Source organism: Hemibagrus wyckioides, linkage group LG03 (assembly GCF_019097595.1).
Source record: "Hemibagrus wyckioides isolate EC202008001 linkage group LG03, SWU_Hwy_1.0, whole genome shotgun sequence".
Classification (NCBI taxonomy): Eukaryota; Metazoa; Chordata; class Actinopteri; order Siluriformes; family Bagridae; genus Hemibagrus; species Hemibagrus wyckioides.
This window is the reverse complement of record NC_080712.1, coordinates 30,266,637-30,319,798: the sequence shown is the minus strand read 5'-3', so window position 1 is coordinate 30,319,798 and position 53,162 is coordinate 30,266,637. Positions and strand designations below refer to the sequence as shown.

At 38.8% G+C, this 53,162-nt stretch overlaps 1 protein-coding gene across 5 annotated transcripts; it reads right to left on the bottom strand.

Moving 5' to 3' along the window:
* Positions 1–18,563: 18,563 nt before the first annotated feature.
* Positions 18,564–49,714, bottom strand: ablim1a (actin binding LIM protein 1a). Of its 5 annotated transcripts, none has more exons than XM_058386642.1 (22): positions 49,430–49,708; positions 39,011–39,145; positions 34,312–34,495; positions 34,058–34,170; positions 33,005–33,131; positions 32,282–32,375; positions 31,227–31,314; positions 30,990–31,048; positions 28,555–28,632; positions 27,055–27,210; positions 26,149–26,184; positions 25,926–26,055; positions 25,246–25,329; positions 24,902–24,949; positions 23,093–23,181; positions 22,492–22,603; positions 21,985–22,046; positions 21,834–21,894; positions 21,724–21,731; positions 20,737–20,811; positions 20,319–20,399; positions 18,564–19,701 (listed from the first exon to the last, which is right to left on the bottom strand). In XM_058386642.1, the coding sequence occupies exons 1-22, from the start codon at positions 49,515–49,517 to the stop codon at positions 19,588–19,590; spliced, it is 2,022 nt and encodes a 673-aa protein (XP_058242625.1). In that variant the 5' UTR covers positions 49,518–49,708; the 3' UTR covers positions 18,564–19,587. The 5 variants fall into 5 exon arrangements, 4 of the variants coding, with proteins under 4 accessions (XP_058242625.1, XP_058242622.1, XP_058242623.1 ...); XR_009204365.1 differs by lacking the exon at positions 21,724–21,731 and adding an exon at positions 26,631–26,675 and having other exon boundaries at positions 19,643–19,701; positions 49,430–49,713; XM_058386639.1 differs by lacking the exons at positions 18,564–19,701; positions 20,319–20,399; positions 20,737–20,811 and adding an exon at positions 26,631–26,675 and having other exon boundaries at positions 20,831–21,731; positions 49,430–49,714.
* Between the last annotated feature and the right edge of the window lie 3,448 nt (positions 49,715–53,162).

Genomic DNA, 53,162 nt, shown 5'->3' with positions numbered 1-53,162 from the left:
TCCTGCCGTTCTTTATCACACCATTTACATCTGAGCACATTTGCTCTAATATGTGGTCATAAAGTGACTCGAATTGCAGTTAGAGCTCCTCACTTGGTCTGGAGTCGGCTTTAGAGGGCAGGCTGAAGACTGTGAGGTGTGGAAAGGGACTTTTTCGAATTGATTCTGTCTGGAAACAAATACAAGGTGCTGGTTCTAGACATGGTGTACAATTTCACACAATTTTTTTAGCCAAAACGAAAGAATCAATTGTATTTAAAGTCACACTGGTGTCATCCAGATGAGAATGTTCTTCTTAATGTTTCTTCCTCATCTTGTCTCAAGGGGTATTTTGTTTGCCCTCCTTGCCTCTGGCTTAACTTTCAGAGGTTGAAATGTACATCCAGATTTCTGGAAAGCTGCTTTGTGACAATATCTATTCCAATATCTATTGTTAAAAGTGTTATTAAAAAAAAACAACTTCAGTTGATTTTATTCTCTGAAACTTTGAATCAATGATATCCTGAATTTTTCCTTAAATTATCAACACATCTGCCTGAGATTTGTTCATTTTCATTTGCATAAATGTTAATACCATAAACCAGAAAGGTTTTTTTATTTTTCATTTTGCTACTAAGTCTAATCTAATGTTAGTGTTGAAGGTGATGTAGAATTGGACTTTGGAACTGTCCTCAAATGTCCTCCACAGTTACCTCCTGTTATTACATATTCAAGCAGCAATAAAAGTCGATCCCTCAGCGGCCTCTCTGTTTTAATTCAAAAAGGCAAAATAAAGGAGGTTTATCGTTTTATCAGGAAAAGGTGAAGAACCTGAAGACTTTCTGATGATAGAAAATATACTGATGCTCCAGGAAGCTTGGGGTGAAATCTCATCAGATTATCTTGAAAAACTGACAGCTAGAATGCCCAGGCTGTAATTGCTGCAGAAGGTGTTTTTTGAGCACAAAGGCAAAGTTTGAAGAAAACATTCATCATTTCCATCATTATTTCTATTTCTGACATGTCAGCATGTCCTGTTATTTTGCTATATTTTCTATTCAGACTAATTTTGTGTGTTTCCTTGGAAAACAATAAAATTTTTGAGTGATCCCAAACTTTTGCATGGTAGGTATATATCTATAGCACCCTCCACAATTATTGGCACCCCTGGTTAAGATGTGTTCTTAGGCTTCTAATAAATTCATTTTTTATTGCAGAAGCATAATCTCACACTGTCAAGTGCTGTCTTGTTGGCAAAAGGGGGTTGTACCAAGTATTAACATCAGGAGTGCCAATAATTGTGGCACACATGATTTCATGTAAAAAAAAAAAAAATTCTTTATGCGGGATATTTTTTTCCACTGAATAATTGTACTTCAATTAAATGATCATTTTTTCTTTTTTTGCATTGTGGTTCTATATTGCTTTAAAAAAATGAATTTATTAGAAGCCTAAGAACATCTTAACCAGGGGTGCCAATAATTGTGGAGGGCGCTGTAAATATATACAGCAGGTAAAATAAGTATTGAACACGTTACCATTTTTCTCAGTAAATATATTTCTAAAGGTGCTATTGACATGAAATTTTCACCATAACAATCCACACACTCAAAGAAATCAAACCACAGGTGTACATAAATTATGTGTTATAATGTGAAATGAGTATGAATTGGGGAAAAAAGTATTGAACATGCTTACTGAAATTTATTAACTACTTCGTACTTAATCCTTTGTTGGTAATGACCGCTTCAAGACCCCTACTGTATGGAGAAACTAGTTGCATGCATCGCTCAGGTGTTAGTGAAAAGAATTATCAGAAAAGTTGTGCAAGAGCCAAGGACCACTTGTGCAGAGCTTTGGAAACACCTGGAATTAGCAGGTACAATTGTTTCAAAGAAAACAATAAGTAGTGCTCTCAACCGCCATGACCTGTATGCATGTTCACCACCCAAGACTCCATTGCTGAAGAAAAAGCATGTTGAAGCTCGTTTCAAGTTTGCTACACAAGCCTGTGAAATACTGGGAGAATAGAGTCGGGACAGATAAGACCAAAATAGAACCATAATACACACCATGTTTGGAGGACAAATGGCAGTGCCCATCAGCCCCAAAACACCATACCAACAATGAAGTTTGGAGGTGAGAACAGTATGGTGTGGGACTGCTTTTCAGCATATGCTACTGCCAAACTTCATATAATTGAAGAAAGGATGAATGGAAAAATGTACTTAATCTGATAAAAAATCTGCTGCCATCTACCAGGATGATGAAGATGAAACGAGGGTGGACATTTTAGGAAGACAATGATCCCAAACACACAGCCAAAGAAACTCTCAACTGGTTTAAGAGAAAGGAATTAAAGCTGCTAGAATGGCCTAGCTAATCACTTGACTTGAATCCAATTGAAAATCTATGGAAAGAACTAAAGATCAGTGTTCATAGAAAAGGCCCATGGAACCTTCAAGACTGTTTGTGTAAAGAAATGAGCCAAAATCACACCTGAGCAATGCATGCAACTAGTTTCTCCATACAGGAGGCATCCTGAAGCATCTTGAAGGCTTTTGTATGAAGTATGAAATAAATTTCAATAAGCATATTCAGTATTTTTTCCCTCTGTCATTTCACATTATTAAACATAATGTATGGACATCTATGGTCTGATTTCTTTGCATGTGTGGATTGCAAGGGTTGTTACCAACATCTGTTGAAAATTTCATGCCAATAGCACCTTTAGAAATAAATTTCTTGAGAAAAATGGTTATACTTATTTTACCCGCTTTTATTTAATGCACAACATTTGCAACAACAAAACTACAAATTACTGTCTGATCCCCTGACCAATCAGATTCAAGAATTCATCAATGCTATGGGAAGTATTAAAAATGTTCCCCTAAATTTAGAGATAATGTGTACATAGATGGTTGCGAGAAAAAGAACAAGCACCATGTCAGTGGAAAAAGAGTATCTCTGGAGATGACAGTAGCCTCCATTGTAGATGCCAATAAAACAATAAGTGAATGAACATCCAATTAAATGTTGTCCAATTAAATCCAATTAAATTTTTTTTGTTATACGATGGTTCCTAATCCTTTGGGTCATAAGCCTAGGAGTGATGAGTCTCAAAGGAAGCCCTAATACTGAGTTCCTGCCCCCTCTCTTGATCCTGGGCAGGTCCCGACTCGCATATGAGCTGGCGAGGTATCTCCTACAAAATAATACAACCGATGGGGAGAGAGAGAGAGAGAGAGAGAGAAAGAAAGAGAGAGTACAGGATATGAAGGAGACTGAAGGAGGACAGATAGAGAGAGCGAGAAAAAGAGAAATGGACGATTTTAATTGAAATCTGAGAAATGAATCTAATAGATACAATACAATAGAAAGAAATCTTGGAGAAACACATGCATCAGACAAAAGACTAAAAAACAAGCCTGTGTAAATATCAGGAAAATCCCCAGCTGAACCTTCAGACACTTGGAGCCTTGGAGAATCTGCCCTGTAACTCAATCCAGAAGTAAAAGTGCTGAAGGATCGTACCAACAGGCGATGAGTGACATGGACATGGTCTGAAGGACACTTCACTCTGTCAGTGTGTGTTTATTTAGAGCCGGTGGACTGAACATTTCCATCTGGCAAGACGCAAAGCGAGGGAATGGATCTGAGACTAGAATAACAAATATGACGACAGAGTTCACGTCTGTTTAAAACAGACAAATAGAAACAAATTCCAAAGTCTCTCTCGCTGTCTTTCTAAGTCTGTCTCTGTCTCTCTTTCTGTCTCTGTCTGTCTGTCTTTCTTTCACTAACTTTGTCTTTCTCTCTGTCTCTCTTTCTGTCTCTGACTGTCTGACTGGCTCTCTCTCTTTCTCTTGCTACCTCTGTCTTTCTTTCTGTCTCTGACCATCTGTCTCTCTCTCTCTCTCTCTCTCTCTCTCTCTCTTTCTCTCTCTCTGTCTGTCTCTGACTGCCTCTCTCTCTTTCTCTCTCTCTTTCCTTCAGTCTTTCTCTTAATTTCTGTTCCTTTTTTTGTCTTTGTCTTTTTCTCTGTCTCCATCTCTCTCTCTCTCTGTTTTGCTGTTGCTCTCTCTCTCTCTCTCCCTCTCTCTCTCTCTCCTCCAACTTTTCCTTTAAATAAACTTCTCTACACCTAGATGAGTAATATTCGGATGTCAAGTTCTGACATCTCTTCTTTCTTTTATCTTGAAGATGAAATCTGATTGATTAATATATTAAAACCAACCCGCATATTCGTCACCTTGCTTTGCTTGTTGCTCATCAGATCTATGACCATGAGAGACAAGAGATACATGATCAAACTAGCTTGTTGTTTCTGGCTCAATGAACACATCAAAGATATATATATATATATATATATCCATTTCACTTACTGTAAATGTTGGGAAAAAAAGATTTCCTGTTCCAGCACTAGCTGGAATAAAGACATAAATATAAGATACATCACTATAAGGATTATTTGTGATATTATTCTGATTATTGTGATACAAATACATCTCTCTCTCTGCACTTATATGCTAAAGAGTTCCAGACACCTGAATTTATGGCCATGCTGATAAAAGGGCAAAGGTCAAAGGAAACTGATTATGTTGTGCAGAAAAGGAAGCTGAAACAGAAATGCTTTTAAAGATGAGTCCAAATTGTGCTACGAGGATGTCACTGTTAATGGAAAGATTATCCATCTCAATTTACAACATTTTGCACGTACAGAAATTTCCGGTTTCTCAGGAACATGACAAGAGACGTGTTATTTGGTTTATTTGGTCTTCTAAATTTCAAGAAAGAGAAATAAAAGGGCTGGTGAGGGAATTCACTGAAAATGAAGACAGCTTTCTAGGAAACTATAAATGGACAAAAAACGTAATATAAATGGATGAAAAAATAATCATCTTTGGATACAATACCAGAACTCTTTACTGTTTTCAGAACATTCAATTCTTTTTAAAATTATATTGCTGAATAAATAACTTTTTTTCCACTGAGAAATACAATGAGACAAACTGGACATTATTTTTTATTTATTTATTTTTAAATCCCTTTTTTATTGAATCTGTAATTAGCATCATCAGCGCTATAAATATACGTGTGCGCTTGATAAATTTACTCATTATGTCCTCAATGCATCTCTTTCATTACTGAGCCATAAATTCTAAAAAAAAAAAAAAAAGATAACATTTTCTGAATACTTAACTCTTGCCATAAATCTCATAAGGCATTGCAATTAGTGTAGTGCTGACAAGAAGCATGTGACACTGATGGATGAGGCTTTAAAAGCATAGCATAAAGCAGCGGTGGGGTCGAGAGAGGAGAAAGTGAAATGAGAAAAGAGAGAGACAGAGAGAGAGAGAGAGAGAGAGAGAGAGAGAACGAGAAACCCAATTCATACACTCTCTCATGCTAGATAAGGCCGGGGCTTCATCATTGTGCCTTGATCTTGCTGATGCATATAAAAGACTTGTCCCCTGAATTCCTTAGTAGGCTTTAACAAACACACACACAGCCCAATCTCCCTTCATCTCCTCTGTCCTACCCCCCACATTACCATGATATAATCTCTGCTCTTATATGCTAAAGTGGTCCAGAATTTATGGCTGTCCTGATAAAAGGGCACAGGTCAAAGGAAACAGACTACATTGTGAAGAAAAGGAAGCTTTAACACAACAACTGTTGGAATCTCACGCTTTACGGTAAAGATACAGCATGTGCTTGCTATAGAGTTACTTAATAAAGTTTATAAAATCATTTTATAGCAGCCACATGGTATATTTTTGCATATTTAATGATCGTAAACTCTATCTTGCATGTGCACAGTACATTTTCAATGCTGAAGCTGGATCTAAAATGTGAATAGCTTTTCTTTTTTTATTTTATCAGTTATTAAAAGCCATTTACTCTATAGTAAAATATATATATTTTTTAAATACACAAAACTATGGATACTAAAAAACTTTGTTTACTTGAAAAATCCTGTGTGAAGGGGGAAAAAAAGCATATTATTATAGTATTAGTATATTTGAAGATTCAAAATTCCCACAAATATTTATTTGGTTGTATAAAAAATATATATAAAAAAAGTAAATAAAAATAAAAGAAGTGTGAAATAAATAAATATATTACAATATTCTGTATTATCAGACACATGCTATTTATTTATTTATTTATTTATTTAATTAATTATTTAAATAATTTGACACAGTCAGTTCTAAGATTCTAAGATTATTTTAAATTATTTTCTACTGAATTCTCAAGACCACAAAAGAGATTTAAATAAGTAAAAAACTGCATAAGGTATATAATAAACAATTTAACGTTTTATTTTACATTACTAAAGGATACAATACTGTTATGAGCAGCTCTAAGTGTTTCTAGTTCATGTCTGCAGACCTCATAATCCATGTGATGTTACATGTCTCGGATATTCTCTTATGTGACTATAGAGTCGAGTCAGTGCGCGAGAAACACGGCTTTGTTATAATCCGACCTGTTCGACTGTAATCCGTACGTCTTTGTGATCCCGGGGTGTTGGCTATATTGGTTTGTTGGATTTGGATTTTCACATGATGACACAAAGACCCCAAAGGAGGAGAAGGGGGGAAAAAGCTGCTTATTTGAGGTGATCACTAACATTCCAGAAAGTTCCAGATATCCAGGACAGTTAAAACTGCAACTTTACACTACAGCTCCCACTGCAGCTATTAACATTATTTTCTAGACTCTCAAGGCACTTCCTATATATGGTTAAAAGCTCAACCATGTTTCATATCTGCACTGCTACATTTAATTTAACTTACTGTACTCTATATTTAAGGTTTTTCTTCTTCCTTCTAAGTCTTATGTTCTGTGTGTATATGTGTGTATATGTGTGTATACATACAACAATCAGCCATAACATTCTGAGTGAATAACACTGATGATCTCTTCATCATGGCACCTGTTAGTGGGTGGGATATATTAAGCAGCAAGTGAACATTTTGTCCTCAAAGTTCATTAGAAGCAGGAAAAATGGACAAGCGTAAGGATTTGAGCAAGTTTGACAAAGGGACGAATTGTGATGGCTAGACCTCTGGATCAGAGCATCTCCAAAACTGCAGCAGCTCTTGTGGGGTGTTCCCGGTCTGCAGTGGTCAGTATCTATCAAAAGTGGTCCAAGGAAGGAACAGTGGCGAACCAGTGACGGGGTCATGGATGGCCAAGGCTCATTGATGCACATGGGGAGCAAAAGCTGGCCCGTGTGATCCGATCCAACAGATGAGATACTGTTGCTCAAATTGTTAAAATAAAAGTTAATGCTGGTTCCGACAGAAAGGTGTCAGAATAAATATATATAATTTAGCTTATAATCCATCTAATAGATAGACAGATAGACTCAACTTTCATACAGTTTTTACTCCAAGTTGGAATTTACATCATTAACCAGTAAATTATTAGTGAAGCCTTTTTTACATACACACTGTGGTATTAGCTAACAGCAGCAATGCTCAGTAGCTTAATCCTAATGACACACTCACTCACTCACTCACTCACTCAAATCTTTCCTATTTTGCTAGAAAGCACACTACAAAGTAATAGTAAAGAATATTATATATTTACTGACTTCACTAATGCTACTTAAACAAGGCTTAAATAAGTGAGACAGTCTATAAATTGTATTTTAAGTATTTTGTAATGAGCCATTGCTAGTGAAAAGAATAGTAATGGTTAGACTGAGTGGTGGGATTAGTGGTCTTCTGTGTGAGATTGGGTTGTTGTGACTGCACATGAAATGTTAATTTCCAGTGCAGTTCAGCCTAAACAGTTGATATATTTACGACGCTGTAATGTCGATGTCGTAAACATATTTATATTTGTACTTTTATAACATATTAAGTCAAATCTCCTCAATGCCGAATGGATCAGTCTGTTCTCAAGGAGCAGTAACCAAAACAGTGAGTAAACTGAATCGCTCCATCATCATATACAAAGGCTAATGCTAGGAGGATTACAGTTGGTACATGTGACCTAGCATTTGCCCACACACACACACACATACACTCATCCACACCCAAAGCAGCCTTCATTTTCCCACGAATGTTCATAGTAAACAGTAATTCCTAAAACAGTTGGTTGTGGGATGGCGTCAGAGCGTCTCCTCTAAGTGAACGTTCAGCATCTGCTGGAATCATGTGCGTAAGAGACGAGCTAATGGAAATGGGAAGTGAAGGCAAGTAAACAAAAGGCAGGTAACGCTGCTTCTGGTTCCGCTAGTGCAGTTATCACATCTATTTACCGTTCAACAATTCTGTGCTACTAATAAAAATTTAAACTGAATAAGAACAAAGAAGTCACTTTTCAAGTAAACCAAGTTAAATGAAATTATATATTGTACAGATTCAAATGGAGAAAGCTCCAGAGCTTCAATTTTAATGCTAACATGTCAACTTTTTACACCACTAACTAGCCTATCCTACTCAGTTATCATTAGTTACCCCTGAAAATGTTCCAAATAGTCACCGAGATGCATATGAACAATGACACAAATGACATCTGTATACAACAACTGTATCCAACAGTTAAAGTAACCTGTATATCCAGTGTTGATGTTTTATACAGCTGAGTCAGAGCAGATGAGCAAACGTAATCCCTGTGTGATACGCTACATTTTTAATCCTGGCTGCTTTACACAAATCCAGACAGGAAAGACGACTTTCCTAATATGCTGCAATCTCACTCTCACTAGGTCTTATATAAGCTTCAGGTAATTTTACATTCTGGTCGCCATGTTGTGAATAATTACGCAATACTGAGTGTGTCCAAACTCTTGAAAGCCTAGTGGCATATCTGGAGGTTTTATGAGCATTTTTAATATGATGGGGCAAGTCGATATTAGCTAACTGACTAATGATTCTGAAATAAACTTCCTACAATGTAGCTAATTAACTATTATACACTATATTGCCAAAAGTATTCGCTCACCCATCCAAATAATCAGAATCAGGTGTTCCAATCACTTCCATGGCCACAGGTGTATAAAATCAAGCACCTAGGCATGCAGACTGTTTTTACAAACATTTGTGAAAGAATGGGTCGCTCTCAGGAGCTCAGTGAATTCCAGCGTGGAACTGTGATAGGATGCCACCTGTGCAACAAATCCAGTCGTGAAATTTCCTCGCTCCTAAATATTCCACAGTCAACTGTCAGCTGTATTATAAGAACGTAGAAGTGTTTGGGAACGACAGCAACTCAGCCACGAAGTGGTAGGCCACGTAAACTGACAGAGCGGGGGTCAGCGGATGCTGAGGCGCATAGTGCGAAGAGATCGCCAACTTTCTGCAGAGTTCAATCGGTACAGCCCTCCAAACTTCATGTGGCCTTCAGATTAGCTCAAGAACAGTGCGCAGAGAGCTTCATGGAATGGGTTTCCATGGCCGAGCAGCTGCATCCAAGCCATACATCACCAAGTGCAATGCAAAGCGTCGGATGCAGTGGTGTAAAGCACACCGCCACTGGACTCTAGAGCAGTGGAGACGGGTTCTCTGGAGTGACGAATCGCGCTTCTCCATCTGGCAATCTGATGGACGAGTCTGGGTTTGGCGGTTGCCAGAAGAACGGTACTTGTCTGACTGCATTGTGCCAAGTGTAAAGTTTGGTGGAGGGGGGACTATGGTGTGGGGTTGTTTTTCAGGAGCTGGGCTTGGCCCCTTAGTTCCAGTGAAAGGAACTCTGAATGCTTCAGCATACCAAGACATTTTGGACAATTCCATGCTCCCAACATTGTGGGAACAGTTTGGAGCTGGCCCCTTGCTCCAACATGACTGTGCACCAGTGACCAAAGCAAGGTCCATAAAGACATGGATGACAGAGTCTGGTGTGGATGAACTTGACTGGCCTGCACAGAGTCCTGACCTCAACCCGATAGAACACCTTTGGGATGAATTAGAGCGGAGACTGAGAGCCAGGCCTTCTCGTCCAACATCAGTGTGTGACCTCACAAATGCGCTTCTGGAAGAATGGTCAAAAATTCCCATAAACACACTCCTAAACCATGTGGACAGCCTTCCCAGAAGAGTTGAAGCTGTTATAGCTGCAAAGGGTGGACCGACGTCATATTGAACCCTATGGATTAGGAATGGGATGTCACTTAAGTTCATATGCGAGTCAAGGCAGGTGAGCGAATACTTTTGGCAATATAGTGTAGCTATGAGGAAGCACAACAGGGAAGATCTGCTCCACTGCTTGATGAAGACATATTTTAGAGCGAGTAGAAATGCTCTTAATGAAAGACATTGCCGTGGCCTGGGTTCGATTCCAAGGAGCTAACCCAGCCACTGAAGAAAGAAGTCTCAGTGCCGGTCCCAGGCCTGGATTAAATGGGAAGGTTGCTTCAGGAAGGGCATCCGGCGTAAAACCTGTGCCAAATCAAACATATGGACCAGGTGATCCGCTGTGGTTACCCCGATCAGGGAGCAGCCGAAATAAGAAGAAGAACAACAATGCTCTTAATGAAAGAACACAACCATTCAGATGCATTCAGACCCAATCTGTGAAATGGCGGCAATCTTGTGTGTCAAGTTTGTCTACAATGAAACCTACTTTGACCACACAGACAGCAGTTAGAGCTCATCTTCATTACTTCGCCCCAGTGTCTTTCCTTCTCTCTTATTAGGTGTTGAAAATCGTCTCACTTCCTGTTAAGTGTTCTGCAAAGAACCATAGCAACCCACAATGGGTCCTTCATCCTGTAGTGTTTACAGAGGGAATACCCACAGGGCCTTTCTGCGTCTACCTTTCTTAAAGAGCTAACTCTTGTGTCTTTTTAAAGTCTTGTAAGAGTGTTGAAAGTGATTAATTTGGTTTTGCCATTTAGATGTCAGCTCATCACAGTGGCAAAAAAAGTTTTTTTGAACAAACCGGCAAGTGAGAACAGCGTATGAAAGCAAAGGAAGCGTTGTAAGTCAAGCAAGAGAGATTTGATCATGCAGAAAAAGTGGTTGTATTTATTCAACTGACTATGAAACGGCCTACAGACTACAGTAATCCTGGTGTGCTCGGGCCTGCCTGGTCTGACAACATCACAAAGACGTTTAGCCAATTTAACACTTTATGCTTATGATCTTTCAACGTTCAAGCCGAGAAACTACGCATTTATCGCTTCAGGAAATGTCTTAACTCATCTTTCACAACAATATCTCTTATTGTTAACCAACTTCCCTGCTAATAGTAATAATAATTATTATTTAATTAATAATTATTAAAAAATTATTTCAATAACATGGTTATCACAATGAAAATAAAGACAATTTTCATTTTTTTTTGTATTCAATGATCTTCAGTAAATTCAGATGAGGAAACTTCCTGCTGAACATGTGGCTTGTGTAAGGTTAAAACTATTTCATCAGGGTGAATGTGTTAAGTGTTAAGTAAATGTTGTAAGTGTGTTATTGTGGTATCTAGTCAGACTTGATGTGTTAGATTAATCAGATGCAGTCTCTGAGCCAGCATGACCTACACGATCGGCTAGTCAATTAACAACTGTTTCTCTGTGGTGATTAGCACCACACATGAAAATCTAGATTGTAATGTACAGCATGAGTATTAAATTTACTTGGATGACCAGGGCTGGTTTGTATACTGGGTGTATAGTGTATATATTTAAAATGGCCAGACTGGTTTGAGCTGATAGGAAGGTAACTCGAATAATCACTCTGTACAATCACGGTGAGCAGAAAAGCATCTCAGAATGAATAAAATGCAAACTCTCTCTCTCTGTCTCTGTCTCTGTCTCTCTCTCTCTCTCTCTCTCTCTCTGTCTCTCTCTCTCTGTCTCTCTCTCTCTGTCTCCCTCTCTCTCTCTCTCTCTCTCTCTCTCTCTCTCTCTCTCTCTGTCTCTCTCTCTCTCTCTCTCTCTCTCTGTCTCTCTCTCTGTCTCTCTCTCTCTCTCTCTCTCTCTCTCTGTCTCTCTCTCTGTCTCTCTCTCTCTCTCTCTCTCTCTCTCTCTGTCTCTCTCTCTCTCTCTCTCTCTGTCTCCCTCTCTCTCTCTCTCTCTGTCTCTCTCTCTCTCTGTCTCTCTCTCTCTCTCTCTCTCTCTCTCTCTCTCTCTCTGTCTCTCTCTCTCTCTCTTTCTCTCTCTCTCTCTCTCTCTCTCTCTCTCTCTCTCTCTCTCTCTCTCTCTCTGTCTCTCTCTCTCTCTCTGTCTCTCTCTCTCTCTCTCGCTCTCTCTCTCTCTCTCTCTCTCTGCTAGCAAGACTTTTCCTAACCTGGTAATCCAGCATTTGGAAAATTGTTGTGTTTGCACCAGACATTCTGTCCCTGACTCATGCACTTTTCACTGTCATTAAGGCCTGGTGCTTAAAGACACCCCATGGTCTGGCACATAGCCTGGACACATTCAGAAACATTACCCTGAAAGCATTTTTACATCTTTGCACTAAATTCAGCTAGCCAGGGGGTACAGCACAGCACACTTCAACACTCATTTACATGTGAACACAAGAATGCTCATGCAAACCTCCTCACTCCAGAGACACCACAACAGACTGTTTAACTAAGAAGCTAGGATTTATAAGACTTTTTTGGTTAGTTCAGTGTCTTTAGACCCTCAATAAAGATCAGGTTTTTTTGGACCTCATATTTTTTTTTTGTTGTTGTTTGTTCAGTTCAGTTTATGTTTCATCAGTTCATCATTTATTTATTTATTTATTTATTTATTTATTTATTTTTATTCACTGCACAAAATGTATTTGATTTGTATTATACATATTTGTTTATTATTTTATTTTATTATTTAATTTTTTGTAATCCTTCTTTTTCTACTCACTTTATTTCAAGGGTGTTTTGTTTTGTTTTGTTTTGTTTTTTTACAGGTAATTGTGTGAAATAAAATGTAAAAAGTCAGACAGGTAATTGGAAAAAGCTCATGCAGGTACATGTTAAAAAATTAAATTGTGAAAAAAAAATTAATAAAAAAGCTTATAAATGAATAAACAAACAAACAAACAAACAAATTAATTAACAAACAAACAAACAAACATAAATAAATAAATAAATAAATAAATAAATAGTTAAACACATTATGTGAATTGTCAAGAAACAACTTTTCTGTAAGACACCCTGCAATTATTATTATTATTATTATTATTATTATTATTATTATTATTATTATTATTATTATTATTGTTACTATTATTATTGTGGCTCTGAAGGGATGGCTTCATTTTTCTCCAGGATGTATTCACCTGGCATTACAGCTATGATCTATGATCTCATGGCATTGTGGCTTTGTGTGTGTGTGTGTGTGTGTTATCATTCAGCCCCCATGCTGAGGTGCAAAGGCCAAACACTGGATTTTTCCTAAATAAAAAAAAGCTGCTGCTAGTCCACACCCCCAGCAGCCTGCCCAGGAGGTCTGAGCGTTAACACATTACTGGAAGCAGTGAATGTAGAGTAAACATTCACTCACTCCTACCAACACACACGTCTTTAGGTGTAAAAAGGTAGCACAACTCTTGAACTCTTACACACTTATTCACACCTAAAGCGCATGTTATTATTTTTACATCACAATAGCACTGTTCATCTTTTAAATCACACACACACACACCCACACACACCCACACACACACCCACACACACACCCACACACACACACACACACACACACACACACCCCTAAATTGGATATTGCTGCTTGGATGATTGTAGACAGACGTAAGGTGTAAAGTCAGCAGTTCTTACTGAAGACGACACACAGCCATGTAATTAAACCTTAAGACCCAAGTATTATGCTTTAATTTCGCTTCAGGTGTGTGTTTGTGCCGCATTGTTCACATATTCATCTTACTGTGTATCTGTAGGATTAAAAGCTGTATCCACTATGGGCCATGGTAGGGTTGAAACATTGGTAATGGTGGACTAGAGGGGAAAACTTACCATCATCTCTCTGCTCTAGTGTTTAGTCCGTCTATATCATTTTCACACCTTTTGCATGTTTCCATGTCGAGCTAAAATAGCATTTCCATGGCAACAGTGTGTTTGTTGCTGTGTACGAAGCATCTTTAACACAGGCTTTATTGGCTTCACTTGGAACTTTATGCCATTTATATTGTGCATATTGTCGTGATGCCTACTGTTTAGGTTGCTATTGCACCAAACAGACATGTAGGCCTCATTTCTGACAAAGTACACAAGCAGTGCTCCATGCAAACTTGGGAAAGGTGTGGCAGCCATCTTGTCTAGGTTTCACAGTGTGTTTGAGATGCAGCAATCCTAAAAGAAAATCCTAAAAACCTTCTTAAAGTTCTCCAGTGAGTATGACTTAAACCTCGTACCTCAAAGGAACACTCAGTAACATTTCAAGCAAGTATTTTGCCACTGGATTGCTCATTTATTATAAAATCAGATCAAACTGATATATTAAATAAGTCGAAACGTTCCAGAGAACCATTTCTGAGTTAGCAGCATCAACACCAGATAGAGATTTAAAGACAACCCTGAATCACACGGTTAGCAAACGAGATAAACAGTAGCTAATTCACTAGCAATCACGATGTTTGCTAGTATATGAAACAGCCGTTTAACACTGCAAGGTCAAAGTAAACACAAAAGCGCCTCTATTTTCGTCTGATCGTCTGAGGATGCCACAAAAAAGAAAGCCTAACTGGAGTAAACTGGGATGTCTTTTTAATGTGTTGGAAGCTTGAATGACGGTCATTCAAGTAAGAATAGTTTTTGGTCTCTCATATCCGTTATCTCAAAATCATTACTGAGAGAGTGTTACAGCTATTTTAAATATCACTTCCAAGTAAAAAACTAATGAAAGCCAAAAAAATCACTAATGCTAACTATCTTCCCAGTCCATTCTTGAGTAATTAATGTATATGATGTAACTGTGTGAGCTCATAATTGACCTAAATGAAAGAAATGTGCAAAGAATCCTGTGTTAACGTATTTTAACCCAATCTATCTACCAATCTATCAGAATAATCCATGATCTTTCAAAACATGGTGAAGGTTCAGGAGCAGGTCAAAGGATTCACCCTAAGCTCCTGTTACACTCGTTCCAGTTACTCTTATTCCCAGTGTGAATTCTGATCTGCTCTCTTCAAACAGGTCAAGGTGAGTGACCTATCGGTAGGAGCGTCTGCTCCCCGCGAGTCCCTCTGGGGATTCTAAATCACGGGAGGGAGGAAAGAAAGATGTCTTTACCATTCCCTTCATCTACTGGGTAACTAGACAAGCACTAAAAGTGCGCTTCGGTGATGACTCATACAGGCTGATTGAGAGGAAATGCCCACGGGAGTGTTTGAGACGAGACGAACAGAGGGAGAATGTTGTTTTCAAGACTCTTAAAACCTCGAAGCAGCAGGAGTTTAATTAAAGACAGCATTGTTAACAAGTGCACTCTTAACCCAGCGTGAGAGGAGTCATGATATTGATTACTGTCTGGTTCTTTAACACACACACACACAGACATAAACACACCCATACAACAATAACAAGAATTCAATAATCTGTTCATTTCAAAGAGGGACACCTGCTGCGTCCACGTTAAAAAACCCAAATAAAATGAACCCAGTCATCAACAAAACTGGGACTATTATATATTTCAAGGTCTGGACAACTAATTTTTACCTCAGCAGTCGCTACAACATTTGGTGTAGCTTTGCACAAAGAAAAACTACATCATGTGCTTTAAAATAGAAAAATACAAAACAGAAAAAACACACCAATTCCCTCAGACACTTGTTTTTCAGATACTCGATTTTGATTGGTTACAATATTGCCTAGGGTTTGAAAAAAAAAAATTGTTTAGTAGGTTGGACATTTCAGCAGATAAAGCACCACTAGATATGGAAACATATGAACAGTTATTAGCATGGCACTCAATGGAAAACACACACACAGACACATGAACATGGCGTGTTTAATAAATGTTTAATAAAACAGATTAGGATCTGTGTACACTGTAGCCCATCCCTGTAACACAAACAGGGTTTGTTTGTCTCTGTCTGTCTGTTTGAGAGCTTCAGCCATGAAGTTGTAAACCAGCAGTGCCACTAAACCCACAATGCATCAGGTCCGCCTTTACGGTTCTACTCCTTTGTCCAGAATCAGACAGCCATGACATCAAGTGGTCTGGAAGATCCGGAAATTCAGGGTAAAAAAATATTAAATCTAAATCCTCAGTCTATTAAAATGTCATGAATTATTACTTGTGTGAACAGAACATCGCTATACCACCACATTACTCAATATTGTGTATTTATTGTTATTGTCAGGAATAAACCTGAATGCACTTCTGTTTCTGGGAGGAACAATAAAGCAATGATTACGGATCGTGTGAGTAAACCTGGCTGTAGATCACTGTCTGGGGTGAAATAACAAGGTATTACAGGGTTGCTGTGGAAATAATTTGAGATGTAATGAACTCTTGTAGAGTCTTGTTACAGAACACTGGGAGTGTGAGGGACGAAGCTGAAGGAGTCTCCATTAAACTGGTTTAAACCTTATAGCGCCCTCTGGTGTTTGTTTTTGTGTCAGATAGAGAGCCTATATTTTATTTAATGAAGTTCCAGGCAAAAAATATATATAAAAAATATTTAATTTGACCTAAATACATGCCACCACTGTGCATTGTTGAATATTTGCTATAGGAGAATTATTTAGAGACAGATTTTTTATTTATTTATTTTTTTTAAACTATATTTATTCCTACGGTGTATATTGTGAAGTATTCACACACATCCATTACCCTCTTCAGAACTGTTTCGCACTTTATATTTTTTGTACTTTTTTGTACTAATTTTTGTACTATTCCCAGGATATCAGCTGTTTATGAAACACACATGAAATCTCACATCAACAACTCCCTGGACATATTCACCAACATCTCTTTTTTCCCCATTCGGTTATTTAGCGTGAACATTAACTGTATGACTTGTTTCTGCATGATTTTATTACTGCTGCTGCTGCATGATTATCAGCATAGATAATTGCATTTCCATGAATCACATTTCTTTGTATTGACATGCAGGTAATTGCTATCTTCACTAAAAAACATGATGAACTGTACAAATAAACCCAGATCACCCATCTCTTTTCAATGAAATGGCTATGGGAATTCTTTTCTTCACATGAATAATATGTGTGTATGAAATCTGTACATGTTTTATGTGCAGTACTGTACAGTGGAATCCCAGTGTTTCCAGTGTGACCACTTCTTCTTTCTGGATATACCTGATCCATCCAGATGTTCTACCCCTGGGCGCTTGGTGGTGCTCACTGCTGCTGTGGAAAGATTTGTGTGGACAGCCCGTGACCCAGGGGACTGCTGTTGATAGAATAACTTGGAGACTATCTGTCTTTGAACTGCTGTTGCATCAGTCAGCTTTGGGCAGGAAGGTATTAGTCTTAAGTCTATAATGAACTCAGAAACTACATACAATTCTTCTTTACTATAAACTATAAAAAACGCACATTATCAACATTTACATCATTTACTGTCCAGTGACACCCAAATGAGGATGAGGTTCTTTTCTGAGCCTGGTTCCTCTTAAGGTTTCTTTCTTATATAATCTCAGGAAGTCTTTCCTCACCACCGTTTCCTCACACCCTCAGGCTTGCTCATAAGGGATAAATGTTAGGAATAAAATGTATAATTTTTTCTGTTACTATACTTCTGTAAATCTGCTTTGAGACAACCTCCATTGTTAAAAGTGCTATACAAATGAATTGAATTAAAAAAATTAATTGACCTAGTACTGCAGTATTTTGTGATATCCATGAGCAACTCTCTGATCTTCTCTTCGGTCACTGCTCGCAACCTTAGGGTAACCATAGACAATCAACTGTCACATGCAAACACACAGGCTACACAGGTGCTTGTTCAGTCTCTTGTCATTTCGAGACTGGACTACTGCAACTCTCTACTGGCAGATCTACCTCTGAATGCAATTCGACCTCTGCAAATGTTTTCAACCTGCCTAAGGTCTCCCACACCACCCCACTGCTGCGTTCCCTCCACTGGCTTCCGGTAGCTTGCATCAGATTCAAAACTCTACCGCTAGCCTAAAAAGCCAAGAATGGACCAGCACCTTCTTACCTCAAAGCTTTTATTACTCCTCACACTGACCTTCTCTCCCTCAGATCTACTAGCACTGCTTGACTGATCCCACCATCTCTCAGGGTAAGAGGTAGGTACACATCTAGACTCTTCTCTCTTCTGGCACCGAGGTGGTGGAATGGCCGAGTCACTGACTGTCTTCAAAAGCTGGATGAAGGTCTAACTCGTCCTGAAACTTAAGCTCTTATTTCCTATTTTCCTGGTATCCTAAGTCTGTGACCTATTAGAACAGTGTTATTGTATTCATTGATAGACTTCAAAGCACTTTTGTACATCACTCTGGGTCTGCCAAATACCAGAAATGTAAATGTAAATGCATGATGGTTTGACTGTAAATAAAATGATTGTTTTCACCAAATAATTAATAATAGGTAGCCAGTGACAATGTGATTGGTCACAGGCTTTAGTATGATACTAGTGTTGTTACTGTATGTATGTCACATGGTGTTGCAGAAAGAAGGATGGAAATACACAATCTGATTTGCGGCGTTTTATTAACGAGAAGCTTTTTACATCAATAAAATATTCCATTCACGAAGAGTTCATGTTTTTGTCGCTTGTCAAATCCCGGTGTTTTGCAAGCAGTCGGATTAACATGGAAATTAGTTTTGACCACCAAACAGAGCTGTACGGTTTTGAGTGTAAAGACAGAGCGAGAGAGAGAGACAGAGAGAGAGAGGAAGAAGCCATGCCATTCCTGAACCTACCACCCAGACAACAAAACAAAAACAAAAACAAAACAAAAAAACCCCTGCTCTGAGGTCAGAGTCTGAAACTGTAATTTTGCATGAGCAATAAATGTTTGGTCCGAGTAAGCCTTCAGTGGAAAGGATCCTGAGAAAATCCCAGCTGTTTTTGCTCTCTTAGGCATGGCCATACCTTTGGTGTTGCTGTCTGTCACAGTTTATCAATCGTTTTACTTCGTCATTCATACATACAATAAAATGGCAGTGCGGGTTTCCGTTCGGAGTAAAATGAACCAGCTCCAGCTTGTTTTTATGAAGTGTAGAGTGTGGGTTTGAGCAAAATTCAGCATTGGATAAATAAGAAAGACTTGAGTGGCAGACTTTAAAGGAGTAAATGTGGAAAACGGATAACTTACTCTTATGTTATATAAGCTTATAACATCTTACATAAAGACGAACCAACATACACACCTAGGTGAAAGCTCATCGCGACTACATTCAATTACCAATGGACTCGTTGTGAATTTAAGAAAACAAAACGTCTTATTACATAAGCGGAAGTTACCTAAGAAGCAGAAAAACCAAAGAGACAAAGTTTTGAACATTCAGTGCTTATGTGCTAATGTAATGACTCATTACTTTTTTATCTGAAATAAACGATGGTACTATGTTGTGCTAACCAATAAACATAAAACCAATGAAATCCCTCCACGTTCCTTCCCATATGCACATACAAGGGCCGCGAGAGAAAGAAAGAGAGATTACAAGCAAATATATGGCTACATTACAGAAGTGTATGGTGTGTTTTTATGGTTAAAAGAGTCTGGCTTTCTTCTTCATGTCGTTGCGCTTCCATAGAGGTAACTTATCGAACTCCTGAATGTCCATCCCAAAGATCTCAAAGAACACCTCAGGAGCCAGGTGCCGCTGGAAAGAGCATAAAAAAGAAACAGAAATACTTTCAGAAATCCAGTCAGGTTGGGTAATGTTTGCTAGCTAGTGAAGATTTTGAGCATTTGAGGATGAAGCATAATATTCCTGTTAGAAATCCTGTTAACTCTATCCGGGTAGCTTGAAGATTATGAAAATGTATAAAAGATTACTTCATCCAGATTGGGTCTTGCATTTCCGTTCCATTTGGGAATTGAAGGCTGAGTTCCAGTGCCACATTCTCACTAAGGCCAAATTCAAACAAGTAACCAGAGGGATGGGCAGTCCAGAGCTTTCCTACAAAGCCAGACATTGACCCGCCTGTTTTTAAAGAGTTTATCCTGAATACTGACAAGCTGATGCCCTCCAACCTCCTGTCACTTTAGGAGGAACAGGAACATGACTGGATTTGAAACAACAACCTCAGAAAGAGGAGCCAAAAGACCTCTAACTATCAGAGCTGCTGTAATATAAGGAATAAAACCTGATGTGGTATATGCTGTTACAGGAAAATAATCAATGCAAGGGTAATGGAGCCCAAAGTGATGCAGACCTAAAAGTCTTTAGTTACTTGAACCTTCCATTAATACATTAGAGAACAGGAGAATCGTTACCTCCAGTCGGGTCCTGTCCACGTCTCTGGGCAGCATGGCTCGGCCACGGCTGGTGACCAATAGCATTTCGTAAGGATATACCTTCAAAAGAGATTGCCATAGGTTAAAAGTCAGAAGTTTTCTTGGTTTTTGAATTTTAGTCTAATAAGCTGATAAAAAATTATAACAAAAAATATGTTACATGTCATTATAATCATCCCATTGGAGCTCATTTACGATCAAGAGTCAAAACATGAGAATTTTATGAAAGTTTTTCTGGAAAAGTTGAGATGATGGGTTCATTAACAGTGATCATACAGATGATATGATTCATGGTAACAGAGTCTGGGATACGTTTTAACATTTTCCATATGATGCAGTACACTCAGATAGTGCATGAAGGAAAGAGCAGTAACCAATACACAGGTTTGATACTTGCTTTTGGTTCCAGCATATTAGGCATCGAAACCCCTCTGTCCATTCTGCTGACAGGACGATGGCCATCCTGCAAGGGCTATGGACACACAGATGGACTGAGTGTCAAAAAACACCACAAAACTAACCAGATTTTAACATTCATTCAAAACAAAAAAATGACTGGTCCAAAATTTTATTTGGGGAACAAATCTGGCAAGAACATTTTTTTGGTTATGATTTACAGATAAAATAAAATCAGAAGAAAAAGCAAAAAAAAAAAAAAGCAAAATAAAACATATATACAACAGCAATGATATCAACTATATCAACTTGAATCTGTTGTATGTTGTATGTTAACAATTCCTAAGTGATACTGATTAAACCAACTTAAGATCACAATATTCCATGAGGTGTTTATGGCTATAAAAATCATAATAATGAAAATAAAAATTAAAATGGAAATGCTAAAGATAATAGAGTGCATCTGAACACAGATTATGTGTATATGAATTATTGTCGTGTTGGTGATGCTAAAAAACCAAAAATGTCACTAGCATGTCAAGTTTATCCATCTAATACTGTATGTTGTGAGTCGAGTCCTGTGACATAATGAGGCAGTATAAAGCAACAATGCTCCATTGAAGTCAATCCAGTGATGACAAATGAACTACTAAAAAACGTGAAAACGATCTTGGTCAGAAATTCAACCTAACATACCCTCCGAAAATTCCACCATCTGCTAGTTTGACTGTAAATATTTCATCTGTAGATGATACTGTAGATGAGCTGTCCAAAGCTTTATTACTTATTAGTTCTAACAAACTTGTATCAACTACATTGTCCATGTAATATAAATAATCTCTTCATCATATTGTGAGAGAAAGTCCGTCAAAAGACAATATGTAATTTCTGTAGCAACTGATGCATTCGTGACAAAATAATTTCAACTGAAATATGAACGACGACATGACGTAAGGCATGAAGTGAAATCTGATGCTGTAACACTTACCTGAAACTCTGCAAAGAAGGAAAGCAAAAACATCGATTCAGTATTCAGCTAAATTCGATTTACTATGAACTAATAGGATTTAAGTATTCACGAGCAGTTTGTGAACGAACCTCGGCCTCCAGCATAGACGTCTCCGTAACTGTTGTACTGAGTAAAGTCGGTTGATTGAGGCTGCAGAAATGATGGAAAGACACTTAGTCCCAAGTTAAAACAGATATAAACTGACTGCAGTCTGAATTTAAAAAAATATATGTTGCTTACTCGATGCAACCCGCTTCGTCCGTAGCCAGGAAGTGAGCCTGTTTTGGCAGGAGAACTTGGATCTGCAATTTCAAGAATACACTCAAGTCAAGACATTATTAAAAAGCAGAGCTGAAATCTTCTATCACAAAGAGTATTTTTTATAAGTAAAGTATTAACACATACCTTACTGAGTAGGCCAAGAGTCATGCATGAACTGACGAATTTTAGCTAAGCTAGACGAATGCTAGCAGGACTAAGGGTTAGGGTTAGGGTTAGGGTAACCCTAACCCTAGCTAGTATTAAAAGGTTAGGAAGTAAAGCTAGGTACGCTTCATATTCACTGAAGCAGTTTGCATTGAAACAACTTTAATCAGATGGTACAGTCATGCAACAGCTTTATTATTTTTGTTAAGCTAGCTGACTGCTAATCGAGTGCTAGCTGAGAATAGTTTAGATCAGTCAGAAAAGTCACAAACGTAGGGTTATTGTGAGGGGAAAAGCAGGGATGTATGAGTGTGTAGACACCTGTGTTGCCGTTTGTTTGTCGCTGTGCAGACAGACTTCGTGCGTGACGTTCTTGAAACAGCTGCTTTTCCTTCTCCTCCTTTAGGATGAGCTTCCCAAGACCAGACTGCATCTGTTGGAAGATTACGGAGCAAAGTCCATACCAAATGAAAATGTCTGCCATATTATTCCCTATTTATGGGGGATAATGTCAGGTCGAGTTGGACTTGAATATTTGCTGAAGCTCATCAGCTCTGCTTAAAGATAATAGTTCAAAAACAGTGTTTAAATCTGTTCAAAGTGAGCTGGTAGATTGTGACTGTAAGAAAAAGTCAAGTGTTAAGTCAAGTCAAGCCTCTCAGATTGCTTGAGGCACCATCGGTATTAACCTCATTCAGCTGCACCAGAATCTATGGTCACGTGCTGCTGAAGTCAATACCAGAAAACATGCCATGAACATGAAGGCTTTATGTAAATATTCTAGAAAGAGAATGAAAACTCAGTTGTCATTAGCAACGGATAATCATAGATCACTGGATTGCATCTCTTTTTCATTTTAGCGTTTTAGTCAAGCCACATTGTTCATCCAATGGTGTAGTAGTCTGTCCATGCTTTAGGTTACCCTGGTGAGATGTTCTTCCTGGAGTTGTCTACGTTTCAGGAGTTCCTCCTCATCCTCCTCTCGGGATCTCCGTCTCCCCCCTTCAGAGCCTGAAATAACAACAGGCAATGTCTTATACCCTGTGTTTAATATGATTTTTAACTCATAAAAATGTTAAGCTTTTGTTATTTTATTACATCTACCATCGAAAAAGAATTGCCACATTTGAGTTCTATAGACAAAATTCACCAAAATGTCCAAAGGGAACACTAACGGATCTCTCTCTTTGCATAAATAGCTTGAAAAAAAAAGGTTTTCCCACAGCTTTATGACAATAAATAAATGAATATATGAATACATGGATGAATACAGACACCATGAGTGTGTGAAAAATAAAGATAAAATAAAGACAAGCAGATTGATGATATCGGGTGTCTGGATCGATGTTGCAGCAACTTTATGAAAACTTGTTCCTGTTTTTTCTAAAGCTGATGCAACAAGAAGAATACACTCTTAGAAAAAAAAGAAGTTCTGTTCAAAGAGCAACCTTTCTTTGGATGATTAATGGCTTTATCTGATGAAACCACACTTAAGTGTGTCAGATTTTTATTATTTTTTTTCTAAGAGTGTGGGAGTGTTTTCCCATCTCTGTCCTTGCATCATTTTTGGCATGTACTCAATTCACAGCCAATAAAATGTACAAGAGCAGAGATTAAAGCAAAAAAAAAGTATGTTTACACATGCAGCGATCAGTTTTCACCTTCAAATTAAATTAATAGCTTTTAAATGACTTTCAAAGACACCTGTCATGTTAATACAACTATAAAATTAATGTATTCACCAGACAGACTTTAATAACGAGATGCTTTTACACTACCAGTGCCTTACATAAATATTCACCCCTCTCTGAACCTTGTGAAATAAATGTAAATTCTATTTACAGAAAAACTAAAAATTGCGAATACATTGGTTTTAAGCCCTTAAATTTGTGTAAATTATTTGTGTAAATAATTTTGAAAACAATGCTGATTGCAACATTTTTACAGTTATTAATTCCATTTCAGTTCCTATCATTAATGACGGTGAATACATGACACGGAAGACACGGTAGGTAACAGCAGCATACGTGTACTCCATGGATCTAGATCGCAATTGATAAAATGAATATACAAATGATTTTGTGATCATTTAGGTGAAAATGATGAAGTTCGTAAGAACCAAAAGTTCATAAAATTCATACACTGTATATGAGCGACGGCTTTTCCAGTGCATTCAACCGAAACAGAAGGCAAAGCCATCACTCTTCATCCACTCCTTATTCACACAGTCGAAAGTCTCAGTGGACTACTCCATTTAATCCACTAAAACGGGGGGGTGGGGTAGGGTGGGGATAGGATAACAGCAGCAGCAAGCCAGGAGTGGTGTCTTTAGCAAATAGGAGTTGTAGCGCTGACATACAGTACCTAGAGTACCACTGGGTGACAGACACAGCCAGCACTCGGGCTCTATCTTAGGTACGTCTTCAGGATCGGGAACAAGTGCCGAGGGAAATTTGGCCGATTTGATGATGTCGTCTGCAGAACTGCTTTCGGCTGTAAAGTCAGCCGGATCTGGATTATAAAGCAGGGGGAACTGGGATATAAGAACGAGCCTAGCTCACTGAATAATGAATAGATGTATACAGCAGTGGGAAGGGTTTGTTAATTACCCACATGATTTGGGTTGATCCCCAAGGGGTTGGGTTGATTTAAGGAGTCAAACACAAGCATCTGACCTTTGCATTCCCTTTAACCTTGCATTATCTGAGAAGAAAAAGGGTTCTGTCCCTACCATACTGTTTGTAGATGGGTGGCTTCCTGTACATGTTGACGCTCTGATCTGGAAGAGAAAGACAAGAATGCTTTTTTACTTCAGCGCTCTAAATAAAAAAAAAAAGGAAGTCTATCACTAAGAGATCTACTAGCAAGAGATCTGCCATGCATCGTCACAAGACATGGTAGAGAGTGTGATGAAATGATTGTTCCTGAAAAGTGGGAACCAGAAAGAAAAAAAAAACTTTCACTCAAGACTTTTTACATAAACATACAGCTCGAGGACGAAACACGAAGAGTGAAGCATATATACGATGTGACTACACACACAGGACAGGAGGAGCTGCATCGCATCCTCAGTACCTGGCAGATGGAAATGTTTCGGGGTCAGGGGGAGGGGGGGCGTGCTGGCCCCAGGGGAACTCCGCCCACTGGATGGCTCGGGGCCTTGAATCAAAAAGGGTCATAGGTCAACGAGGATAGGGCTGGAAAGACCTTTTTAGTCCTTAATGACCAAAACAAGGCGAATCAATGCTTGAAGTCGATTTCATGTCCAGAAGGGAATAATTCAAATCGGATGTCAGAGGAGAATTAATGCAGAATAAATCTATAGCAGGAGCTACAGCAGATTTTTAATGAAGCAGAACAGAATATTTAAATATCAATTATTTATTATTGGCAGTTCAATCTAAAGAAATTTATAAAATATTTATTCTTCAGATTTTCCATATTACGAATAAATAACTGAGCAAGATGAAGGAACACCAAGGAACTGGTAACGGAGGAAGGGGTGCCAAAATTTAAGTTATAGTTAGCTATAAAAACATTTTTTGAAATAGTCTTAATAGTAAGTACAGATTAAAGTATTTATTAGTCAGTAAAGTATGAATAAAGTATTTATTCAGTCAATATTCAATTCACATGTATAAAGCTTCTTTATTACAAGAATTAGAATAATAAAGAACATTCTTGCCATTTTAATAGTTTCTTTTTTAGATAAAATAATTCTCATAACCCATAATGTATCTGTTCTGAAATCTTACCTGGTCGGTGAAAGTGTTGTGGGGAGCGAGACAGGGTCGGCGTGAAACAGTGACGGTTATAGATGGGCGAGCCGATAGAGCCCTGACTCGTCGAGCGCTGCAACATGTGACCCTTTATGTCATAAAAACTCTATGAAAAACACACACACACACACACACACTCAAATTCAACACTCCTGAAATTATTGTCAATTGTGATTGATTCTCAGATATTGGTACGTACATCTGCAGATGGGATCGGTGACATGGTTCTTGGTGTCTGAAAGAATTCAGATAAAATAAATAAATAAATAAATAAATAAATAAATGTATTTAAAATTTTTATATATTCATTTTTAATTCATTATTGCAGTGTTGGAAAAATCAATGACTTTTTAGATCACTGTATGACATTATTTAAAATAATAATAATAATAAAAACAGAGCCATATGATGTTATAGCTAAAATGAGTTAGCAACAGCACACTGAAGATGGAGGATGAAAGCATGAGAAGTAAAAGGAATTCATTTACACTGATGTACACATGTCAAATAAAAATAAACATAGATGAATATGACAACTGACACACACACACACACACACACAAACACACGCATGCACATGATTTAATATTAAGCTGCTACAATGAAAGCCACAGTGACGTATAGACGGAGTGACGAGGTCAAGATCACATGTCTAGGTCTTCTATCTGGAGCACGACTTACTCGATCGTCTGGCATGGGGGAGCGCTCGCGCCTCAAGCTCTGAAGCTGTTAACAAAGTGTAGGGCCCAAAAGTCTGAGTCCACTACCAAGAACTGCTTTTATTTCATGAGTTATGAAAATTAATGAGCTATATTTTGATATTTAAACAAAAAAAAACAAGCAAAAAAGAAAAATCAAGTGAAGTGTAAACAAGAAATCTCATGATAATAATAATAATAATAATAATAATAATGATATTGTGTAATAAATATCAACATAACTGATGGTCGTTAATGAAATAAGAGCAGTTCTTATTATTGGACTCAGACTTTTGCACCCTACTGTTAAATTAAGGGGATTATATTATAGTTTATGTATAAGAGCAGTTGTAGTGTAGTTCTGTTCACACACACACACACGAAGAAATAAACTGATCAAGGTTTACCTCTCCAACACTCTCTCTCTCCTCCATCTCGTCGAGGGAAGTGGTGTAAAGCGGCTCATAGTTGATCAGGTCAGGGCGCTCGATGTCGTAAATGGCTTTGACTTTGGGAATGGCGGCGAGATCCCGATAATCAAGAATCTCATTGTCTACTTTTGCCTGCAGGGGAAACGTGGAGAAAAAAACCACACAAGCACAGACAAGGAGTGATCATAAAAGGACATCGAGCATTCATATTGTAAAAGATGTTCATGTTTAGGTACAAAACAACATCCGGAAAAAAGAAAAAAAAAAATACTAACAAGGATGTTTGAACTTGCTTTTTAATGGAAAAACGGAAAAATCATAATCGTTAATATCAGGGTTTATTCCTCATCTACCTCAGCTCTGCTTTTACTTATCAAACCTCGTACTTTTTATCCATTTACATCTACAATTTATGCTCGTCGAACGTCCATGAAAAAAGTTGTCACTTACGTTGTAGCAGCTGTAAACAATCGTTCTGTCACTAATCTCTATTTATTTCTCTCTAGAAGTGCCTTGTCTTTGAACTGAGAAAACTTAAACACTTATCCATGTCAGAAAAGCTATAGCTCTACCCCTGACACTGGAGTCTCCTTCTATAACCGTTAAATAAACATCTCACTACTTAAAACTTCACAATTATACTTTTTTTTTTTTTTTTTTACATATAAACTGATCAGGCATAACATTAAGCCAGGTGAAGTGAATAAGACTGATGATCTCCTCATCATGGCACCTGTTAGTGGGTGGGATATATTAGGCAGCAAGTCAACATTTTGTCCTCGAAGTTGATGTGTTAGAAGCAGGAAAAATGGAATTTGAGCGAGTTTGATGAAGGGCCAAATTGTGGCTAGACAACTGGATCAGAGCATCTCCAACACTGCAGCTCTTGTGGAGTGTTCCCGGTCTGCAGTGGTCAGTATCTATCAAAAGTATCCTCAAAAGTCTTGTAAGTCCTTTAAGTCCTGTAAGTATCCTTTAAGTCCTGTAAGTTGTGAGGTGGAGCCTCCATGCAACTTACAGGACGGAAAGGATCTGCTGCTAACATCTTGGTGCCAGATACCACAGCACACCTTCAGGGATCTAGTGGAGTCCATGCCTCGAAGGGTCAGGGCTGTTTTGGCAGCAAAAGGAGGACCAACACAATATTAGGCAAATGGTCATGATGTTATGCCTGATCGATGTATATATTTATGTGGCGTGTCCATCATATACCTTCCTGGATATGTTGTTACTATAGAAACGATAAGATGTTCTATTGTCCGAGCTGTTTTCATAGAAACGTAATCAGCAGTGTCTGACCAATCAGACATATAGCCTGCATCTTAAGGGTAGAATCCATATGTGTGGATATGCATTTGAGGATGATTTTAAAAAAAATGAATGATAGCAGAATGTTCTGTTATAAACATTTGCTTTAGGTTTTGTATAAGTCTGTGTATGTGTGTGTGTGTGTGTGTGTGTGTGGGCAGCACTTACATATATGGTGTGACCCGGTGAGCTAGGTATGCTTGAACAAGGTCTGGAACACACACTCTCGGATGACGAGCGTGTCGGCTGTGGAGCGAACACAAGTTTAGAACCAGCAACTAACACACTCATTGCCAAGGCGTGTCCACCAATCCTTAACGGAATACATATTACATATGACATAATTTACAGTAACCATCTGAGTGATAAGCAGGAGTGTTGAAACTGGTGTCTTAATCAGGTAGTAAATCTAACTGGGATTGAACTACTGGGTGTTGAAAGGCAAGCACGGGGATCTCCACTGTGGGGGGATTAAAAACATCATTTTTTTTTGAAGATTTAATAAACAAAATAGCAGTACAAACGGGGAATCACCCGAGGGATAAAGAGAAGTCATCAAATAACACAGGAACCCACCCATAGCAGGAGGGAGAAAAAATCAACATAATTATGAGATTGAACATGAGAGGAATGAAGGCTTATGATAAAGCTATTCTATTACAAGCGACATCTTGCCCCAACCCTGATCCAGCAACATGACGTATGATGACCATGGACTGGATCTGGAGATGAAGCACTCTATATACCGCAAGGTTCAAAGGTCTCACAGGTCTGAGGTCTGAGTCTACCACCAAAACTGACTTCTATTTCAAATATGACCTGCTGGTGGAATCCTTAAACACTCAACATCTCTTTAAAAGGCTTAACAACTTTAGAAGATCAGCCAAACAAAGAAGCATTCCAGGAATGTTTGTTATGTAGTACAAAGTTGAACTTAACTTTGAACAATAACACACAATGCCCAAAAGGTTCCTCAGTGGTTCTTGGCATAGATAAGAGCTCTTTGGTTACTTCTTCTCAAAACTTTCTCTAACATTTTGTTTGAGATTCAGGTAAAATAAAAGCTTTAAACTTTCCTCAAGCTTAAACAATGTGTAGTGGACATTTACACAGAATTATTTACATTTTCAGAAGATGTTTTAACAGGTGATTTGACAACTGAGGTGCCATTTAAACATTTAAAACATTTATTTTTGTCATTTTTGCATATCAAAAATAATAATATTAAAACCAAAAATGAATGATGTGTTAAATCCTTTCAGGTAAAAAGCATTAAGCATGAGCAACCGATGGTTCAATTTCATAAATTAGCAAAAATACAAAATATGGTTAACTAGCATTCATGCTAATTCCATAAGGATATCCTAACATTTAAGTGTTTTAAATTGATCTTTTTCTTGTGATCTATAATTTAAGTCAAATCACAATATCCGTTAACAAGGGAACTTATTTTTCTTCTTCCGATGATGAAATACAAACGATGCATCTTATGCTAGGTGGGTTAGGTGGAATACTAAAATCACATTTCATAGCAAAAACAGTATTTTAATGATTACTTTTCAATCTGCAACAGACCACTAACTGAGGAAGAGGTTTTCGTTAAGATTTTAAGGTATACCTTTACTTTTCTTGTAATTTCAGCAGGAAAGAAATGAAAGAAACCCTAATGTTGGGGGAAAAAAGGATCAGTAGTGGACTCAGACTTTTGAACCGTGCTGTGTATATAGAGATGGGGTATTGTTGTGCAAGCGGGTGCGTCTGGATGTGGTTGAATTTTTACCCGCGTGCTGGCTAAGTGCATCGGCATGTGCGCTTGAGAGATAAATAGCTTTAAAGCTGCAGTTTGTAATATATCTCAATGACGTCCTATAATAACCGTATGACATCTAAGTGTGATTTAGAATATTCAGAATATGGACATGCAGTGAAGCTCCTTACATTCTGTTCATTTGAGGTTTTCCGGCCCATAAAGAGGCTCCACCCCTTGCTAAATGAGAGCTAGGGAATGAGAATTGGGTGAGCGACTTGGAAAAGGAAGGTTGTCTCTTTCTTTTTCTTTCTATTTGCGGTTCTACATGCAGACCACTGAGTGCCGTAGCAATTACAAACTGCTTCTTTAAGTGTTAAGTAGCCAGTAAAACGGCTCATGAGTCTCTGGAATGTATGTATTTTAATTAAACCAAAGTAACATCAATCAAAATGTCATGTGAGATCTTTTCAGCCAATGGTGAGGAGAATCACACAAAGCTAATCACAGCATCGATGACTGGGTAACATCTCAATGACAAAAATGCCAGTGGATCTTTGTGCAATGGCGCTCTGAGCCGGGGGGAGCATGGCGTCCGTGTGGCGCAGCCGATAGCAAATACAGTACCTGCCTTTCGGATTTGGCGAGGAGAGCTAGCGACGCGGGCAACAGCTGTGGAGGAAGGGAAAGCGGACGTTGGACAACACATCTGGGGTTAAGAGAACCTAAATACGGAACCTTCACACCCTTAGGCTCGGAGAAATCTTAGCGTCATATGTATTGACAAACAAAACACGGAGACAGGAGGACAGGATGAAGCGAGCCGGAACGGGTAACGACATGAGAAGACTCTCACCCTTTGTCTGTCCTCTGTTCTTGTAGAGCTCTTGCAGCCCGGATGCCAAACGGTCGATCCTACAGAAAGAAAAAAAAAGAAAAAAACACACACACAGGCTCAATGAAGACTCATTAAAGACTTAAGAAACACAATAGCCGAACTCTCAGCAAAACCGGATACTCAAGAACCTGTTTGATAACGACGGCTGAGAAAAAGCAATAGTTTTCGAAGTTCATGCGAAAGTTAGAATCTGACCTTGCAGGTACATCTTCTCTCCTTCAGTGAACATCTGATTACATCTGCTACAGCGAGCACAGCTGGGATGGTAGTGTCTGTCACCTGCCTAGAGACATCACACACACAACACAAAACACAAAATTGTGATTGTAAATAATAATCAAAAATAAAAAATACACACAAAAAAGCAACCCACAGTGAATAGAATGAAGCGAATGGAAGATAGATAAATAGATCTGAAAAGTTGCAGCCTCGTCCTTGTGTACAAAAGTGGGTGTGTGGGCGTGTGTTATTTACAGAGTGAGTCACAGTAAATGTCCATGTATCCATATGTTAACACTAAATACATTTATTACAATCTATATCTTTAAATATCATAAATATATGTTGGAGCTTTTAATAATATTGATAAATATTCCTCAAAAAATGTAGCTCAAACCCTCTGCATGAACCATATAGAAGGTTCTAGATCCATTCCTGGATTATTTCCATGCTCCTGAAATACTGCCATCTTTTCATAACACAGAATCTGACGTCTTTGCATTCACAGCGTGAAGGTAAAATCTCACATTTTTCTCACACCCATAGTCACTGTGGAATAATCTAGAGATGTTTTCTGGACACAGTCTTGTTTCTGTACTCACCTGCCTGAAGCTCCATGCACTCTGCTGCCTCCTAAAGCAAAGTGCACTTTAGAAATGCTTTCATGACTCTCAGAAACAGAAGCCTTTGCCTTTCAAGAAGCTCTTAGATGAGAAAATGCCTCGAGTGCGAGAACTCCGTCTCTTAATTAATTACTCCTATAATTACAGCCGAAGGTTCTACAAGACGTTGAGTGCTGCTACAAGCTCTTACAATCACAAACACACCCTTCTCTTGCTTTTAGCACAATCGCCGGTTTACCCACCCACACACACCATCGCGTCTAAAGTCGCACGATTGTATCTCCAATACAACCTGGAATGAAACCCTTTAAAAAACATGTCATGCCATGTGGAGTGGAAATGTCTGTACTACTAGAAGAAATAATAACCCAAGAGAAGCAACGAGAATGAATCCAGGTATGGTTCTACCTCCAGCACTTTGCCGGTGATGAACTCATGGCAGGCTTCGCAGCGCACTCCAAAATGGAGCTGATAATCTTTCTCACAGTAGGGGGCGCCATCTCTGGAGACAAAACATAGAAATAACCCGAAAGAAAAGACAGGATTTAGGGCTAAACAATCCAGTTTTACTGTATGTTTTAGCATGCAGACTAATCCTACTGTTTTGAAGTCAGGTTCAGGAATGTGTTTTTAATATGATGTAACTCACATCATAATAGAAATACGTCACGAAGCCAATATAACGTTTTTATAATGTAATTATAATGTTTCCTGTGTCTTTCTTTGCAATTTAATGAGTCTATGTAAAACATATGTGGTCTATAATGTCGGTTTAATCTTAAAATATTACTGAGTTAACACTTAAATAAAGGATGAAGAGTAAAGGTGCTATGTGCTAATCATGTACTAATGATAAGCTAACCTTAACTACACTGTAAGTCTTATGAATTCAGTTGAATTGACCTCTGTATAAAACATTGTGTGTCTCCAGAAAAGCTGAGTGCTATACAGAAATGTTTCAATCTTCCAGCAATGAATTACACACAGGTTAATGTATACATTTCATTTATAATGAAATATCTATCCTCTGAATGTTGAGGCCAGAAAAACGACTGTGCTGAACCCAACACTGAATATACAGATCTTTCCCTGTGCTTTGAAAGTGTGTGTGTGTGTGTGTGTGTGTCTTACTTGCTGATGTACTCTCCTGTCAGTACTTTTCCACAGGCTTTACATTTGAAGCAGCCCAAATGCCACTGTTTGTCCAATGCCAGCAAGGCCTGCCCATTCTTAATATCCCTACCACAACCTGCACAGGCTGTAACACACACACACACACACACACACGCACACACACACACACACACACACACACGGACATCTCATACATTTTTGGGCACCTACGTACAGTATTCGTCAGCTTGGATGTGTTAATAGCAGTTCACACATGTGAACACCAGGGGGCACCAGAGTCACACACAATGTCTCATCTGCGATCTGAAGCACACTGTGGTTTAAAAATAACTAAATAACTTAAAGCAGCCACAAAGCAGCATAAAAGACAGACAATAAATGAATTAATAGACAAACAAACAAACAAATAAATAAATGTGTCATTTAAAAGAAAAACGTGAGAAACCTGTTCTAACCTGTTATGTTATCGTTTCTAGAGTAACAACGAATTCACTGATTCTGCGGATTCATGACTGCGACTAGTAATGAATCTGTGACTATAAACTACGAAAGGAATAAAACGTTGATTATTTTCCGCTACTTTTATTTCCTACTTATACCATTATAGCGACACATCCAACTGGACTAGACTGTACTGTATTTAACCTGAAAAGAAATTCCGAGGTATTGAGGTAATACCTGAGGTTGATTTTGGTCAATTGCTCCTTGATTTCAAACTTTGTAAGTAATATAGTTCAAACGTGAACAAGACAAGCGCTCATGTCCTGTCTAGAGAAGTCTAAGTCTCACTTCTCTAAATCAAACGTTTTCCTAGATCTTGCCTGTTAAAAGTTGACATACTGTAACCTTAGCGTGAAACCAGATAGTTCCTGAAAGTGTTTTTCCTCCTGAACCCTTTGCTTTAATAATCCAGAAAGAGTTAAAAGTGAAGCAGAATTAAATCTGTGTACTAGCTGCTCTGTTAAAAGTAAAACATCTTGTTCTTCAGTGAACGTAGTGAAAGGTAATGAGCTGTCTGGAGTGTGTGTAGTGTGTTTAGTGATATCTCACTGCCAGGTCCTGTGATGTCCTTAGAAGGGCCGGGGGACATGGGCTCAGCACAGTACTGACACAGGCAGTCCTTTCCATTAAACGTCACTCTGTCTCCGGCGGGAAACGGCCTTCTGCGGGACGACAACAAAAGACAAAAACAAGACTTAGTGATGACAGGAAGTAGTTTGTTTCTGATTAATTTCTTTCTGTTGGACATTCAATAAGCCATGAATATGAGATTCATACAAAGGGCAGTTATTTTTGTCTCTTACTTGCAGACGGTGCAGACGAAGCAGGCAGGGTGATAGGTTTTCCCCAGTGCAGTGACCACCTCGCCCTCCACGAACTCGCCGCATGCGTTACAGCGAGTGCCGTGGATCTGCTGATAGTCCAACGTGCACAGATAGTCTCCATTTTTCATGAAGAATCCACCCTGTGCCAGGTCGCAACCGCACACTAACACACAAACGCACAACATTAAGGCATACTTGTGGGTAAGATTCTGTAAACTTTTATTTTATTTTTTTGTAGTGTGTGTGTGTGAAGGTTACTGCATCCTTTCAGAAACAAATCACATATATGTCACCCTCTAAGTTTTTGTGCTTATGTGAGAAGACATAAATAAATAAATAAATAAATAAATAAATAAAAAAAACCATTTCCAAAAATCGACATGTTGACACAATTGAATCCTAATAATAAAATAAATCATATAAATTTAAAAATAAAAGAATCATGTGTAAAATAATGAAAATAAAAAGAAATTGAAAAATGCATACACAAAAGAATCATGTGTAAAGAATCACAAAAAAAAATACATTTAAAAAAAAAAAAAAAACATGGGAAAATATGTAAAGAAAAAAAGATCAAATAAAAAAATTAATATTTCCAGGTATAATAATAATAATAATAATAATAATAATAATAATAATAATAAACATCAACATAAACATCTGTTCATATTTTCGTTCCCAATAAATAGAACATTATTCATTTTCTTCTCCTCTCAGCTAAACAAGTCCAGAAATAAATCTGTACAATGGTTGTTGAAAAGTCCTTGAAGCAAAATCCTTGATTTTTTTTGTGTGCTGCTTTTCTATTATCTAGAGATCCCACAAGGTTACATCTTACTTAGCATCTACTGTGTTTTCTTTTTAAAAAAAAACGAGGCCATTGTTCTTAAAATAGTTTGAATAATGTTCTTCAGCGTTCCCGAAATTCAGCACCCAGCCTCATCAACCCAAGTCATTAACTTGGACAAGAGCTCTATCCCTGCCACAAGATGCTTTATATAGTACAGTTAGTGAGTCATGCATGTCAAGTGTGTGTGTGTGTAAAGTGTGTGTGTGTAGAAAAGTAACAGTCTCTCAGCAAAGGCTGTAATTTATTTAACGACTTTATATAGGGGCAATCACGCCAAAGTGCTCAGCGCAGACCGGGTCGTGACACCTATTTAAGTCAATAACTTGTGTTTGGTTTGTTTGTTTCCCCCCAAAATGACTAGATCTTATACCACAGCTATTTTAAAAATGAACTTTACAGGCAGGATGACGTGTGTGTGTGTGTGTGTGTTGGGGGGGTTGGGTTGGGGGATCCCCACAAATGCCGTGGTCCAATGATGAAGCTGAAGTAAAATTAAATCACCAGATGTTCAAATTCATTGACTACATAAAACAAAATACACATTATTTTACTCACTATGTATTTACATCAGTAGTAGTGACTTGCCTGCTCACAGGACTACAACAAACCATGCAGTGTTGCTTATAAAACATAAATGTAGCACTAATACATTTCTATTACCTCTTGTTGACATTTACTAGACTTCACAGCAGCTGTATTTTGGTCATACTATGATTTCACCCCATACAAAAATTCTCAGCTGTTTGCTAGAAGTAAATGAACATTTTTGTTTTCTTCCTAAAAGTAATGGACTCTTCTATATTTTTGTACAACATACAATTATTATGGACTTTCTAAATGCACTAGGTTTCACTGACACTGGGAAACGAATAACTTCAAATAAAGGAACTTTAGAGGATAAGCCTTCTGGAAAGCCAGAAGTTGACCATTAGCAGCTAATTCAGGAAATGTAATACGTTTTCTCTCGTTTTTTGACTCAACACTCCACCAAACAAACTGTCAGTTAGAGGATAAAGGACCTTGAGTGGTGCAACATTTAACCTCACGAAACAAGAAAGCAAAACTGGCCATGCTTTTTGGTTGGTTGAGATGGAATTCTCTCTCTCTCTCTCTCTCTCTCTCTCTCTCTCTCTCTCTCTCTCTCGCTCTCTCTCTCTGGTCAATCACTTGTGTATGTGGAAGAGGAAAGAGGGCAGATAGAACTTTCCTTTCCTCTGAGTCTGTTACAGTGCCCTGTGATGCAGCAACCTGCCTAATATTGTGTTGACCCCCCTGACCTGTCGAAGCATGGACTCCACTAGATCCCTGAAGTTGTGCTGTGGTATCTGGCACCAAGATATTAGCCACAGATCCAAGTTTTGTAAGTTGCAAGGTGGGGCCTCTATGGGAGGACTTAAAGGATACTTTTAATAGATGCAGACCGGGAACACCCCACAAGAGCTGCAGTTTTGGAGATGCTCGGGTCCAGTCATCTAGCCATCACAATTTGTCCCTTCATCAAACTCGCTCAAATCCTTACGCTTGCCCGTTTTTCCTGCTTCTAACACATCAACTTTGAGGACAAAATGTTCACCTGCTGCCTAATATATCCCACCCACTAACAGGTGCCATGATGAGGAGATCATCAGTCTTATTCACTTCACCTGGCAGTGCTCAGAATGTTATGCCTGATCGGTGTAAATGATAATAATAGCCAAGCGGGAAACTATATTCCTCCTATATATACAATATTGTAGGAGCAGATGTAGGTGGAGACAAAGATTTCTAGTCAAAGTGTCCATCATGAGAAATGTAGGCAAACTTAGCAGCCCACCTGACTGACTGAGACTGAGTGAGATTGTGTTCTGTTCTAGAAAGAAGCTAAAAATACCAAAGATGCATGGAAAGATGTGAAGTACCAGAGAAAGCCTGGAGTTTCTGGATTGTCTAAGCTCACTGTAGGAAACTGAGCAATGGCATGACATGCGATGGAAGTCTCTGGCACTGTAGCACCATATAGTTTTCCTCATATCGCTGAAACCTACCGTCACGACTTGTAGCAATACGACATACGTCATCTGGAGGTGGAAGAAGCCGAAGCAGCTGTTCCTTTTTCCCCCCTGTAAATGAGCATGAGTCACTGCTCCAGAGTGAGATGATGAGTCAAACTCTGTGAGGAACCTATACCACAGAATCCCATCCGAGATTCTATCTAGATGGATCTCTGAGGGTTTTCTCCAGGTTCTCCAGTTTCCTCCCACCAAGTGGATTAGCTATTTAAGCGTTAATGGAGGTGTCTTCCAAACTCTTCCATTCCAACTTCAACCCTGATGCAATCCGGACCAGGAGGAAAGAATCAATGAATAAATTTCCCGTGCCCATGCAGAATGAGAGTACATTCAGATCAAACACACAAGGAGAGGAGATGTGTCACTGTTTCAAAATCGATACTCAGCAGTCTTAATGAAAGTCGTGACTCTAGTGAGAACTAGACCGAGAAAGAGAGATGCAAAGAGAGAGATAAAAGAAAAAAGGAAGTAAATAGTACAGAGATAATCAGCTATAGTCATTGCAGAAGAGATGGAACTACATTTCCTGAATCAGCAACACAGTGATCCACAGAGCCTACACACACACACACACACACACACAGAGGATATTCAGCAAGATATTCAGATTGCTATCATAAGAGTATCAGGTCTCCGTCTTCCAAAAATCCAGGGATTTGAAGTCACGTTATCTTCACTGCATGCATAAACGATTTTTTGGCAAAGCTGCACTTCTGACAATCCTCTGCAGACGAGCTGGCTTTCATCTCACGAAGCATCAGACACAAAGGAATACATTAATATTGGATCCCAAATATTAGAGGCATGCTCTAGATCTACAAAAGACATCACCAGTCATAATAGTAGTACATGCTGTCCTGGGGTTAAAGGGAATCAAGTTTTTTTAGGCTTTTTTTCCCCCCAAACCTTGGTAGCTTAGTGGTTAAGGTGTTGGACTATTGATCAGAAGGTTGTTCGAGTTCGAATCCCAGGTCCACCAAGCTGCCACTGCTCAAGCTGCTTAACCCTCAAGCTCAGTTGTATAAAATGAGATAAACTGTAAATCGCTTTGAATAAGGGCATCTGCCAAATGCCAGATATGTAACCCTGCGGTATTTGTGTTATGTTCACAAGCAAAAGAGATTCAACCACATATCAGGATCTCTCAGGGGTACTTTGGGGTAACCAAGGACTCAACTGTCACTCAACTATCCTTTTACATTGTCTGTTTGTTTATTTACCTTCACAATGATGCTTGTTCAGTCCCTGGACTGAACAGCTTTGCCTCTGAGCACCATTCGACCTCTTCAAGTTCAGGTTCACACCACCCAATTACTACACTCCCACCACCGGTTTACTCGAGCTGATGTTTGCCTACAAAACCAAAAACAGACGAAGACACACCACCCTCGAAATACTGCAACACGCTCCTTCAGATCCTCCAGCACCATTCAACTAGTCCTACCATCCATCTCTCAGCATACAAGGAAGGCATTGAGACTCTTCTCAGTTAGGTGGTGGTATGAGCTTTGTCTAGACGTCCCATGGACAATGTACCTCTTCCTAAGTGTTGTTTGTGTGCTTTTTTTTGTCATATAACCTCGCTCATAAAGGACTATATTCTTAGTCCATGACCCAGTCAACTAGTATGAGGATTACTGAAAGAGATTTCAGTGAGTCGCTCTGAATACGATCATCTCCCAAATGGCGTATATTTCAGAATCATTCTGATTCTGAGATCGAGTGAGCATGCTTGAAGATGGTCTGGATTACAGAAGACTGTCATCTCACAGACACTCACCTTTGCATGTAAAGCATTTGATATGGAAGTGCTTGTTCTGCACTCGTAACACCTCGCCCTTGCATGGCTGGCCACACTTATAGCACTGGATGGAAGGCTTCTCCTGGCGATGTTGAGCATCATGCGTGTGAGTCACTGTTGAGGACACAGAAATGATATGTTTAGCATGTGTTTAGTCCTGTCTTGATAATCTTAAAAGAGACACCGGAGAAATTGTGGAGTCCTCACAAATCACCAAACACTCACTTCACAAATAACAGGCGAGTGAATATATTATAGACAAAGGCATTTACTTTAACATGCCTTTATGTCATAAACTATGTAGAGAGAATATGCAGTGTGTAGAAATGACATCTAAAGTTTATGGCACTTTTCTTGGAGTAATTTTCTTGGCTTAATAAATTCTCACCTTTTATTTTGTTTTCTCTGTTAGTAGAAGTATAAAATCATAGCATCATTAAAATTTAATAAGTAGACTTTATTACAAAACTAAAATTCAGATTAAACTAGCATGCTAATAGAAAATACTTAATACAAAAATATATTTCTTGTAAATAAGGACGTTTGCATGATTAGATAAAGCTGAAGTCAGAATTGTTTTAAAAATTATTTCTTCATTTTCTATACCCACACACACACACACACACACATAAAAATCCAGGAACTTACAGCACAGCACCTTACAACAACCCATGGATTACAATAAAGAGAAACGTCCAAGACCTTGAACCACAACCCAGTAATCAACAAAGAAATGTCTCTTCTGCAACAGGAACCAGTGATGTCCATTTCTGATCTCCCCCCAGGGACAGATTTCACTGCTGCACAGCCAGCCTCCAAATAACAATATGTTTTAACCGACAGATATCAGAAGTGCTTAACATTGACTCCATGCACATACACCTAGTATAATACACATAATTCAATAGACTCTCAGGTTCATGCCCTTTGTGTATGTTCTAAATGAAATCCTATTCATCAGCATGCTAGCATAACATGGCCTTTGAAGCCTGGGTTCATAAATATTCATCAGTGCATTCATTTCCGAACTCCCTCCACCCGTCGCGAGCCACACCTCCCCTCGGCGTCCCATGCTGTCTCAGCCCAAACAAAGCCTCAGCACGAAGCATAACAGGACGACGTGACCAAACTTAGCTTTGCCAGACCCAGCGTGCAATTTAATGCTCATCTAAATCTATTAGCACATAGGAAGAGATGATGAAAATTACTAAACTTTAGATTAGCTAGGAGCAGATTTCATCTCATGGCCGGATATCTGACTGTCTGACATGAGAGATGGATTATTCGATAGCGCTGTTCAATTCTCAAACCTGATTGGCTAGAAGGTTGAAATTTCTAGAACAGCATATCTCATAATACCTCCAGCTGAGACCAAAGATTTCTATTCATCTTTCTTGTACTGTATTGTTTCCATAGTAACGACTAACAGAGGGACTTGCAGAGAATTTCCTGTAAGGAGTCTCCAGTGTCAGTGTCAGGAGCCAGTGTTAAGAAACAAGTTAAATCAATGCTTTTTCAAGAAATATCAGTGTAGTTTATTGGGTTTGTTTGGCATGGTTGGGTCTGATGCAGAAACATCTCACAGCTACAGAACAAAAATACTTCCATTTCTAAATTTATAGCCGAGAGAGAAAGAGAGAGAGAGAGAGAGAGAGAGAGAAACTGTCAAGGAAATTACATTTGTAGCTGCTATTATAGCACAATGTCATATTCTACTCCATAAATGCATGCATGATAATTCCAGGAATAAAGAAATAAGTTAAATAAAATAAATAAATGGATGGGGTTTTTCTTTTCAAGGTATATCAGTGTACTCCATTGGGTTTGTTTGGCTTGGTTGGGTCTGATGTCTGATGCAGAAAGATCTCACAGCTACAGAACAAAAATACTTCCATTTCTAAATTTGTAGCAGAGAGAGAGAGAGAGAGAGAGAGAGAGAGAGAGAAAACATGCTAGAAAATAAATCTAGACCATGATATAAGCAGAACTTTGCTCCTGTCACGCTCCTGTTTCCATCCACCACCCGCAGAATGTTACTGAGACTGAGTCATCCTCACATCCTCATCTATACAATCCAGACACACACTTTTCAACCAACACACACGCCGTGGCTGCGTCAACGAGGTGTTCAAAGAGGCGTTTTGTCTAAAACAAGCCATCACAGGACAGCCGACAATGGACTGCACCTCTAAGGAGGGTGTGTTTCCATGGTTACGGCTGCGGGCCACCCCATGAGTGTGCGTCCCATTTAAAACCGCAGCACTGCAACGCAGCAAAGGCGAGCGGCAGGATTTATAGCTCTGTACATCTACAGTCTCTAAAATCGCTTAAATCAGTCTGTCGGTCATGATCGCTTAATAATCGATGGCTCAGGATGAAATGACTTTATATCAGTGGAATGTCAACAGCTCAATCCGACACACAAACTTAAAATGATTCCGAATCAAATGACTCGTGATGTTATTTATTTATTTATTTATTTATTGACGAAAGCCCGTTTTTAAAGACATAAAGCAGCACTGCAGTATCTCTTGAGCATCACGTCTAACTGCTTGGGAAGTGTGTCGCCTTTTTCGGCACAACTCAAAAGACCCGGAATAAACGTGAGCATCGAGGTTGATTCATTTAACGAGAATGAAGTGGCAACACATCAAACAGCTGGATAAAGACTTCATGATAGGCACAGTGCGTTCCTGATCACACACACACACACACACATCACCTTTCTTCTTGACCATGACCATCAGCGGTGAGATGAAGCCTGAGTGTTAATCCGTGTCGATGCTCCAGTTCTCGTGATAATAGAAATTGAGCGAATAAAGGATGTGAATCAGGAACGGATGAACGAGACAGTCGGTATAAATGCAGTGTGCTTGCTCTCCAACTCCCTGTGCTTCTTTCTCTCTCTTCCCATTCTCCCTCCCTCCCTCCATCCGTCTAACCCCTCCCCCTCCCTCTCTCTCTCTCTCTCTCTCTCTCATCCCTCTGTGGGCTCACCCATCTCTCGCTGCAGTATTGGGGTTGCAGGGGCCGCCATGTGACAAGACCAGAATATGCTACACAAATACACTGCTTTAAAAGGGCATACACAGGTAGAGCTTAAAAGCTGACAGAAAAAAATTGGATATTAAAAAAAAAGAAAAAGTGCTTTCTTTGTTGTGAATTTCTGAAGATAAGGTTTGTATTTAACAAATATAATATGACATTTGAAATGAGACATTTTGAGATTTTAATAAATTTTAATTAAAAATTTAATAAACAAAACAAACAAAAAAATAATAATAATAAAACAGTTCTCCGCAGTACAGATTTTATGTCAATTAGGCCAAAGATGAAGCATAACGGATTCCCGTGGAAAAAAGTAGATGCTTCCAGAGTGGTCAGTCTCTGAAGAGATGTGGAGCAGAATAAGTTTTTGGATCAAGTCTAGAAAAAAAAATGAACTACATTATATGCAATTTATTTAGAAAAATTCAGCTTTTACATTTTATTTGACCACTGAGAAAGCACATACTTTTTTTTCTGTAAGAATAGCAGATGCTTTTGTAGGCCGAGTTTACAATATTTTTTTTTTAGATTATTTATTTATTTATTTATTTATTTATTTATTTATTTATTTATTTATATACTTTTAAAAACTATTCTATATTTTTAAACACCTTTTAAAAAAAAAAAAAAAAATCTCAAAGCCATAATCCATAACCCATAATTTTAACCCCATAAATCAAATCTTACCCCTAGCTCATTAAAAAACTTATTTAAAAAATAAATAAATAAATACATGGCAGAAAAGAATTTAATATATGAAATTCATCTTCAAATACTTTAGTGATCTTCTAAAGCTCCATTACAGTATATGTAAATATTGCAACTTGTAATAAATGAACTGAATGCTACTTACAATCCCCCAATTACTAAAATACTTATTCTGTGTAGATGAATCCCAAATAACTCCATTTAGCTTCCAACAGTACAAAAGATGAAAAAATTCATAGGGGGTGAATACTTATGCAATGCAGCAACAGATGTGTTACATGTAAAACTTGTTCACATGCAGAACGTACAAGCTGATAAGCTGATTTTGTGTATTTGAATGTAATTAACATGCAAATTATGCATGAGCATTTGTACAATATAGTGCAAATATTGTGGGTGGAGTTTATGCAAACAGATTCCTTTTACACCTGTGTGTAAAGTGAACCTATTTGCATATACTCCGCCCACAATGTCTGCACTTTTACTTAGACATTTATAATACTTTATAAAGGGATAGGTTTCCAGTATGCATTAGGCCATTAAAGTGATCATGTAAGAAGCTAGCTAGCTCATTTTCTGATATAAATATAGAAGCCCAATCAAGTCACGTTGCCATTATACACTGTGTATATATATATATATATATATATATACATAACAATAATATACAGACCTGTCTTTTAAAGACTGTCATCCTTTCTAACTCACAAGACTCATCAGCAACATTTGTATTTGTTTTTTTTACTTGAATAATTACACAGTAATGAATAATTAAATAATTATGACTCATCAATGTTTGTCTAACATGGACAGCACTTTGCGCAGTTCGGGACCTTCAAAACTATTCCATTAGCTGAATTCACTACTTCGACGTTCTCACCCTCAGAGCTGCACAACTCAGTGCTTCCAAAATAAACGCATCACTTGTATCATTTGCAGGATGTGAAAAAGGGCTGTCTTTTTTCCTGTGTACAATATAGTTGAACCAAAGATTTAGGACGGTTAGTTCGTTGGTACATGAATATTCACAAAGTTGCTGTGAGATTACATCATTCACTTTGTGCTCTTATAAATCCATTCAAACACACAATAAGCACAGGGGCATGCACTAATAAAAGTAACCGTTAACTGCAAGTGAAAATTACAACAATATAATACTGATTATTTCATTTTTTGTCCTGTATTATAGTTTTTGTTCGAATTTTGACTGACATATATATTTCTACAGCATCCTGAACCACTGCCTGATGAATAAAATGTTAAAATGTAATATCGCTATGCCATGATTTATGGGCCTCAATTATTTTTACTTCCTAAACATGGGGGTGGTTTATCTCCTGCACACTGATTACAAGGTTATATAACTTGCTCCTTCATAAGCACCTCTTATACTGTATACCAAACAGTCTAGTTAATTACTTCGAGCTTGTTAATAACAGCTAATCTATGGTCGGTGCCTGTTCAATTCACTTTCGTAATAATCGTTGAATCTCCCAAACAGTAATAATGCAGGGACATGGAGCAATGATGTCAGAATGATCAACAGTAGATGTGTATGCAAGAAGAATGCAACTGCAAGTTAAAATAGATTGATGTAGTACAAATCTCTAAATCAAAATAAAGACTTTTTTTTTCTGGAACATAAATATCTGGCAACGCATATGCTAATGGTGAAACACTCCACTACTTACAGTTACACTGATCAGGCATAACATTCTGAGCAGTGAGAGGTGAAGTGAATAAGACTGATGATCTCCTCATCATGGCCCCTGTTAGTGGGTGGGATATATTAGGCAGCAAGTCGACATTTTGTCAAAGTTGATGTGTTAGGAGCAGGAAAAATGGACAAGCATAAGGATTTGAGCGAGTTTGACGAAGGGCCAAATTGTGATGGCTAGACCACTGGATCAGAGTATCTCCAAAACTGCAGGTCTTGTGGGGTGTTCCCGGTCTGCAGTGGTCAGTATCTATCAAAAGTGGTCCAAGGAAGGAACAGTGGTGAACCGGCGACAGGGTCATGGGTGGTCAAGGCTCATTGATGCATGAGGGGAGCGAAGGCTGGCCCGTGTGATCCGATCCAACAGACGAGCTACTGTTGCTTAAATTGCTGAAGAAGTTAATGCTGGTTCTGATAGAAAAGTGTCAGAATACACAGTGCATGATGGGTCAGGGCTGTTTTGCAGCAAAAGGGGGACCAACACAGTAATAGGCAGGTGGTCATAATGTTATGCCTGGTTAGTGTATAAAGCACTCCAATGTTAGCCTTTATGCTTTTGGGTGGCTTGACTGCAAGCATTTTCTTGGGGTTCATTATTGTCCATAAACATGTGAAGTCTTTGGTTACTACAGACGGATAAATAAATTCGATTTAAACTGATTTTGTATTTAGCTTGCAAAGGAGAGCCATTTACTGTTGTTGTTGCAATATTGTTACCATATAAATGGCTGTGTGGAAAGTTCTCCCAGTTTCCACCCCTCTGGCTTCTGAGTTTATTGAATAGGTGGTCTGACTGACTATTAAAAATAGCCCTAGGTGTGTCAGTGCTATCATCATGACAAAGCTAAAGCTGCAACTATGTTTTCCACTGCAGGTAATTCTTCAAAACTTGGTTTATTCGGCTCTGATCAGGTGTATTTGAGATTTCATTCAAACGAAGCTATTAATCAGACCATTAATGGTGAAACCGGCTGCTTGTTAATGTACCACTTGTAAACAAGATACATATAACACACAGCCCTGTCAGCAAAAACGTGAATAAAATGCAGACTAATGCAATATCTAGAGTACTAGTGTAACGAGAGTAAAGTGCACAGAATCATCGATCAAAAAAAATAAATGCCAGAGAGGGATGATGATGGAGCCAGAGATGAAGAAACCCAGCCAAAGAGCTTAAGCATCTATGCTGTACTCAGCACAAAAACCTAGGCACCATACTGAAAGCTAACTGCAGGTAGAGGACGCATGGATGAACCATCTGACTTGGTAGATCGTGCATGAAAACAGGGTTGCTAGGGATGTGGTTTTAGGGCAAGATGGAATAGATTGCAGCCGTCAAGTTGTTGTTTTTGAAGCAAATAATCATCAATAGCTATGATGTACAGAACTGTTTCTGTCATAAAATCGAATTGAAAAGAGGATCCCGTGCCCGGCAATGATACTGCACATCAGCAATGTGTTCATTTACATCTCTGCCATTGGGCAGACGCTCTTATCTAGAGCGACTTACAATTTATGTCATTTTATACAACTGAGCAACTGAGGGCCTTGCTCAGGGGTCTGGCAGAGGTAGCTTGATAGACCTGGGAATTGAACTTTCCGATCAGTAGTCCAACACCTTACCCACTAAGCTACTAGATCGCCATCTGTTAGCCCCATGGTGTAAAGACTGAGGGAAACAAATCTTGATTTTCTGATACATATACTGTTTTGGGGATAATTTCATGCATTCAGGATTGAAATTTTGCTGAGACATGGCAACCCTGCATAAATAACACATTCAAGAAGTTGAGCCAGATACAGGCGGATACGTTATCTATCCTGGGAACCCTGGGTGAGAGATGCGAATGCATCCTGGAGGGCATGCAAGGTCATCACTGAGAAATAAATTTGCATGGGAATTATTCAGCATTGCCATTTCACCCCCGGCATGGTTTTGGGGAGAACTGGAGAACACACACAGGCAACCCAGAAAGAAGCCATGGTGAGGATGTTTTCTTTCTTGCACAATTTTCTGCAAGAAATATCTAAGATAGATGGTCTATCAGATGTCATCATCACAGCTCTGCCAGGAAGGACAGAGGACTAGACCCAGAGTGAGATCTATAAACTTCATCTAGAGCAGATGGCCAGACAGAACGTATTGTTTTAATACCCCTGAGGCTGCATCATGAGCTCTCAGCCTTCCCCTAAGAGAATTACCTCTATGATTATCTTCAAGGGTTCGATCAGATAATGCTGACATAGCAATATTCCTCTGGGAAAAACTTTTGCATTTTACTGATCGTGATCAAGCCAGATATTTATAAAGCTTCTGAGAATTCTCAGTAAATAATTCATAGCTAAAAGACTGAGAGCACGAATGTGGGGTAAAAGTTCTCAGGGTGACTCATGGTTAGGAGTAGGAGTTGAATGCTCTACACCATTTATACTACTGGGTTGCGGGAAACCTGGAGCCTCTTCCAGGAGACTCGGCGCACAAGGCGTGGTACACCAAGGGCGTGATACCAGTCTATCGCCACATTGGATAATATAGAGATGTCAATTAGCATACAACACATGTCTTTGGACTGGGGGAAGAAACCAGAGTACCTGGAGGAAACCTCAGGCACAGAGAGAACATGCAAACTCATGGTAGAGAAGGGAATCTCAGAATACAGACAAACGAAAGTCTATTATTTAGACGTAAAACTGTATTAATAATCATGCCAAAATATTAGTTTTGCCACAAGTTGCTTGGTTTGAGCAGAGACACCAAGATGACCACAGAGCCAGAGAATCTAAATATATAACAGATAATGCTGAGTAAGAACCGAAAAACTTTATAATTAAAATGAATGTTTTATATTTTTTTGGTTTGAATATTTTTTTTATTCACAGTCCACACATTCTCAACCACATCCTGCCATTTAACTCGAGATCTAATGAACCAGGTGACCACACGAGGCATGTCCCACATAGCTGGCCTCAATCCGCCATTATTACATTATTTCTTGTCGAGTCGCGGGGGATATTTAATTGAAAAAAATTATACTATGATTATAATATATTGATGAGATCAGCAATAAACTGTTATATACCGTGACTCGCATGGACATTAGTGTGTGTCCTAACATTCTCTATTTAACAGTACTTTGTAAGGCTTTGTACATTGCTGAAGTAAGAATCTTAATGCGATTTTTTTTGGCCACTGGTTTAGTGCAATTTATCTCCTGATGATCTGATTTTGAAACACAATTACATGTACAAGGCTAAAAGCATTACGCAGCCATCTACTGATGATATGAGCTTCACTGTTTTGGTCTGCACTTCTGCCCATTACATGTGGTTTTGATGCATCAGAGGAATGCAGTAGATATGGCCAGGAACAGTTCCACCACGCCTTTTCTTCCACATCTGCTTCCTTCGTATCATTACCAGCTTCACCAACGTTTAGACAATGGCTTCTGGGAACACTTCCAAACACTTCAAACCCTTGACCTCTTTTCCCAAGAGGCTCTGATCCTCCTGATCCACAAACAGCCACAAGACCCTTGCAGTTCACAGTGTGAATATTGAAAAGTCTGTCAAAAGGCTGTATTAAGTAGGTAAAACACCGTTATAGGGAAATAATCAACACCTCAAAGTGATTATTTTTCCTATTCCTAATTCATCTATTCCTGCTTTTTATTCATTTATAGTTCAATTTAATATCTGTGAAACAAGTTAATCCTTTATCCCGTATGCTACAGCAGCTATAAACGGTTGTTGCATCAGCTCTTCAGCCTTTCTTTCTTTCCTGTATCGAAGTTAATAAGACCAAAACACAGCTTGGGACAGAACCAAGAAACAGGAAATCGATCCTAAATGAAAATTCGTACTGACTGAAGCATTTATGGATAGGCTTACAACGTATGCGAGGCATCCACCATACATGTCCCTGTAAATGAGTTACTATAGAAACGCTAACGTGTTAGAATATGTGTATTTATAGAAAAACCTGAATTATCACTCACATTCACGGCACAACAATTGTTTTATTAGGTCCTGCCCACAAAACTCCATAAAAGGCAAAGAAAATTATACAATGACTACTAAACGGTGGAAGCAGGTGCGCTAAGACTTCCAGTAATATAGCGCAGCCATTGCAGCGCATCAGCTACACTAAAAGCTACAATTCTTTTATATGGCAAAATTTCCTTTGTAATAAATCATTGGTTAGTCTTATTTATAGTCATAAGTCATTAAGTCATTATGTGTAATTGAAATCAATTTGCAGAAACTCGTCAACAATTAAACAACCTGCAGCCTGTCAATCAAAGTGATGGCTTTTAGTAATGGACCCGTACATAAACATACACAAATTTAATTGTAACCAATTAAAGCAATTATCCTACCGAAATGCTCCGGCAAATGATTTCTGAATAAATAAATTTGCATCCAAGTTTGATTAATGAGGCCTAATATCTGGCTGGTTGTTGTAATATGAGAAAACGCTGGAGGTGGTATTGTTTCATGTGCTGCTCCACTACATTAACTGTCCTTCGGGAGCAGCGGGGAGAGGAAGCGAGGTTCACCAGGGATGCGAGGTTCATTCGCCTTTTCTTATTTTCCATCACATGGCAGACTGTGACACGGTGAAACTAGGCACCGCTTCTGTGCTTTCAACTCCAGTTGGCACTAATTTTAGCTTAGCACTACCGAAAACAGTTAACACTTGAAGAAAAGATGAGGACAAAGCTCTTATGAGTGCTCTGGTTTCACCTCAGCTCACTCGAGACTTCCGTTCAATCAGCTAGCATCAATCCCACTGCAGAGATTTAGGGACAGCTCCCAAAACAACAGGGAATACACTCACACGCCAAAAAGAACCCAGACTTACACACGCATGCTTGTCAAGGTCAGGCTCTCATACACACGTTCACTGCTTTCTAGAGAAGCCTTACCGTCAAGTCCGAAGCAGGAGGTGATTTTTTGGGCGTAGTTGCACAAGCCATCGTACGCAGGCTGCTGCACTGTACTCCTCTCACCCATCTCTGCTCAGACATAAACACAGAGAGCGCTCGCTCCTACTCACACACTCCCAGGACGGCCTTGGCAGGACATTCTGAGCATCCGTACTCATCAATAATTCAACCACACACACACACACTCAGAAAAAGTGCTGAGATGGAGCGTCCTTGCTGTGTGTGTGTTCTCGTAGCAGAAAGGTACAGGTATTGTAGAGCAGGCTGGTGCAGAGGAAGGGCGGGGCTTTTACAGGAAGAACACTGCTAATGCTAGGCTGTTGACCCACCTCCTTACACACATAAAGGATGCTCAGCAACAAGGCAATTACAAAACCCAATCCGGATCAGTCTTTCCATTTATTTGCATAAATATTTAGAGAGGAAACCAAAATTATTTGGACACTCATAAATATTTAATACTTGGTTGCCAATCCATCCAGTGCCTGAAATTTGGAACCCATCCACAACCACATCTCCAGATTCTGGGTTTTTTTGCTTAGTGAGGCCATTAAAGCAGTTGCCTTAACTGCTTGTTCTTGGGGCACTTTGCCTTTAAATTTAGGCTACGTTGGATTCAGGTAAGACAGGGGTGTCCAATCCTATCTCAAGAGGGCCAGTGTTGGTACTGATAATCAACTGATTAAACAGATGGAATCAGGTGTGGCTCCTGCTTGAAAACCTGCACCCACACCACCTCTTAGCAGATAAGATTGGACTAACTTGGATTGCTGATCATTCCACTTATCTGACTTGGTTTGCTTTCAAAGTATGTTCTGGTCATGGTCTCCAGCTGCGCCATCCACTGAGTATTGAAGATGCTATAGCCTTCTACACTTAAGAATTCATCCCATTATCAGTAAATACAATGTTTCCATCGGCAGCCATGGAAAGTGACCACTAATCTGGTCTTCCCGTTTTTGAGGCTTACCGAACATCTTATGGTAAACGCCCCATATTTATCCTAAAGAAGTCTTCTTGATTGTTGCCGCAAATAGGTGTAACTCCTCAACTGTGTTCTTGATCTGGCCCACTATCTTGAAGGAGTTTCTCTTTTTCAACCACAGTTATTTTCGTGTTTCTAAGTTCACCAGTAGACTCTTTCTTTATGAGTGTACCACATTAAATCAAATTTGTGATTGCTATTTAAAGCATATACATCTTGCTTCTACACTATATTGCCAAAGGTTTTGGGACAGCCCTCCAAATCAGTCTCCGCTCACAGTCTCTGCTCTAATTCATCCCAAAGGTGTTCTGTCAGGTTGAGGTCAGGACTCCATGCAGTTCCTTCTCACCAAACTTGTTCATCCATGTCTTTATGGACCTTGCTTTGTGCACTGGTGCACAGTCATATTGGAACAGGATGGGGTCATCCCCAAACTGTTCCCACAAAGTTGGGGGCATGAAATTGTCCAAAATGTCTTGGTATGCTGAAGCATTAACGTTCCTTTCACTGAAACTAAGGAGCCGAGCCCAACCCCTGAAAAACAAAACCTGATTTCAATCATTTGGAAGGGTGTTCCAAAACATTTGGCAATATAGTGTATTTTGCCTCATGTTTGATACACGAACACATATGTTCTTAACTCTGGTTATGGATTAGTCCCAGTCATTTGCTTTATAGCGTTTCCTCTACACCCTACACACTTGATTCTAACTAAACAGCCCTTCTGGAGTTGAAGTGGGTGTGCTAAAGCATAGAGGACTCTATTAAGTGCATGTCTGGCAGTTCTCCAGGAGCAGGCTAAGGAACACCCAACGCATTACCTTCTTTCAGGTGTTACTTCTTTTTTTTAAAAAAGGGAGTATTTAAAATGTATGCTAGTTTCTGTCCAAGTTAAACCTGAACTGTATCCTGAAGTCTCTCCCATTTCATATGTTCTGAGTGACAGATGTTCAAGCTGTGTAGCCACAGGACTGGTTTATCTGCACAACACTTTCCAATTTAAAGTCAAGGTTCATTGTAGTGACCTTGTTTCCTTTGGCTCCCAGTGGAATTAGGATACTGCCATATCTGGATAAGCCACTTTGGCATTTTCTCACCAAGAACCAAGGCATTTCAATTCCAAGTATACAGGTGACTGCCCTATTGGGATTAACTGCTCTTATATGTTCTGACCGTGGAACAAGCCAGCCAAAATACATGCATCTTCTCAAATTGGGTACCGTTCACAGCTGGCATCAACATGTGTCCTGGGTGATCTGAACATAAGTGGACAGTGCCAGGTAAAGGTGTGAACAGCTATGCATCTCACCTGACTACTTGTGATCGGATTACTGAGGCCAGATGTTGAGACCACTGTGCCAGCAACAGATGCTTCAGTAATGGCCCTAGGCTTCCTATGATTCTGGGCACTCCCGAGAAGGGTCAAATCATTGCCCTACTGGAATTTCAAGACTTTTCAAATGCAAGGTGCTCAGTTGGGGGCAGTTCCCCTGTAGACAGACTTGGTCACCAAACACGTTTCCTTCATTGCCTGGGGGGTTGCCTGATACCACAGGGGTTCTGGAGATGTGACCCCTGATGTATGGTATATCAAACAACAGAGGTTGAGGGGAGTCAATCTTAAATTTTTCTCATCACACAACATTGTGACAGTTTGCTCAACCACCAGGATGACCTAAGGGCAAGTGCCTCAGCTCCTTGCACAGAATCTGCTCAGGTAGACCTACCTACAACTCACAGAGGCAGCCATCTACTAGGCTGCATGGCATGGTGGGTGGGTGGGGGGGGTCGGTTTTCCCTCCAGGTAATAGCCTGGGTAAAAAACTTCAAAGGTAAGACCATTTCAAAAAAAAGATACCTAAGCTATAGATTTCTCAAAAAGGCAAAGAGATAAGAAGACGAAAGAGAACTGCAGGAAGTTTTTTCCGAGCCATAAATCTGTCTTATAGACAACTTGATCAGATAAGCAATAAATTAGCGAGAATAAATAAATTAAATTAGAGAATAAGGGAAATATTTCAAAAATGCATGACAACACAAATCATTTATATGAAAGACACATAAATAACATCGAGCATTTTTAAATAATGCAAAATACAGTCTTTTTTTTTTTTGAAGAAAATGAATATTTTAATTGGGACGGAAAGCATATAAGAAACCTATTTTTTTTCTTAAAAGATACAAAATTGATGCAAGGTGCGACAACATATGTTGGACGCTGAATCACAAATGTTCAGCGTACAGTACGTCAGCGGGGGCTGTAAGAGTGCAACTCCCTTCTAATACACGTTCATCCCTACTTTAATGGAACTATACTTCATACTTTAATGGATTGTGAGCATGCATCTAAACGACAGCTCCTTGCTGCATCATGGCAGTGACTTTTTGACCTTATGTGTCAAATCTGATGAAATGTCGTGAGCTACATTTCCACGAAAGCTGCCACCAAATCCGTCAAGCAGAACAGTGACTGGTCTGAATGAAAACCAGGGAAAGTACGTACTTACATGAATAAAATTTGGTGTTTGGTGGCTTTCTACTTCGACTACTCACAAAACATCACCAGTAAAATGAAAGCATGTTGTTAAGTATAAGACTCAAACCCCCAAAAAGGGCATAAATGCCATCCTTCCTCTGCACCCATGTAAGGCATTTGTCACATCTAGGCATGTGATGATAATCATTTGATGCTAAACATTTCTGAGTCGGATTTTCTATTTGGCAGGG

What these genes read in the sequence shown, in the direction of transcription:
- ablim1a (XM_058386642.1), bottom strand. Translation starts at nt 49,517, where the DNA reads ATGGGTGAGAGGAGTACAGTGCAGCAGCCTGCGTACGATGGCTTGTGC. An exon ending in TCACCGGCAAAGTGCTGGAG is followed by an intron (nt 31,315 to 32,281) that starts GTAGAACCATAC and finishes TGATGTCTCTAG; the next exon opens with GCAGGTGACAGACACTACCA. An exon ending in CACCGATCCCATCTGCAGAT is followed by an intron (nt 26,056 to 26,148) that starts GTACGTACCAAT and finishes TGTTTTTCATAG; the next exon opens with AGTTTTTATGACATAAAGGG.